Source organism: Gordionus sp. m RMFG-2023, chromosome 3, assembly GCF_954871325.1.
Source record: "Gordionus sp. m RMFG-2023 chromosome 3, tfGorSpeb1-WG-v2, whole genome shotgun sequence".
Lineage (NCBI taxonomy): Eukaryota > Metazoa > Nematomorpha > Gordioida > Chordodea > Parachordodidae > Gordionus > Gordionus sp. m RMFG-2023.
In genome coordinates this window covers 40,071,848-40,124,886 of record NC_088777.1, presented here as the reverse complement: position 1 = coordinate 40,124,886, position 53,039 = coordinate 40,071,848, and the positions used below count along the sequence as shown (strand labels likewise).

The 53,039-nt window shown below is 26.3% G+C and overlaps 2 protein-coding genes across 2 annotated transcripts; one reads left to right on the top strand and one right to left on the bottom strand.

The window, feature by feature from the left end:
* Positions 1-4,857: 4,857 nt before the first annotated feature.
* On the bottom strand, positions 4,858-19,940 carry LOC135926089 (proliferating cell nuclear antigen-like). The gene is made up of 6 exons (XM_065461768.1): positions 19,705-19,940; positions 19,558-19,661; positions 19,451-19,518; positions 19,264-19,408; positions 6,819-6,992; positions 4,858-5,193 (listed from the first exon to the last, which is right to left on the bottom strand). The coding sequence occupies exons 1-6, from the start codon at positions 19,923-19,925 to the stop codon at positions 5,105-5,107; spliced, it is 801 nt and encodes a 266-aa protein (XP_065317840.1). The 5' UTR covers positions 19,926-19,940; the 3' UTR covers positions 4,858-5,104.
* Positions 19,941-27,171: 7,231 nt separating this feature from the next.
* On the top strand, positions 27,172-44,920 carry LOC135926964 (prolyl 4-hydroxylase subunit alpha-1-like). The gene is made up of 14 exons (XM_065462896.1): positions 27,172-27,297; positions 27,630-27,791; positions 28,430-28,593; positions 30,921-31,048; positions 32,474-32,478; positions 33,039-33,247; positions 33,547-33,723; positions 37,083-37,153; positions 37,384-37,483; positions 37,527-37,580; positions 43,963-44,010; positions 44,282-44,350; positions 44,395-44,491; positions 44,809-44,920. The coding sequence occupies exons 2-14, from the start codon at positions 27,647-27,649 to the stop codon at positions 44,904-44,906; spliced, it is 1,365 nt and encodes a 454-aa protein (XP_065318968.1). The 5' UTR covers positions 27,172-27,297; positions 27,630-27,646; the 3' UTR covers positions 44,907-44,920.
* The last annotated feature ends 8,119 nt before the right edge of the window (positions 44,921-53,039 follow it).

The following is a 53,039-nucleotide window of genomic DNA, read 5'->3' as shown; positions in this document are numbered from 1 at the left end:
CTCATGCTAGATTTGACATTTTCCTATCAATATTATTTGAAAATAATTATTGTCCTAAAAATATTTTTTCCTTTAGACTTATTTTACAAATTTATTAAAAATCCTTAAAATATTTATATTGTTAAAAGATACATATTATGTTTAAATCAGGGTTTCGAACCTAACCGCGAACGGAACGAACCGTTATAATTTAATGAGCCGTAAAAGAATCGTTATAAAGAAAATATAAAGAGTGAACCGAACTGTTATAAATATTAATTTAAACCGGTTCATGATGGTTTTTTAAAAAATTAATTTTAAATTATTAACATAAATTGAATTTTTTTTGGGTACAATTTAAATTCGTGATTTATTTTCAAATTAAAATTTTTTTTATACTTAAATTATATTTAATTAAATACCAAGTTTATTATTTTTATTTTATATATTCAATTTAATAGCTAATAGTTAAATTGAATTATATAAATTAAAAAAAATTTTCTCTAAAACCTAATCAAATTTATAAAAACCGGGTCTAACCGAAAAGACCCGTTATAAATTCTAGACCGAACCGATATAAATTTCTACAACAAAATTGAAATGGAACAAAACCTTTATAAGATTTTTTTAAAACCGAAACGAATCGAACCGCTATACTTAACGGTTCGAAACCCTGGTTTAAATAATTTGATATTTTTGGATCAATAAATCTTATAACATGGTAAATTGATCCACCAAAAATCTGGGAATAAATATTTGTTTATTAAATTAATTTTTTTTAATATTAAATATTTTATTGATATTACACAATTAGTAAATAAAATTGAGATTTTTATTTAAAAAAATGAAAAATATATTAATAAAACGAATCCTCACATGACTTCTATTTAATAATTTGTTTTATACTAATAAATTGCAACTGTATTGGTTCATTAGTAAATATGTTGATTTTTGAAGTCAAGTTTTAAAATTTGTATATAAAGGGAGAAAAATGTTAGTTTTTTAATAATACGATTGAATTAAACATGTAGTTTGATAATTTTAAATATTTTTCTTGTTTTGGAGGTTAGTAAAATTAGAATTTTCATTTGATGGGAAAGAGTGGACATAAGTGAAGTCCCAAATAATAGATTTGCGTGATTCTCAAGGGATTGTTGACCTTGCTGATCTCAGAATATCTCTGATGATAAATTGGTAGGTTCAAGAGTGTTTGTGATGTGAAATTTTTAGGCTCCAACTTATTAGACTAATTGAGATATGGCGTTGTTGTAGACCTTGACTATGTAAACAATTAAGTCCATGCTTCCCCTTAGAGATGACCAATGTGTTGCAATCAATACATTTGTGTGATTAGACGTAGTAAATCTATAGCGACTCTCAATTGTTCATTTGAAAACAGATTCTCAGGAGTTTACCGAACCTATGATGGGATTTGATAGTATGTCGTCAGGAAGGTCATTTACAAGGGTGAAAATTTTTTATCGTCAATATAAGGAGTGTTTACCAGAATACTTACTTGCCATGGATAAATTACAGTATAATATGATATCATGGTATTTGTTATTTTTAATTAAATTTCAGCTATAAAAATAATTTGCAGTTTATCGAACATTCTCACCCAACCCTAAATTTATATTTTAGCCCATTTGCTTCATAAATTTAAAAACTTTTAAAATAACGATTATGACAATTGTCACTTTTATATGGTACATCTTCATTGATATTTTATTTTAACATGTTAGCAATTTCTATTTTTGCCCATTTGCTTCAAAAAAATTTAAAAATAACAATTGTCACTTATCTAGAGTACATCTTCACTGAAGTTTTATTTAAACATGTTAGCAATTTATTTTTTTGCCCATTTGCGTCAAAAAAATTAAAAATGATTATGACAATTGTCACTTATCTTGTGTACATTTTCACTGAAGTTTTATTTTAGCATATTTTGGCCAATATACGTCAAAAAAGTATAAAAATAACTATTATTACAATAACTTTTCTGTGGTACATCTTCATGAAATTTTAATTTAACAAGTTTACAATCTATATTTATACCCATTTGCATCAAAAAACTTAAAATAAGGATTATGACAATTATCACTTATCTAGGGTACCTCTTCACTGATGTTTTATTAATACATGTTAACAATACTAATTTAACCGATTTACGTCAAAAAAATTTAAAAATAACGATTATGATAATTGTCACTTTTATATGGTGCATCTTAATTAAAATTACATGTTAAAAATACATATTTTACCGTAAAAAAATCTAATATGTTTAAAAATACCGATTATGATAATTGTCATTTTTCCAAGGAACATCTTCAATAACGAATATAAAAATTGTCAGATTAAATTATTATCCTTATAAAGATAATAAATAAAAATATTTTTAAAAAATATTATTTAGAAAACCCACCTCTTTTAATATACTTAAAAAATAGATAATTTTACAAAAATGATAAAGAAAACTATAAAAGATTTCACCTAGAAGATTGTTTATTTATTATAAAATTCACAAAAGAATTCCTCAAAAAAGATTTAAAATTTTTATCAAAATATGTTTAAAAATCTTTTTGAACTTCAAAAAATATTTTTTGCTTAAAATTTTGGGCCTGTGAAAATCACTAATAAATTGTAACAAAAATAATATTACAATAGTAGCATTTCATTTTTTTTATTAAAAAGATATCAAATAAAAGAAATCCATTTTTCATTTCATAATAATATAAATAAAAAATGGTAACAGATTAAATCATGGGGAAATTTTCATATATTATTTTTTTTATATTTATTTTTAATAATTTTTTTTTATTTATTTTAGATTGTCTGGATTTTGGTAGAAATTTTTGAATGTTACCATTTTCTTTCAATTGGCATATTTTTAGATTTTTTTTTTGATAAATAAATATCGTGTGGATTTTGAAGGAAATTTTTTGATACAATATCAAAGTTTTTTAAATTTAACATTTTACCTCTTTATGGATAACATAGAACTATTTTTGTTTTTCCTTAAAAATATATATATCTATATTATCATTGTATATATGTTATGTTTATTCAAATAAATTGATTAATTATTTAGTATACCTATTTTTATTAAATTCTTAAATATACTTTTTTTTCTAAATTCTTAAATATACTCTTTTTTTCTAAATTCTTAAATATACTCTTTTTTTCTAAATTCTTAAATATACTCTTTTTCTAAATTCTTAAATATACTTAAGATTTTTTTTAAATTTAAAAAAAATAATAAATAAAAAAATATATTTTAAAAAAAATAATCTTCGCGATATTGACTTTGCTATAAAATTTTCGCTCTAATGTATTCGCTTTAAAGGTTTTGCGATATTTCGCTATAAAAAATTCGCGATATTGTTTTCGCGGAAAAATACTCGCTAATGTGGATTCGCGATAAAAGTTTTGCTATAAAATTCATTCGCGATAAAAGTGTTTCGCGATAAAAGTTTCACTGAATTGTCATGGAACCGCAAAACACATTTCATAAAAATCTGGGCTATCATTAAAAACAATTATAAACCCAAAACAATCTTAAAAAGAATACATTTAAAAGATTCTTATTTTTTTAAAAATTTCTTATTTAAAATAGTTTTAAATGATCATATTCTAAAAATGGAATTCTAGATTTATAAATGATCAAAACTTTAAAAATATAGACTGGACCTAAAAAAAATCAACTTCTTCAAGTTTTCTACCTTTCTGAAATAGGAATTTCTGTCAATTATTTAGACTTTTAAACCTTGCAACTATTTTTTAAAAATATGATTTTATAAAACAATATTTATCCGGAAGATGGCGCTTTATAAAAATACATTTTTCTTTTTAATGATATATAAAATTATAGAAGATATGGAAATGAAATATATTTAAAAAAACAAATTTTCAATTTTAAATGATAACATGGTTTAAAAATATATATTAAAAATTATATGTAAAATATAATTCTAGGGAAAAAAACATTAAAAAGATTATACATCTAGTATTATAATAATAAAAAAAAGGAAGTATATAATTTGGAGAATATGTTTGTGACGGTGTTATAAAAAGTATTGAGGTTAAGATGGATCATCTTGTGGAATGAGACTGCCTATGAAGTTAATATAATTAGCCTTGTGTATTGCGATGGCGAACCTTTGCCTTAAGAAGATGCCCTTGCAGGGTTCATCGGTTAGTTGACGGATGAGCCGAGTTCCTTGAAAAAGGATAAGGCATATTTCCCAAAAGTAGTAAGGGTAGTGGAAATGATGGGGATGAAAATATATTCTTGAGAGATTTCAGAATATTTCGCTATTTTGAGTGACTCCCTTTTCTCAAGTATATTAAGTGTTTGATTTGATGGAGCGAGTAGATCAATGCAAGAGTAGTCCCAGACCAGGAATTGACCGCGCTTCCAAGGAATTTGCGATATTCCGTCAGGCCGTTTCCCATCAGATCTGAAAAGACCAGAAGGTTCAAGAGTGGAGGGGATTTGAGCGGATCTAAGAGCTCTAATGATGATAGAATTGCATAGATTATGTCTTACAATTCGACCTTTACATGAGCGACAATGAAGACTATGTCTACCATTGCCCAAAACTGCAGAACCGCAACCTGAACATATGTGGAGTTGGGTAATAAGATAATTTAATCGAATACAAATCGCGTGAGTATAAAATTATTTATTTAAAAATAAACTAAATAAGATGGAGGGTGTAATCAGCAAACCCCCCCCCCCCTCCAGGTAAATATAAAATATAATTAATAGAGGCCAGAAAGGGATAGCAGGTCGTTCCAAATAAAATAAGTGCCAAAATTATTTTTACTTCTGAAAGGTTTAATTACAGCATAAGCAAACTCAATATAATTGTCCTGGTAAATATTTATTTAATATTATCAATTCCATTTTACTCCATATTAATTAAAATGGAGCCTGTATTACATTATAAACACTAATGTCGTCTTATATATACCATTTTATTTATAAATTATTCGACTGAACGTTATTAAAAATGAGATAAATTTTATGTATATCGTTATTGATAAAATAATATTTCGTTATAAATGGTTCATATAGTATTAAATATGTATAGATATATTAAAATAACATAGGTGTCTTTAATTTTCAATCGTTATCACTTTCATTGTTTTCTTCGATCTTTGGTGCCAAGAAATATCTAACATAACCGATGTCCTCAATATCATATTGAACAACTAAAATTTATGATTATAAAAAAAAATTTGAAATCATTTAGAATGAATGACCTTTTAAAATAGTATATAAAAACTTAATTATTTTTCAAGGGGAGGCAGATAACTTATTTAGCTTATCCGATTAGAGTATAAGTCGCCCCGAAATCGAGCTCAAAAAATATAAAATAATATTTTTGCTTTTTTAATTATAGATAAAATGATAATTAGAATTTCTAATAGATTAGGACAAAGCAATTTAATGATTTATTATTTTATTTTATAAAAATGCGTTAAATTTATATTTTTTAAATTAAAAAATAAATTTGTTGTTATCTTTTTCCTTTCATAAAAAATTATAGGGGGGCTGGCCCATTTAAATTGTGCAAGATTATTTTAAATCGAGTCGAAAAACATTTTCGTCAACTAATTTTAAAAATTCCAATTTTTTTTGCTAACGAACAATACTTCAATTCATTTAAAAATTCAGTTGTACGAATAATAAAATTTACTATTTGTTTTTTTGATTTGAATTATAAATTTTTAAAACTTATGAAATAATTCGTAAAATACGAAAATATGTTGACAGAATTTTTTAAATATTTATCTTGTTGCACATCTAATTTTAAACAAAAAATTCGTATTCGATCAAATCATTTTTTTATTCGAATACTTAGGATGTATATCGTCATAGTTGTGGTTAAAGATAATGTTTTATGATACGAACCGGTATCTGACTTAGCAAGTTAATTAAATATTTTAGGATCCGGTACATCTCTTTGTTCAAAAAACGTTAAGGACAAAAATAATATTTTTTTGTTAGTTACTTTAAAAAATAGAGGCCAATTGATATCATATCTGATTTTGTATTCTGTAAACAAGTAATCGTTTAAATTTTTAATGATACATCTAGTGTTGCAAAATCGTTCTATTTGAGTTGAATTTTAAAAACGGTTAACTCACTATTCTATTCAGAAAAATATTATGCAAGCCTGAAGATTTTGTTTATAGTTAACACAAAGGTTTGGACATCTATTAGTGAAATCTTGAAACTTCGGTAATATTTTCTTCGCTAAAATATTGAGTTAGCGATTTTGCATCACTAATTCTACTCATCTCATATATTTTTAATAGTATAACATCTATAATTTAATTATACCATAATATAAGTCATTTAAATATATTATGATCAGTTAAAGCTTATATTCATGAATCTAAAAATATATAAAATATTTTTATTGATATAATAATATTTATCTATTTACATAATAATTAACAAACAAATATATTATGGAATTTGAAATAAATTTTTTAAAATTAAAACGCCATTTTATCGGATCTGAAAGATTTATAATATTGCCGATAACCGATATTTTTAAAAAAATGAAATATCAGCCCTATCTGTACATCCCCTCTTATAACTAACTAACTCAACGATTTTTATGTAAGTTATTAGTTGGTTTTTTACATTCGAAAAAAAACAAGCAGTTTTTTGTTGTTAACAATTGAGTATATTATATATAACCCAATTATAATAATTCTCTCACTTTTAATTTTGCGCCCAAGAAATCTTAATTAACATTTTAAATTTATAACACATTGAAAAATTTTATTTAAGTGTGTAATAATAAAAATTGGACTTCACAAACCTAATGGGACGTCCTTAGAGAGACATAATTTAACGATCGGAGAAAGTGTAGATGCTCTGGAGAAATAATTCAAATATTTCAAAGCAAAGGTTAGTTTAACGGCGTCAGTTAATTCTATTGTTAAATTGTCTGCTTCATTTTCATCTGATGTGGATTGTAGTAATGTAATCTTTCCTGAAATAATTATATATTTAGAAAATTATTAATCAAATAAATAATACATAAAAATGATTTTGCATACAAATCAGATCGATTCAGAAGAAAGGCTAATGTAACTACGAAAGAGCAAAAATTTTAGTCTTATCATTGATATTTTTGGAGATATTCGGGGTCAAATTGATATAAATGAGTATTTTTACCACATAGGCCTTCATTCAATTAATCATATTTAAAAACTACATAATTTAAAATAAAAAAAAATTCTTTAGATTTTTCAATTTCAGTCCATTTTATTTAATATAACGTTGTTAAAAACGATTTTTTGGAAATAATAGTACTCTTACTTTTTATAAAAAATTTAATAGATATTACTAAAGTCCGATTTAATATCTATAAAAAAAATTGGTCTCCCATAATTGTTAAAAATGATTTATAAGTGTATAGTATAATATTTTCCAGAAAAGATGTGTCTTTGTTAAAGTACCATGTTAATAAGTTTTTTTATACTTGATATAATTTAAAGGATTATTCATTTAGGTTAAAATAACATTCAATCAATAAAAGTGTTATATTTCGATGGTTATTGCTAGATATAGAATGAAAATGTTTTATTTATAATTCCATGTATTTATTATAATTCAGGGGACGAGAGGTTGAACCTGACATTCTATTGTTTAAAATTATGTTTATTTATAAAAAGATATATTTTTTATTAACCTACAGGTTTGGGCCATATAATTTTTGTTTAAAATAAACCCAGGCCGGGCTTAAATTTAAAAAAAAATATTTGGGGCTGGCCTGACCGATTTATTTTCTTCTATAAATTAATCATTATCTAATAAAATAAATAGAAAAAAAATATTTTAAAATTTTTGTAAGAGTGAATAATATTTCACATTCATTCACTTCCCATATTTCCTAAATTATTTCAAAACCATATTATCAAAAATTTTTTTATATACCTGAGATGAGTTGAATATTTTTTTAAAAAAATGCGAGCTAAACCAAAATCTTTTTAAAAAATAACTGGGCAATTGGTATCTGCAGGTCTCTGATATTTTTTGTTTTCAAAGATTTTTACTGAGAAAGATATAAAAATTGTGAATTAATTAAGTGATTCACCATTATAGGTGATAAATTTATATTTTTTAAATTATTCTGCCCATAATAACTATTGGAATCAAGATTTTATAACTTTGAAAAAGGAAATTCAATTTATTACTAATTCATTATATTATAAGATTATTTGCCCATATAGCATATTTAATGAATATTAATAAAAAATATTGCTGTCCCAATATTTTCATTGTTTTTAGCTATTTTATGATTGTATATTAAAAAATTATATTATATAAATAATTTCACAATATTAAATTAATGATAGGGACTAAAATAAAGTTTATTTATTTTAATGTTTAAAAAAATAGTTAATAAATTTTATTTACTCTTCTTTGTTATAATTATGCAATAAATAAAGAGTTTTAAAATATTTAACAAGTCTCATTCAACTAGTGTTGTTAAACGACCCTATTTAGCCAATTTTTTTTGACCAATTGTAAATTAACTCAAGCCTATTTTTGCCCATTAATGGCTGAAGGTTGGACTTCTATTGTGCTTAGGTAATACCTTTTAAAAAATTAGTTAAATGGAGCTTTTTAACAACACTACATTTACCCAAAACATTGCAAAGAGATTATTAACTTTTGGAGAATAAAAAAATAAAATACACTTAATCATTCATGAAAGTTAGTTGACTTTTTTTTAGCCTTAATAAAAATATGTTCGAAATCTCATTTTTCTTGCTCATTTAACATGGAATGACCATTTTATGAAAATTTATGCCATATTATTAATAAATCGATTAGTGTCTTAGAATGTTTATAATAAAAGCGCTTTTTAATGAATGTATAAGACACTTACACAAATATCCAATTCATACATAGCTAAAATAGCTCACAAACATCCTTTACTAAGCAATGACTCATTGGAAATTTAGAGCAAGAATGCTATTTTTTACTAGATTAAACAGAACAGGCTGCACTACTTTTTGAGAAAAAAAGTATTCAACTATGAAAATATTTGGTGTACCTGCAACTATTGCACCTAGCAAAATGATATAAATGCATGTGATCACTGTTGGATTATGCAAAGTATATTTATGGAACAAAGATAATTTAAATGATGGATTTTATTTTATGCAAAACAAATTTTACTTTTTTTTTATAGTTTATGTAACAAGATTAATTTAAATGATGGATTTTATTTTATGCAAAACAAATTTTACATTTTTTTTATAGTTTATGTAACAAGATTAATTTAAATGATGGATTTTATTTTATGTATTTTTTCTTCCAAAAATTATAATTTTACTATATAAATAGCAATTGTTTTTTACACAAGATTAATCGGATGATATTTTGAAAATAAAATTAATAAAAAAGGAAAGAGTTAATAAAGAAAAGGTAAATATACAATTTGATAAATTAGAATTATTGAGAGGAATTATATTATATATTTTAGGTACTCAAGGGTAAGTAATTAAACATCATTATTATTAGAATTAATCTTTTATTTTAATAAAGAAAGATTTAACAACCCTTGGATTCTTAATTGCTCTCCCAATACTGATTAAACACCCTGAGTTAAGTTCGGATTTATAACAATTTGGTGCCGAAACCCGGGACCTGTTAGATATTCACGTAGGAATTCAAAGGTAAAAACAAATCTATTTTATGTTATGTAAATTATTATTACTTTTATTTATTATAGTAGTAATTTTATATTTATACAATTTTTTAAAATTATTTTAATCAAGTGGTTATTGAGTACACTTTAATGTATATTACGCAAATAAATTTATTAAGTTTAATACTTGAAAATATAAGTATAATTATATTTTTGGTGCTAATTTTAAGTTTCACGTTAGGTTTAATTATAGGAAGAAATACGACTTACGTTAAGATAGAGATTAAAGAGTTAGAAAATATTAAGAATATATTAAGAGAGGAAGATAAGAAAAGAAATATAAACAACTTCATACGAACGGATAATTACAGACAGATAATTTGCTATAGTTGTGGTCAGCCGGGCTACATGTCGCGCCAGTGTGAGATAACGAAGAATCTAAGATGCGCGAGGTGTGGCAAGAATGGCCATGTGGCTATAAGTTGCAGAGTAAACAATTCAATTGTAAGGTGCAATAATTGTGCCCAAGAAGGACACACACAAGAAAATTGCAATAAATGACTAAGAGAGAAATATTTTAATTTTAATGATAAATTTTGTAATGATAATAATTTTTCTAATGTTAATAGTTTTAATTCAGGTAAGAATAAATATTTTAATTTTAATGATAAATTTTGTAATGATAATAATTTTTCTAATGTTGATAATTTTAATTCAGGTAAGAATAAATATTTTAATTTTAATGATAAATTTTGTAATGATAATAATTTTTCTAAGGTTGATAATTCTAGTTCAGGTAAGAATAAATATTTTAATTATAATGATAAATTTGGTAATGATAATAATTTTTTTAACGTTGATAATTTAGTAGAAAATAAGAATAAAGATTTTAATTTTAATAATGATAATTTGGATAATGTTGATAATGCTAGTGCAAGTAAGAATAATTATGGTAATAAGAACGAGAAATTTTGCGATGATAAAAAGTGCTTTAACGTTGATAATTATAATTCAAGCGATATTAATAGAAGTGATATAAAGATAAAAAGTAGAGATTTTGAAATATATAGAATTAAAAAGGCAACTAGGGTAGACGTACTAAAGATGGAATTAGAGAATTTTTTAATGAAAAATAGATGCCCTAGAGTAAAGATAAACATGGAGGAAGCAGAAATTTGTTTTTTATTAGATACAGGAGCAGAAATTAGTTTAATAAGTATAAAGGATTTTATGAGATTTTGGCCAGAGAAAGAGTTTGTTACTAAAAAGATAAGAGCCAAACAATTGGATGGTAGCATGGTGAAAATTTTAGGGTATTATAGGGTAAGGTTACCAAGAGTTAATAAAAGTATAAATTTGTGGATAACGACGTTGAAGATTGAACCGATTTTAGGATGGGATGATATAAGAACGTTAGGTCCAGTTTATAATTGGTGGAAATTTTTCGATACTATCCCTGTAAGTAATGATGAAAATAGTGAAAGGATAGATTTCGATAGATTTAAGTTACCTATTATAGAGGATAAACAAGAATTAGTTCTCGATAAACTTAGAAATCGAACACCAGAATTTTTGATTAAATATAGAAGCAACTTAGAAGAAAATAAGAAAACAAGAGATACAAAGACAATAGAGGTAAATTCAGTCGAAATTAAACAAGAAATTAATAATATGGTAGACCAGAATGTTGTTGAAGATATTGTTGACAAAGAAATAAAGATTATTTTGAATAGGTATAATGAAGTCTTTAAAGAAGAATTAGGTACTCTGAAAAATTTTGAAGTAGATATACGATTAGAAGAAAATTATAGGCCTAAGTTTTGCGGCATAAGAAGATTACCGTTTTCCTGGATAGAAGAGATAGATAAAGAATTAGATAAATGGTTAAAAGACGGAATAATAAAACCAATAGTGCATAGTGAATGGGCAACACCTTTAGTGCCCATAAGAAAAACAGATAACAGTTTAAGATTGTGTATAGACTATAGAGTAACAGTTAATAAGTGCGTAATAAATGAAAAGTATCCACTACCTAGAATAGAACAGCTGCTAGCGAATTTAAGAGGAGACACCCTGTTTTCAAAGATTGATTTTTCGAATGCTTATTTGCAAATTAAGGTGAGTGAAAAGACAAGTAAGATACTAACGATTACAACTCATAGAGGTTTGTTTGCATTCTGCCGATTACCTTTTGGTTTGAAAATATCAGCGCCAATATTTCAAAGAACGATGACGGCGTTATTTCAAGGAATAAAAGGAATAATGTATTATTTAGATGATGTTTTGATATCTGGTAGAACAGAAGAAGAACACAATTCGAGATTAGTTAAAGTGTTAGATATTATATTAGAAAATGGTTTAAAAGTTAATTTGAAGAAGAGCGTTTTTGGAGTAAAAGAAATAAAGTATTTAGGACATGTTATAAAGGGAAATGAGATTACGCCAATTGGAAAGAATATAGATAAGATCATGAATATGAGAGCCCCGAATAATAAAGCGGAGGTACAAGCGTTTTTAGGAGCAACAAATTATTATCATCGGTTTGTTCAAAATTTTGCAGAAATTGCTACACCGTTGTATGATTTATTAAAGAAAAATAAAAAGTTTGAATGGGGAGAAGCACAGGAGAAAAGTTTCGAAAAGTTGAAAATAAAGATGGTAGAGAAGCCGATTTTAAGTTGTTTTAAGAAATTAAATATTATTTTAGCAGTAGATGCTTCTAATGAAGGTATAGGAGGAGTTTTGTTGCAGATGATAGATAATGTGGAGAAACCTGTTTTATTTTTATCGAGACGATTTAATAGCACTGAGAAAAATTACTCAACGATAGAAAGAGAGGCTCTAGCAGTGAAATTCGGGCTTACGAAATGTAAGGAATATCTGATAGGAAAAAGGTTTTTATTGTATACGGACCATAAGCCGTTGGTAGATTTATTTAAAAAAGAGAATAAGGAACTTATGATTTCACCCAGGTTGCAAAAATGGCTAATTTTAGTTGGTAATTTCGATTTTGAAATAAAATTCAGAGAAGGTAAACAAAATTGCTTACCGGACATTTTATCAAGATTGTTTAATAAAGACATTGAAGACAAAGAACCAGTAATCAATAATTTAGAATATATAGAAGAAGAAGAAAATGTAAATGGTAATATTATAAGAGCGGTGAGAATAGATACAAGAGAAAAACCTATAACATTTGATATAGTAGATAAGATATCCCAAAAAGATGAAGAATTAATAAGAATTAAAGCTTGTTTAAAAGGAGATATAGAATGGAAAAATGAAGATAAAGCGTTTAAAAAAGTTAAGAGTGAATTAAATATAGAGGACAATTGTTTATTGAGAGGATATAGATTAGTGATACCGAATAAATTAAGAAAGGAAACCTTAAATGTAATACATTCAGGTCATCAAGGCATAGAAAGAATGAAAAACAAAGCAAGAGAATATATGTGGTGGCCTAAGATGAATAAGGAAATAGAAGAGTTAGCAAGGAGCTGTGAAACCTGTAACATGTGGGCTAATGTTCCAGCAAAGAATAAAGAAGATAAATGGCCAAAGACAGACATTCCATGCGAAAGAATACATGTAGATTTTTTAGAATATGAGAAGAAAAGATTTTTTATCATGGTAGATGCAGGTTCAAAATGGATAGATTGTCAGCAAGTTTCAGGTTTATCAACAAGAGTAGCTTTAGACAAGATAAGGGATTTTGTAGGCAAATATGGTTTGATGAAGACGATAGTATCAGATGGAGGTCCAGCGTTTAAAGGTAGAGCATTTGATAAATTTTGTGATAGGTGGAATATTAGACATTTATTATCACCACCTTATTACCCAAGTAGCAATGGACAAGCTGAACGAATGGTAGCTTTAGTACAGAGTTGGTTGAAAAAGGCAAAATATGGAGAAGGTCAATAGTGGTTATCATTGTTAGCATACAACAGTACGGAAACAGCAAAAGGAAAGTCACCAGCTGAAATATTTTTAGGAAGAAAGACGAGATCAGAATTAGATTTTTTAAAGGAAAAAGTGATAAGGAGAGAACAAGCAGATAGTGAAAGATTTCCAGTAGGAAGTTTGGTGTGGGTATTGTTGTTTGATGGGCCTATTAAATGGGGGAAGGGTGTAATAAGCAAAAATATAGGAAAGAAAAAAGTAGAAGTAAAGATTGAAGGACAAGAAGGAACCTTTACAAGGCACCTGAAGCAAGTAAGGTGTAGAAGCTTAAGGCCTTAGAGAGAAATGAGAAATATACGAAGAATTAGAAAGGAATAAATTGATGATAGACATAGTAGGAGAATCATAATTTGGAAAGGAATAACGTGATGATAGACATAGTAGGAGAATCATACGTTGTAGGAAATAAAAGGGATGTTAGACTTAATTAGGAGAGTTATATTTTATAAAGAGTTAGAGAAGAAATTCTAACCTAGTATAGAGAAATAAGAGTCGAAGAATATATATATATATGTGTATAAAGTATTTTATTTAGATGGCCTCCTATGTTAGAGTGGGTAACAAGGTAATGAAGATAGAGATAAGAGAGGTTGACGGTTCAGAAGAATCCAACAAATGGGTAGAAGCCGCTAGGAACGAAGCGAAACAAAGATACGGAGATTGGCTACGAGAAACGCCAACGAGAGGGGGTCGCAGAATAGCGCCGTATAGCACAAGAAGGAGAGTGGAATGCTGGGCGTGCGGGGGTGAACACAAACTTAGGTTTTGCCCAAGTATAGAGTTGACAACGAATAGTAATTCGAATGAACCAGGGAGGAACATGGTAGCATCGGCAAACACGATGGAGTTAAGGGAAGTTTAAAGGGGGGAGATGTTGGATTATGCAAAGTATATTTATGGAACAAAGATAATTTAAATGATGGATTTTATTTTATGCAAAACAAATTTTACTTTTTTTTTTATAGTTTATGTAACAAGATTAATTTAAATGATGGATTTTATTTTATGCAAAACAAATTTTACATTTTTTTTTATAGTTTATGTAACAAGATTAATTTAAATGATGGATTTTATTTTATGTATTTTTTCTTCCAAAAATTATAATTTTACTATATAAATAGCAATTGTTTTTTACACAAGATTAATCGGATGATATTTTGAAAATAAAATTAATAAAAAAGGAAAGAGTTAATAAAGAAAAGGTAAATATACAATTTGATAAATTAGAATTATTGAGAGGAATTATATTATATATTTTAGGTACTCAAGGGTAAGTAATTAAACATCATTATTATTAGAATTAATCTTTTATTTTAATAAAGAAAGATTTAACAACCCTTGGATTCTTAATTGCTCTCCCAATACTGATTAAACACCCTGAGTTAAGTTCGGATTTATAACAATTAATGTTGCTTATTTATTAGGTCCCCAATATCAAAGTTAATTTAATTAAGTATGTGATATAATAAAAGAATTAGGCGTTTTACAAGATGATCAAAATATTTTAGGTGATATCATAGATTTCAGAAGTAAAAGTGGTATGTTTAATAGCAAAATATGTGGAAAGCAAACTTCCACAAGAAGCAACAGATTCCATTCTTTGCTCACCATGCTCATAGGTAGAAGTGGCATTATACTAGCAATTCCTATTTCTAATTCTTCTTAATAAATAAATCGGTTGATTTGGGTAAATAATAAAACAGAAATAGATTGAAGATCTCGACAACAAGGAAATTGATTCAAAAATATTAAAGAAAATGATAATATTGAATATGAATAAGAACAAAATTGTGCCAAGGAAAGTGAAACATAAGTTAATGAATGACAATTAATTTAAAAAATACTATATTATTATAATAGATTTATTTTATTATTATATACAAAAAAGGTTAATATTGTCTTAAAAAACATCTATTTGAATTTATCTATATCTCACAGGTCAAATATTGTTCAATCAACAAAATCATATTAGACAGTCAAATTACAACACTGACCAGTAGTATTGGATCAACACTGATATTAAACTTTTAGAAAATTACCAGATATGCTCATATTTTTTTTAAATTTAACCAATACCAATTTTATTATTTTATTTCTATACACATTTTTCTTTCTTGTAATAAATTGTGACAACTATAAAAAGGGTAAGTAAAAAAGTTTCTTTTAAACATTTTTTAACATTAGAAGAAGTAAAGTATATTGATAAACTAAAATAAAAGAAGATTACCCAAAATGTGTATTTTTACTATGGTTTATTCCGTTATTTTTATTAAGAACTTATATTAAATAAAAATAAAATAATGAGCTATGGTATTATAGCTTTATTTATTGTGATATATTATTTTTAAATCTTTTATTTTCTCTATTATGTCAAAAATCTTGAATTTAAATTTATTTTCTTATCTTTATAAAGGAATATATCCAATATTATAATTTCAATTATTTTATATTTAATTTGTACACTATTTATTTAAGAAAATATATATAATTCATTATAAAGTAAATTTAATATGAAAATATATATAGTGTGCTCAGAGTTGGGCAGTACCGCGAATACTTGTATCTAAGATACAAGATCCTTTTGTATCTTGTACTCAGTATCTTATTGACATTTTTAATAAGATACTAGTATCTGTATCTAAGATCCTTTATTTTTAAATGAATCTTGTATCTTTTTCATTTTCTTTAAAAAGATACAGATTTTTTTTATTATTCATTTAGAACATTTACATATCACACAATGTAACTTTATTTTCTGTGAAATCTTGTATTATTTTTTGCTATATTTTAAATATATTGATAACTAAAATTAGTTGGAAATTTAAAAAACACAAAGATAGATATATTAAAAATAACAACACCAAAAATAAGAAAAGGATATATTTTATATGAAATATTTTTTAATTTGTATAATGTTTAACATATATAGTAGTGAAGATGAAATTATAGAGATAGGTACTCCTGAATCAAATCCGAATAAATTATAGATGAAAAATTTTATAAAGTAATTTATGTGAAAAAGAAATTTTATAAAGTAATTTATGTGAAAAAGGACAAGGTACAAGCCGAATGTCAAAATTGCACAAGTAAAAAAGTTATTAAAGTTGAAAAAACTCCTCTACAAACTTTGTTAAACATATTAAAGTATAGTATACATTTTTATTTTATAATTATTAACATAATAATACCTATACATAAGTCCCTCTTAGATAATTGTTATTAAAAAATTTTATAGAAGATGGATGGTTGATTATCAAATTAAAATCATTTTTGGATATATACCAATACCACTTTTTAGAGGTCAATTTGATCTGATATTCCCGATATTAAATTTATATCGGCCGATTACCGATCCGATATCATATATAATTTTGTATTCTGTAAAGATACCAATGGTTTTAATTTTTAATATACTTTTTATTAGTATAACATCTATAATTTAACTATACCATAACTTATGTAGTATATAAATTATTTTTATTGTTAAATCACTTTTATATAATAAGTAATAACATTAATCTATATACATATTAAGTAATAAACAATTGTATTATGAAATTTGAAATAAATATTTAAAATAATATTTAACATTAATATAGCGAAGATTTCTTTTTAGAAATACCAATGTTTCCAATTTATCAGAGGTCAGCTTGCGGCGATAGTAACTATCAATATCACCAGCTTCACTAAAAACAGATTCTGAAGAGATTATTGCACACTTTTATATCAGAATGCGCAAAAAATAACAATATGTTTATTAATTAATTATTATTATTAAAAAATATACATAAAAATGGATTCCGATTTAATTTATAAAAATAAATGATTTCAGATATAACTATTTTTTTTTAATTTTATAACATTTTAATTTTGTTAAAGAAGCCATTTTTATATTGGATCAAATTTTATAATATTGACCGATAACCGATATTTTAAAATGGGTAAAATATCGGCCCGATGCGATCCGATAAAAAATATCGACACATCCCTAATATATTTTATATTTTAGAAATTTTATTTATTTATGATATAAGTAAAATTACATTACAGTATTTATTTACAAAATTTAATCAATTTAAAATGCATTAAAGAAAATTGCTATGTAATTAACAATTAAATTATAATGTTGTACATTATTTTCATATTTTTTATATATAATTAATGATTTTGCAAGAAATATATAAAAAAAATTTAAAAAGAGATTTAAATGATATTTATATATATATATGATATTACAAATGCAAGAATTAATAAGTAAAATTAGAAAATATATCTAATTTAAAAAATACATAAATATCACAAACAAGTAATGATAAATACTTATTAAAGATAATGAATAAAATAAAACTAGTATATTTTTTTTAGAGATGCCATTTAGCCATATACTCCGAATATAATCTATATTTAAAACAACAGAAAATAACCTGCAAATTGTAATTAACCATTTGATTTAATTTTTTTTCTTATTTGCACATTTTCTTACATTAAATATACTACTCTCCCTTCCCTGTTTATACTATTAATGGGCAAAAATTAATATTAAAATCTCTGGTTATTATAATTTTTTTTGTGAATACGAATGATTTTATTAAATTTCTTTTTACATAAAACCTAGTCATCAATAAATATTTTATTAATTATTGAATATATTCATTCTTATATGTGTATGCTATGTTCTTCACAAATAAATAATAAAAACTGTATTTTATAAACTATTCTAATTTAATTGGTAATGATAATTTAAAAGTATCTTGTATTTAAGATACTCTAATTTAGTAAAAGATACAAGTATCTTTTTGATATTTTGAAAAAGATACTAGTATCTGTATCTAAGATTCATTTTTTTATAAAGAATCTGTATCTGTATCTAGATTCTTTTTCCAGAGGACCTGCCCAACTCTGAGTGTGCTAGCATATAAATTTATACTTATTTGCACAAGATTAAGATAAGTAAAAATTTGGATAATAAAAGTTACACAAAACTATATGTATATGTATAATTTTTCTTTAAGGTAATAAAATAAAGTATTATTTATTAAATATCTTATAAATATAACATTTATCTAAAAATTTAAAGACAAAATATATTTTTAGAATTTCAAAGCTTTAAGACTTTTTTTGATTTCTAAGAGCTAAGATAAGATAAGTGATTATTCTGATTAAACCATTTAAAAAAATTTTATTTTTCCATTATCTTAATATTATATAAAATAATGACAAAAAAGTTAATGTAAATATCAGTATCAGTGCCGGCCTAATAGATACTGCTTATATTTTTAATTTTCTTTTAAAACAATTAGCAAAATATGGCCAAAATTCCAACAATAATCCTTGGCCAGGTTTAAAATTATGACCATTTTTCTGTTCATATCTTAGATATTTAAGCAAAATAAAATGTTAAATTTTTAGAAAAATATATATTTGAAAATTTTTCTTTAAAATGTGTCCAGACCTAAAATTTTCAAGACACATCCAGTCCTAATATTTTTGCTAGGATGGGTCTCATCTTTCATGCCAAAAATTGTCCATCCTTCAGAATAAGTCTATTTCAAAAAGAAAAAAAACCAAATCAAGATGGACAATCCACATTCTCTAGACAGTATTATTGTAGAAAATATTAATATATTATAGTCAAATGAACCTGATCCTAAATCTCCATCACATGAAAAGTTTATTCCACCTTTAGTACAGCTTATACAGACAGATTCTCCTATTAATATAAGATCTCTACATATTTTTGAAAAGCTTGCCGAAGGCATGTTTATAACAACTGAGTATTCTGTAAACTAAAATTTGTATGTAAATTATTTGTTAAAAATATAGTATACTGGTATTCCAAGTTGTTCAACATCAAGATTCATTAATTTTAATTCGTATTCACATCTTCTTTCCATTTCTATCATAAATTACATAAAGTGATATGAAATTAATAAACTTGGTGCTTCAAATACAAAAGTAACGACATCTGAAGACCCATCATCTTCTGCTTTGATAGTAATAATATCATCATTCGCAGCACACTTAAGTATTTTATTCATACTTATTATAATGAATACTCATTTATTATCAGCATAAAATATACCTGATCATATTAATCCCCATAGACAAATTTCTGTCGCAGCGATAATAATCAAATCCATCAGCCCCTAAAAATAGGGAAACCAAACTAACGTGAGACCCATCCATAGCTTGAAGGCTAATTCCACTCTCACTACATTCCCAAGCTGCCTCAGTTAGCAAATCTCGGGAAGCTTCTAATATTCGTTTTAATATTGATCCGTCAATTAATCGGGCTTCAAACATTTTTGAAGTTATGGCGGGAATGGATAGTTTACAATAAAAATATGTTAGGAAAGGAGTTAGATATAAAAATATCCCCATCGCCCACTCCTATACATCAAGTAACTAATGAAATATAAAATCTTGGTTAGGGGCTAGGTTATTGGTCTATTTCTTTGCCTTTGGCTTATAAACGTTATAACACTTTAAGAACTGTTACGCATACAGTATGTGCAGCCTGCAAATTAATGTAAAAAGCGCAAGTAATCAAATTTAAAAATGATAACTGTCTTTATTGTATAATATTTTAAATTAATAACATCACATTAATTGTTTTGGTTAGTGCGACCGATCAATGATAAATTAGTATTATACTTCATATTTATTTATATCATTTATCATATTATTACATTTTATATAATATTTTATTTGATTTCCCTCTAATACACTAAAATTACATTGCATTATATTATTCATAATAGATAATACATCTATATAATATTATTATACTATTCATTTGAATAAGAAATCATAACAAAATTTTAGTCGTGGTACATAGGAGATTAACACTTATCCAATGACATATGATATGTCATTGCACCTATCAATGTAATTATTGTTTTTACCTTTGTTTTCTTTTTCACGTTTTTTCCTTTTATTTTACTTTTTACTTTTTTTATATGTATTCTTTTTACAAGCTTTTTGACGCAAAACAAAATAAATTTGGAAAAAGAAAATAATAATTTTTGAAAGCAAATATAATACCTCTTTATATATATATTACAAATAAATATAAATTGATTAATAATATGATTAATTTAAAAATATATGACATATAATTACTCTCTTTTATTTCTTTTACAAATAATTAAAATATATTAAAATTAAAGTAATGATTGTGCAAGTTTATCAAAAAAAAATATTCATCAACAAAAAAAAATGATTTTACCTAAAAAACAACCCACACACAACACGGCCCCCACTAATTGAAAACCAAATGTCGCACTTCACCCTCGCATCACGCCTTTCCCCATTGCCTCTCATTGATTTTTAAGGATTCGAGCAGTTACATTCTTATCGTTGTTCTTTCGGTCCTTGAGTCTTCCCTCTTTGTTCGACGGTATGGTTGATTCCCTGTATATATCACGTCTTGGTTCGACTTGGCTTCTAATCATTTGCATATCCAATTAACCATTTTGTCCCAATCGCTCAGATATTGAGTTAACCGGTCCTTAGTTTAGATGTCCCTTTAGATTTTCCTTGGATATATTGCGCACTATATTAAGATAAATATTTTTCCTAACAACTTAATCCTGACAAAATTTTCGACAATATACCGTTATCATTATGTATTTTTTTTATGAATTTCCTATCAACTACCCTATCCTATTATTAGTCCCGATCGTAATCTCTCAGGTTCCACTCCTCCTCGGAGTTGGTCTCGGTGCCGAACACCTTCTCTATGAAAACTTTACTCTGGTCAATTTGGTACCATATTTTCTACAATCATTCCGGACTCCTGTTTTTATTACCCCCAAACACTCTCGCTTATACTGTCTGTCCTACCATAAATTCAGCTTCACCCTTTCTCGATCAGCCCCTTTCTTTGCACTGCTGACCTAAGCTAATTCAACCAAATCCTAGTTCTCCTTCCTAAAAACTTCTCAGCGGGCGATTGCCCCCCCCTTTTATTTTTATTGTAATACGCCTTGCCACCCAAATTTCTCCGCTTTCATCTTTAGGTTTTTCAACCAGTTTTTAACCACAGCTACCCTAGTCTCCGCCTGACCATTTGAACTCGAGTGATAGATCCTGTTTAATCACAAAAGACCTTGAACTGTCTACTAATAAAAGCTGGATTTTCAAAGTCGAAAAAGTCGATGTGTATACGCTCCAGGGCTGAGTTGCTTTCAGCCATTTGTCTTTTCGAGGCATCAGAGCATAGGGATCCATCTAACACATGCTCGGCTAATATTTTCAATAACTTTATTCATTCCCTGCCCCGACACATATTCCGGCCCCCTTTCATTCTTTCCATTCCTTGACGTCCAGCATCCAAATTTCGACGACTTTATTTCTCTATATTTGAGCGTTTTATCTCCATCCTGCCAAACTTTCCTTCCCTTTAAGCATGCTTTGATTCGTCTCAATTCTAGATTTTTTAAGTTGTCCTTTTAATTTCTTCTCATATCGGCCCACCTCTGGATATTCCCGCCATCGCCCTGATCAATATTTACTCGTTATTCTCATCCCATTATTTATGTTCTTTCTCCCCAAAATCCTCCCCAGCTCCACACCTACATAAAATGTCCCATAAATAATCTTTTCTCCCTCGTTGATATTTTATGTCAAAACTGCTCACTAACAACAGCCATCGTTACAACCTAGGCGATAGCATTAATTCCTTGTTGTCCTTAAATAAATGTACGAGCTCGACATTTTGTTAATCTAGAAATAACAACTAGTGATATTTTCTCAATCATGGAAACCTTGTCTCTGCTGCTCTAAATATTCTTGAGAAAAATAACACGGGCATTTCTAATTCCATTTACTATGCAACAAAATACCTCCTATTCGGTAATATTTGACCATTTCTAAAAAGGCTTGCACTTTGGTTTTATTATTAGGTTTTAACATATTGGTGATCCCTGTATAAACATAATTGAGGGACTGCGCTCCCTAAAATTGTATTTAATAATAATCTAGGATATTCTAGAACAATTAAAAACAACCCATTTAATGTTTTTTCCTCTAGAACACCTTATTCGGTTATAGCAAATCGGAAGTGGCACAAGAAATATTTGATGTGGATTCTGACCATGAAGAAATGAGTAAAAAATTTACAATATTTAAATTTAAGTTGAATACAAAATAATATCTATCCTTGGCTACAGGCAGTGTTGTTAAACGCTACTTTTAAAAGTAGCGCGCTATTGCTACCGCTATTTTATAAAAAAATAGCGCGCTATCACTGCCGCTATCGTTTTCAAATAAGTAGCCTGCTACTACTTTTTACGCTATTTTGATTTTTTTTTAAAAATCTTTTTTACGAAACTTTATTTCCACAAATAAAATATTGGTATAAAAACATGAATATAATTTGTTACATATATATATATATAATTTATTATTGCACTTTAATAATAATAACATTTCGTTGTCATGAATATTACAAGTATTGTTATTATCTTCACCAAATATTCTATATTTATATCATTTATAAAAAATTATAATAAATTTAAAAACCTGAAAGCCTTCAGGAAATTAGACCCATTATTTGTAATCATCTTACAAACCTTGTTCTGAATTTTGTAAGACATATGGATTTCTGAAATAATATTTGCTAGAATATCATAAGTCTGACAGCCAATTATTCTTTTTAGAACTAATGCTACAGATTTTCGTTTTAGATTTGGATCAATTCAATGTGCGGTCACTCCTAAATAAGCTCTAATAATATGAATATCATTAATAAATCAGAAAATAAACATTTTTACCTTCTATTATGCGTCCAGCAATCTGCTGTTGTACAAATGTAGGAGACATCTGATAGATTTAATATTAAAAATTCTTTCATTTCTTTAAAGCCATCCAAAATTCTTGCCAACAATGTCTGCGGGCAAAATATTTTAGTAAGTGGAGAAAAAGTGTCTATCATCTTAATAAAATAACCATTATCCACCAAGGATAATGGTTGAACAGTATATATTATAAAGTTCATTATGACTTTGTCAGCCAATTTTTGAGATACACCTGGTGTTGATGAATCCAAATTGCATAATTTTGTTTGAATTAAATTTGATTTAGAAGTGGATGTATCTTCTTCCATTATCCCAAAACTTTTGAGATATTTTTCCATCTCTTTATAATTTGAGGTGTGAACAGTCTAAAATTATAACATTATCCATTGGAGATCATGTACTGATCTCAATAAATAAAAATAATATATCAAATCTATGCTCCAAAAATATTGAAGCCAAAATTATCCAAATGGAGGGCAAATTATGGGTTGGAACTAATTTGGGAAAAATTGATTCCCCATTTTTAAAAACGAACGTTCACAAATCAATAAAATAACAATTTAACCATTCCTCTAATAAGACCAATCTCCATAATAACAGCATCAAGAAGTGCATCTTCTTATGGTAATTGATCAACACTTGTCAGAAAAGTTACAACAATAAGAGATGCCATTGTGTTAAATAATGGAAATTGATTAAATTTGTATTGATATTTTATATAACTTTAATTGGTATTATTTGAATATAACCTTATTTAATATGTTAATGGAAACTTACGATTAGCCTTGTAACCTTATTTTTATTTAAATTGTTTTTGTAATATAATATATATACCTTATTTTTATTTAAATTGTTTTTGTAATATAATATATATACCTTATTTTTTAATAATTTTTTAGTTAGTTAATTCTTTTTTTTAGAAAAATATAATAAAATCTTAAAATTCTTTTACATTGTTTTAAAAATGGCATTAATTTCTACAAAATGTCACTTAAATATTATTTGTGTAAATATAAATAATTGTTCAAATTCACATTTTAAATTTCAATTATCTAAATAAAATAAAATATGTGCCGATTATATGGCTTAATTTATAACTGCAATAAGAAAAATTTATAATGTCATTTTAAAATTTGTGAATCGATGGTTTCATATATAGCCTCCAGGAATTTTGAGACTTAAAAATATTACATAATAGAATAAGTTGAGAACAAATAATTTTATCATTAGATAATGAGTTTTTAAAAAGCATTGACTATATATGACCCCTGCTAATAGTGTTATATAATATTGAAATCTAAATATGTTGTATTTAAATTTTATTTGATACCCATGTTGATGTTCTGTGATAATAATAATATTCATGATATTTTAACACGACTGTTTAGCTTTAGCGTGATAAAATTAATATAATCAAAAGATTTTTTAATTACTTTTTATTTGATACCCATATCAATTTTTATTTTTAACCCCACCCCCAATTTCCAGATTAAGTCCAACCCTTTAAGATAAGAGTAAATACTTTTAGTCAAAAGATATTTAAATTTGATTCCTATTTCAATTTTTTGTCTTTATAAAAATATTCCTGACCGCCCAAGACCTCCCGCCCACTTAGAGTGATAATTAATACAATCAAAAGATATTTTAATTACCTTTTATACCCATATCAATATTTTTTATTTTTTACCCCCAGCCCCCCCCCCCCCGGACTAAGTCCTACCAATCAAGATCAAGAATGAATGCTTTCAGTCAAAAGATATTTAAATTAGCTTTTATTTATACCCATATCGATATTTGATGTTTATAAAAATATTCCTGACCCCCCAAGACCTAGACCTGGCCACCTAGAGTGATAATTATTATTACAATTAAAAGATATTTTAATCAACCCATATCAATATCTTTTATTTTTTACCCCCCCCCCCCCCCCACCCCCCCCTTCCCTATATTAAGTCCTTCCCATCAAGACCAATAATGAATACTTTTAGTCAAAAGATACTTTAATTAGCTATTATTTGATATCTATATCGATATTTTGTTTTGTTAAAAATACTCCTGCCCCCCAAGACCTAGACTCGCCCATTAATGGGGAAATGTTGACCACTAGTTGAATAGATCTTTTGATTAGCTATCGATTGATACCCTATATTCGACATATATACTTTCATAAGCCCCCAAAAAAACTTTAAAAAAAAAAAAATAAAATTTAAAAAAAAATAAAGCAAAACCCGCGTAAAACGCGTTTTAAATTAAGATTATTTTTTACCATGGTTCAAAAGTTATATAACCGTATTTCTATATCCTTTAAAAAATTGAATTCTTAAAAAGATACCTTTAAAATCCGTGATGATACTGGATAATTCTGCTCCCTTTAAAAATTACGACATATATATAATTAATAGTATAATAAACTTATTTGATTAATGGCATATAATGTTTACCTACTTTAATTGAATGTATATTTAGCTCTCACTTGTTTATTTCAATCGATTCTTTAACTTTTTTATTAACAGTTTGAAAGTAATCTGATAAGATAGATAAAATCCGACACAATTACTTAAAAGGTGCTATGTTAATAAAAATATTAATATTATTTTTTTTTAAATATAATCTATTTAACCTACTATGTTTTTATTTTAAATTGATTTTTATAATTTTCAATATTTTTTATTTCTTATAAAAAATAAATAACAAAGCAAAGATAGGAATTACATAAATATAAATATTAAAAAGCAGTTAAATTTAGTATAATGATGAATGATGTGTAAAATAATTCCGGTGATTTTGTTAATACAAGTTTTTGTGCAAATATCCTGTGAATTTTTTTCATCGGTGGCGCATATCTTAGATCTCATGGAAACAAGGAAAGTATTCATTAATTTGATCAAAAATTACACGGTTGAAGAAGGAATTCGACTCGAAAATTTAAGGAAGTAATATAGTATAAATAAAATATTATATAGCAATTAGGCAAATTTTTTTTAAAAATAACTCTTTCTTAAATATGGTGAAACCTCAATAATTTATTTTTCCTTTTTTAGCGTTTTGATTTCTGATCCCAAATATCTTATAATTTTTGCACATATTTGAGTAATTTATACTCTTTCCCTGTTTTAATTATTTTTTTCTTTTCGAATTCAGTATCTTAAAATTTATAAAGTTATCTTTGGGATTGAAATATACTTTGCCTTAGGTCGATACCAAATTTATACGGTGGCGCTTTACGAATTTTTTTTTGCGCCATCCAGTAAATTATTAAATGCAATTTTTTTTGAATCATAAATAGTAAAATTATGGATTAGATTAAAATTAACTAGAAATATATTTAATCACATCATTTTTTATAGGGTTCTAATTCAATTTTTTTTAAAATTGAGTTAGAATGGATCTTTTTCTTAAAAAATCCCCTCCCTTTGTCTTCTTTTTCTTTCTTTCGTTTTCTTTTTCATTTTCAATCTAGATCACATTGTGTATGTTTTTAAATATTATTTGCTTATATAATTAATTTTTCTTTATTCTTGAATTTGAGACACACATTTATTTTACCAAATCAATTTTAAATATTATAGATAAAATAATAAACTCTGCTCAACTTAATACTTTGAAAATAAAATTTGTTTACATTATTTAAATTTGTGAAAATATGTTGTCCCAATTATTAATTTTTTGGAGAAAGTATATTTTATTAAAAAAACACAATCTTAATTCTTCAACATATTTTTTTTATAGGTATGTAGAGCAACAAACTCTAATCCTAAAAGATTTTAGCAATTCAAATTATCCAGAAAATCCTATCATCCATTTTTTGATCATTAAGAATGTGGCGAAAGATGTAAAGGATATTAAAAATATAATCAAAACCCAACCTTTTAAAAGTAAATTATTTTGATTTAAAAAGAAAAAACAAATTTATTATGTATATTAAAGATCATCACAGGTTGATTCAGGCACATAAAGGATTTATAAAAAGTTTTAATTTTTTAGTCTGAAAATATTTTACATAGATGTGCCGGCCCAAATTAATTTGTCCGTATAATTATTTTGGAAAAAACCCAATAAATTTGTATTATTCAAATATAAAAACGTGTCCAAGCCCAAAAGAATTTTGCACAAATTCTGGGCTTGATAATAATTTACACATCGGACTTTGGGCATTGTCCAAACCGGGCCATGCAGATCTCTGATAATATATTATATTTATGTAAAGTATTCGAGGAGACTTTAATGACCAGGATTGACTTGCCGGGTGATAAAGATCTCCATGGAGCTATGGCAGCGATATTACGTTTGCAATACATTTATAAGTTGGAGACCAAAGATCTAGCGCATGGAAAAATTAAAAAATTAAACTTTAAATCAGCACTATCAGGTGAATTTTTTAAAAAATTTTTTGCAATAGTACTTCCAAATTCATTCAATATGACAAAAGATATACTTCAAAAATTACTAAGGTAGAGTAGGACACCTAAATATTTATATAAAATATTTTCAATAGCCCAACCTTAATATATAAAGCAAGTCATAATCTAAATCTAATTGTTTCTTCTAAATACATTAAATGATGGCCAATGATATCAAATATAATTAATTTGTAGATTTCTTATAATTATTATATCGAAAAAAAATAGTCTTGACTTGATGTTATAAATTTTTAGTTTAAATTTTAATAATTTTAAATTTGAACACGTTTGCTAAAATTTTAAAAATTCAGCCTTCATCAATATTTTTTTTAGTAATTTATTAATTATTAGATTTTAATATTATCAAATTTTTAAATACAATATAAAATATTAAAAACTTGAGTAATTTAATGAGTAACTTCGGACATGTGCTTTTAAATGTTATATGATATTGATAATATTTAAAGAGGTGGGCTGATATTACATAGAATAATCGATTTTAAATATCTCCTAATAACCATCTTCATTAAATGATCATATAAACTTCTTTATGTTTTCAGATAAAATTATATAATTGATGTAATTCTATTTTATTTGTTTTATCAAGCCGATGACTGCTTTGAAATAGGGAAACATGCTTATGAGGATGATAATTATTACCAGGCTAGTTTATGGTTCACGGAAGCGATTCAGATTTTGGATAGGAAAAAAAATGATTCTTCATTTAAAAAGAATATACTTTTGGAATATACTGCATATTCGTTTTACCAAGTATATTATTGAATTTCGTCTATATAAAAGAAAGAAATAAGATTAAATAATTAGGATATCAAATTTGAAACAATAACATAATTTATAGTTTCCTTTATTCATATCTATTAATTATAAAATAATAAATTATAAAGTATATATTAATTTAACATAAAAATAAAAAATTAAATAAAAGAGAAATTAAAAAGGAAGACTCTCCAAAAATTGAAAAGTGAAGTATATTCACAAGATCTCAAATATATATATCTTGCCTTTAATCTTCATTTACATAGTCTATGAAATTAAATAATATTGTAATAATTTGAATAAGACATTTTTTTTGTTTACTGAATATTACAACAATTGGAATAAGACATTTTTTGTTTAACTGAATATTACAACATATATAAAACCTTTGTTATTATATGCTCAAAACACCTACATAAAAAATGGGAATTGTAAGACTAGACCTATTATACAACGTTAATGTAAAAAAACAAATGGCTAACCCAGTAGCGTATTTAATTAGCGGTCAAATTTTCTAAAAAATAAAGTTGAATTGCTAATATCCAGTATTGATTTTTGAAACAGATTTTAGCAAATGTTTTTTTAAATCAAAATGATTTGAGAAAATCAAATATACATATAGGAAAAAAGGTATTACAAAATATCGTAGTATTTTGTTCTTGCTCAATTTTTGTCTGAAACTTTATATTTGAAGTTTTATAGTTCAGTTTTAGAGTTCTGCAATGGGTGAGTTTTTAGCCCTACTGTCCAATGTTTTAAAAACCCGCCCCCCCCACCCATTATTGATAAAAATTTTTAACCCACATGCGCCCATATAAAATTTAAATATGCCCATTCTTTCAATTTTTTAAAGCGTCTAATATTAAAAATTGATTCAAGTTCAGCGCTACATCCTTAAAAAAAAGTTTTATAATTTGTGAAATTATTATATTGCATAAAAAAATATATTAATTTAAATTACGGGTAAGGAATTTATTTTATTAAATAAAATATTCATGAAAAATATAAAATTAATATTCATTAAAAAAATTTAAATATAAAATTTATATTCATTGAAAAAAATATGAAAATAAAATTTATATTTATAAAGTTATTTGTAATAATGCAAAAATAATTATGAATCCATATTTTCTGGATTCAAACATATTCTTCTTTGTTCTGAAAACCTCTCAGTATTGCCGAAGAAGCAGTAGTTGCTGGAATTACCAATATATTTCTAGCTAATCTTGATTGCTTCGGTAAATCTTTTTATAATCGTTTCCACCAAAGTAGGATATCCGTTTGAAGTATATCCTTCTCCTCAAGTGTAATCTTTAAAAAAAAGGGAAACCATTAAGAATAAATTTGAAAAAGTAATTCAAACTTTAAATTAATTGTTCAAATTGTAAACAAAACTAAGTATTCTAAAATTTTACTAAATTATACAAATCAAACTATTTACTTTAAAATTTAATAATTTTGTTGTCATTAAATGGTCATCTATAACAACCCCCCCCCCCCCCTCATCTGTTCTGGTATAATTTTGATGTGAATCTATTTCAAACATTAAATTTATAATTTAATACCCTTTAATTGAATTTTCCATGCTTTTGAGGAAACGGATAAAATAAGATTTCCATTCACGTATATGCAAATCAAATCCAACATTCGACATGTTTTTTTATTTCATTAATTTCTTCCGATGACAACATCCTCAGTTATCGGTATGGTATTAAAAATTTTGAAATTTTTTGAAGCATATTTTTTAAAATTTTTACTAAATGATTTTAAACAACAAATTAAAGTTAAAAAATTTTAGCATGCCTGCCTATTGTTTAAATTTTTTAACCTACCCGCTGCCCCTTCTTTAAAATATTTTAGCCTCCTCGCCCACTTAGATAGGCGGGCGGGAATGGGTAGGGCTAAAAATCAGTCCGTTAAAGACGTCTAGTTCAGTTAACATATTTAATCCTCTTTATTAATGAAATAATATAACTAATTTCTTAGCCCATGAAAAAGTCTACACAAAAATATTACAAAATTTTTTGAAGTAGTAACCATTAGTTAATGCCCAATCGTGTAATTTTAAACGAATTCGTTCCCGCTAACAAATGTCAAAAAGAATCCAGTCTGGAAAATTGAGGAGTTATTTGATATTTGTTATAAATTCTATAAGATTTTTTAATTAAATTTAATAATAAATTTTATATAAATTTTAAATTACACTTAATTTTAGCAAGGGAATTTGTATGCAGCGTTAGCCAAAACGTTAGAACTTCTGGAATTAGGTTAATACAGGGATTTTTTTTTTATTATAAATTTTATTTATTTATTTTAAATAGTTATGGCCTTATAATATGAATCAAAGCCATGTATTGACTTACGAGTCTGATCACACCAAACTGATATTCGCTTCGGACTTGGTTGTGCTAGACAATGATCTTAATTTTGTTACAAAATCTCTGCTAAAGTTGGTTTTCCTACATATCGATTTTATCAAACAAGCCTGAAATAAAAAACCATATTTTGCTAACATATCTAGCTATCCCTTTTTATTTTATTAACCGTAGTAGCACTATTATCGATTTCAAAAAAGGCTTCTTTACAATTTTCACATTTTAAACTCTCCTGAAAATAGTTTTTTGCCTAGTAATAACCAATTTTGAGGATCAAATTATGTTTTGCCTTCTTTGAACAATCTTCAACAACCACATATCACAAATTTTCTTTTCTTCTCCCTCTTTACTAGCAGCCATGTTTGATAACTTCTATATACTTAGCGTTCTTTGCCTCAGCAATTAATTTTTTTAGCTTTATTCTTCACCTCTCTCTATAAGATTAAAGTTTACATCATTCTTCATCTTACCATCTTTTATAAACTTCTTTTCTTCATGATATTAGATCACACTGTTTGATCCCCTATTCCATGTTGCTGGGCTTTAATTCCTTATGTCTTTCCCCTTACATGAAAATCTATCCCAAGAGCCACTACAATTAGTTTTCCGATCAATTGCTTCGAAGATAAGAGGGCATAACATACCGTCTCATTTTCCTACAGTCTTTCTTCTCAAAATTGAGTATTACTGGTCGATCTTGCCTTTATTTTTTCAGCGAGTATAATTTAATACAGCTTCTTCATAAATCTCTTCTACTCATAAGTATATCACTTTTGATGTATACAGATTTTGTAAGTTACAATACGCTCATCCTTTTTTTGAAAATAGTGTTAGATAGCCATGCCATATGTCGAACCTATACCCTTTTGTTTCTATCTCCCCATTCTCTATTCTTTAATCTAAAAGAAATTCTCTTAAAAAATGCTATTTTTCTATTTTTGCACCCAATGCTAGGAATAGGCCTAAAAATATTTAAAAGCCTACTCTTGCCCACACTTGACAAACATCAAACGACCTGAGTATCTTATAACCCCACAAAACATCTTAAATTCTTCAAGGCAATTCCTACACAGTTTCCTCGATTTAGACTCCTTAGCTTAATAAATAACGTTTTCCAACCTCTTTAGCCTTCTTGTGTTTTAGAGACATGCTTATCTATTTTCTTTTATCAAAAATTTGCACCAATTTAGCATTCTTCCCTGCTATATTCCTAATGCTCCATAGATACCCACTCCCTCTCCTTAGCTAATTTATTTGCCCACTATTATTGTGCAGCCGTAACCTTTATTTTCAGGTTAATGCATTGCGATCGCTTGCAAGGAATATCTCAACTTTCTTGATAAACTTTTGATTAAGTCAGTCATTATAACTGGAGTTTTTTTTACACCGAATTCAAATTCCAACTTAAAGAAAAACATCCCTTTTTTTAATCCAACTGAAAAATAATATCTCTAAAATTTGAATAACTAATTTTTGTATTCTTTTTAATCCCAATTTAGTATAGGTATGTTTAAAAATAAGTAGGGTAGGGTAGAACTTATTTATAACAATATTAGTTCAGATGGCTCGACTCGAATCTTTAAAAAAAAATTGTTAAGAAGAGGTCAGACAAAATTTTAAAAAGTAACTAGTGGATCTAAAATAATAGATCCAAAGATGGGTCTAGTATGAATTGTTTGAAACGTGTGAAGATAAAGTTCTTGTATGAATTGTTTGAAACGTGTGAAGATAAAGTTCTTGTATGAATTGCTTAGTTTTCAAAAAAGGAGGATACCTTTTACCTCTTTCCTCCGCTTCAATATTCAGTTTTTATATTATAATTAAAACAATTATGCTAATGGAGGAGGTAAACATTCTTCTCTATTATTGAAAAAAATCTGGCAATGTCTGATCATAATTTTTGGTACTAACTAAACTATCATATCTATATTACAATAAAATTTGAATATGAATTCAACATATTTGATAGAATATTTTGGACAAAATATTTTATCTTAATCTTAATTACTCAAATTAAAAAAGTTGCAAGCCTTTATAATAGAAATTTTTTTATTTCAAAACTAGAACCTAATCATTCTATCGCTCAAGGAAATAAACTATGGTATGAATATGAAATCAGTGAATTGGAACAATCCAATCAAATCAAATTGGATGATTATTATGATATCGATTCTCGAACTTTTAAAATATATTCTCCTAAAAGATGGGAAACGTATTTTGATGGTTATATGCCTGTATATAGTGCACTTTGTAGGGGAGATAAAATAATTGAAGTAATCCCTTTTAATAAAATAAATCTATTAAGTATTTAAATAATACTAATTACAGTTAATGATTTTAAAATTAATCGTAAATTTTTTTAATTAAATTTTATTATTATAATATTTATTACTATATAAATCAATTACATTTTAAACAGTAAAAATTTTAATTATAAAATAATTAAATAGCCTAAGATTGCGATTTACACAAAAATACTTGTCACAATTTTTTATTTTACTTTGAACTAAGAAAGCAACGTTATATTAATTTAAGCTAACTAAAAAAAAAGTTTAAATTAATTATAATTTAGAAGAACAATTACAGAAAGGGTTCAACCTGTCGCTACATGAATAGACACAAACATCCCCTTTTGTTATTGGCGCCTATAAAAGAAGAGGTTTTATACACAAATCCCTGGATTGCAGCTTATCATAACGTAATTACTGATGCTGAAATAAACATTCTTAAAACTTTGGCTCAACCACAAGTATAAATCTTTAAACATTTATTCAAATACGTTATGGACCATATTTTGATATTTATTTACAGTTTTAAAGGTTTGGAAGCACTTATTTACAACACCAATATGCAGGCGCGTAACCAGGGGGGGGGAAATTCCCCCCATTGCAAATTTGACTATTTTCATAAATATCATTTTAAGCTAATAAAAATTTTACCCCCCCCCCCCTTACCAATCAAAATTTTACAAATATTTGAATATCAATTTTCCATCATATTATTCAAAAATATTAATAAAATGGAAAAATATTTAGTCAATGAGATTGAAATCAATAATTTATAAATAAGGCTGAGCATGAAAAAAAGTAATGTGTCGTCAGAAGCGATATCATTATTGAATTCAATTGCTCAATCAGAGTTTAACATTGCTGCTAGTTGCATCAATAAATTATTTTTAGCTCACTACTTTGTAGAAATTTACAAAAACCAAATTTAGATTTGGTTCAGGTTATTGATTTGGCTGAAAATATACATGAACAGGTAGATACAATAAGAATGAATGTAGATAAATATTTTCATAATATTTATCTAGACGTTGAATCGAAGGCAAATTTTATGATATAACACTAATTAACCCTCGTCTAGCACCTAGGCCATTATTGAGATGTAAATAAATATTGGCTCAACTGAAGAATTAAAATATCCATTTTCATCCCATTCTTAGATACTTTTTTATTGCAAATAAAAGTACGGGTTTTAGATAAAAAATAAGTCTTTAGCAATCTTCAAGTTTTATTACCCAAAGATCCTTCTTCATTTTCTAATGGCACTATTGGTATAATTAAATATTTAGAAAAATTTTATTCCTATGAGATTGATACTGAAATAAATTTAATAAGTGAATTCGAATTGTGGTATAAATATTTATACGTTTAGCTATTTTATCTGAGCATGCTATTGATGCGCTCAATCGGTGTAAAGAAACCTTAGCTCAATTTCCTAATATTTCGAAGTTGTTTATATTCTTGCATGTTTGCCTATTACAACATGTACGAATGAAAGGATTTCCAACTTGAGAAGGTTGAAAACATATTTACTAAGTACTGAATCTCGGCTAAATGGGTTAGCTCTGTTAAATATACACAAAGATTTGGTTCCAACGACAAACAAAATAATTAAAAATCTTGTATTTGATAAAAAGTTAAAAAAACTTGTTAATTTAATTATTTTCTAGTCAATATTTTAAACACACTACTATTAGTATTTTCAATAAAAAAATTATATTCTACTTATATTGTATGAGAATTTAAGCTGAGGCTAGTTTTTAAAGCAAATTTTATAAAAAAAATGACATTACACTTTATTTCAACTTTACATTTAAAAAAACTTTATTAAATATAATATACCTAACTTGAAATAATAAAAAAGAGGCTTGTAATATCCTATCCATAAGCACGAATTAGTAAATAATATTAAAAATAGAAATATAATTATTATTAAATTATCAATAATTTTATAGAATAGCTAAATAAGACCCGGCCGAAGGCCGGGGAAAAGCTGGCCGAAGGCCAGGTAAAAGGGGTTTGGGGGCGAAGCCCCCAAAAATTTTTTCCCCCCTATAAGAAAATCCTGGATACGCCACTGCCAATATGATTTTTTACCAAATATTAACTTTGACCTATTTAATGAAATAAATCACACTCTCAAGACTTTTTGATATGCACTTATTCATGAACTAGCCTGATTAAAAATATGTTACGTGGATTATAATTAATTTTTTTATTGATTAGATAATATAAATTTAATTATATTTTGATTTTGCATACGTTAATATTAAACTAGTTATGGGTTTTTTTCTATAAAAGATCAATTATTCATATGGCACCCTGCAAAAATTTATGACTTATTCAAAGATATCTTATATAATAAAATGTAAGACGAATGATTTTTATGACTACAATTTTTTTTCTCGCTAAATCATCAATTAATTTTTTTTAATAATTAATTTTCTAACCAAATTATTGATTTAATCTATCTTGCGTCATCTTAAATAAATTTTGATTAATTTAATCTATCTTGCGTCATCTTAAATAAATTTTGATTAATTTAAAGCGAGAAAAACTACCTTTTGTATTTGTCACGGTAACCAAAATTATCAGCAATCCTTCTAGAGATTATAAATGTTTTGGTGTATAAAGAAATAAGTTATTGGTAAGATATCATTTTCTATTTAGTTTAGCTTAAAATTTTAAGCTCCGAATTTGTCTTGTTATATTTTAGCCAAATATTAAATATTATATAAGCTTTGAGATTTCGGCAAAAGATAGACTTTTAGGGAAATTTCTACGTTTAGTGTTTATTTTTTGGTCTAAAATATTGATATCGCCATTTTAAAAATTGATTAAATGAGGTTTTCAATAACACTACCTAATAGAAACGGTGGGCCCACCACATACATTTATAATTTGTTATAAAAAGTTGTTACAAAGGTTGAGATTTTTAAAAAATAATTTCATCTATCCTAAGATCAAGTTGATCTAACACGAAATATAAAAATAAATTGAAGGTTGTTTAAATCACTCTTCTAAAGATTATATTTTTATATAGACTTATTTGAAATTTTTTGATGGGATTTGATTAGATATGTTTCCTAGAAGGGGTTGAACAAAATTGCTCTCATATTTAACCCTTCTAAATCTTTCTTTCGAATAGTTGGAAAATATAAAATCTTTTAATTTTTTTTGCGCCGCAAACTATTCTTAACAAGTCAAAAATTTGATAGCAAAATATAACCATTATTTTTCATTAATCATTTTGTGATGAAAATACTAAATTTCTATAAACTTTCTTGGCAGAAATATATATTTTTTTATAAACTGTATACTAAGATTCTAGAATGAAATAATGAAGAGATAGCAACTATTATTTGGCTAGATTGATCACAATTGATCATTCATCGATAGACAAAACTCTATAATACTAGCACAGCGTGCTTTTTATTTTTAACTTAATCGGATAGTAACTGCTACATAGATATATTCTTCAAGATTAAAATTACTAAGATTATCTCTGTTAATCCAATCTAACAAGCAAGATTTTCTGATTTTTCAGAGTATTAAAGAGAGTATAGCCGGAGCTATAAACAAAAATATTATAGTTAATAAATTTCTTATGGTATCAAAACAACGCTGAATATTTTTCTTAGATGCCTAAATTATTATTACTCACTTTTGATTTTTTGTACATTTATGCAATATTGTATTCTTCCCAATTATTTTCGTCCAAGGAAGTTATTTTATATAAATCTATTATTATATTATTCACTATTAAAATCTTATTAGAGTACGTTATGAATGCAAAAATTGATATTTACAAATTTATTTATAGCTGAAAAGAGCCACTGTTGTCAGCATTGAGACATTTACCAATGAAATAGTTGATGATAGAGTAAGTAAAAGGTAACCTTTATTAATAACATTAATATATTTACTAATACATTAATTATTATCCTTGAATCACTTTCTATGCTAGTTTTATTAATGTGTTTCAATTTAACAGTTTTTTGAATTGTTAAGTAATTTAAAACTAGTCTTATATAAAATGAATTTTTTTTATAACTTGTAATAAAATTAGTTTGAAAATATCAGTATAGAAAATTTTTAATTTAATAATAAATATCAATTTGAAGTGCGTGGTTAGACGAGGTTGATACTACATTGGTAGAGTCCTTAAATCTCAGAATCAATGCTATAACGGGATTAGATATGCTTACATCCGAAAGTTTGCAGGTATTTAAAGCGCATTCTTTGTATAATGATGTTTAAATTTAAGATAGGTAATTATGGAATTGGCGGGCATTACGATCCTCATTATGATTTCTCAGAAGTAAAATTATACTACTAATTATACAATATTATTTTGACAAAAGTAATATTTAATGTCTAACCACATCCTTCGTATTAGAGGTCTGCATTGGCCGGGTTTTCGGACCAAAAGCCCGCCCGTCCAATGTTTAAAAAAATTTAACCCGCCCGCCCATCCAGCCCAGCCGCCCATAGTTTTCAAAAAAATATATACCCGCCCAGCCCATTTATCTAAAATTCTTTAACCACCCGTCCGCCCGCCTATTATTGTAAAATATTTTACCCGCCCTCCCATTATTTATAAAAAAAATTTCGCTTATATTAATTATGGTCATTCTTTCAATTTTTTAAGCATCTAATAAAAATATTTCAGCATTACACCTCTACAAAAAGTTTATAATTTAGGTAATTAATTTAAGCATAAAAAATATTCAATTTAAATTATGGACAATTTATTTGATCAAATAGAATATTTATGAAATGAATATAAATATAAAATTGATATTATATGTAATTATAATGCAAAAATAATAATGAATTGACATTTTCTGGATACAAACACGTTCTTCTTTGTTCTAAAAACCTTCCAGCAATGCTAAATCCTCATTCAGGAGAAGTACTAGTTGCAGGAATTGCCAATATTTTTCTTGTTAATCGTGATGGCTTTGGCAAATCTCTTGTCGTTTCCACCAAAGTAGGATATCCGTTTGAAGTATATCCTCTTCCTCAAGTGAGATCCGGATGTCCCGTATGCAATATATGTAATACTCTTTTTTGAAGTGAGTAAAAAATGATTAATCTACCATTCCAAAAAAAAATACCGTGCTATTTTTGTAATCGTTTTCATGCTATTCGGAATAGTAAAACAAAATACTATACAGTTTTATAAACCGGACCTCGAGTTAATATTATAAACAGATGCATCTAACCAAGGATTTGGAGCTGTACTCATGCAAAAATATGATAATGGTAACGAATTTCCAATAGCTACACCTCAAGAACTTTACAAGACGCTGAAAAGAATTATTCTACAATAGACAAAGAAGCAAAAGCAATATTAAACGGTGTAGAAAAATTTCATAACTATTTGTATGGACGAAAATTTAAAATTTGAACAGACCACAAACCTTTAATAAAGATATATGGTAATAACAGAGATTTAAGCTCATTAACAAAACAAAGATTATACGTTGGGCTTATAAATTATCTGCATATGATTATGATATAATGTACAAGAATGGCTCTAATAATATAATTGCAGATGCTTTATCGCGAAACCCAATAGAGAAAAAGGATGATAGAATAACAAGCGAAAATAAAACAGTGAAATATATAAAAATCTTACTTATGACACATTAACTCTACCAAGAAGAACTTAGAGAGGAAACCGCGAAAGATCCAATTTTAAGAAGAGTAAAAATATTAATAAATGGTACCATTGGCGTACGCAGCGGGGGGGGGCAGGGGGACAAATCTTCCCCTCCCAAAGCCAAAAAATGCAGATGCCGGATATATTTTTCAAAAATATTTTTGTTTAGAGTGTTGTACAGATTTTATTTAAAACATTTCCATATTTTTTAATTCGTTTGTAAATAAAAATTTTAACTTGTAAAAATTGATAAGAATATATATATATGTTATTTTAACAACTTTTTACAAGTCAAATAATTTTATTTTCAAATAAATTAATAAATATGGAAATGTTTTGAATTAAATTTGCACAGTACTATTAATTTATATTTGATAATATTTATTCCTATCTCATATTAAATATATATTTAATTACATTTATTATCACATTCATCACTAAGTTTATCTATAAATTTCGATTTCAAGTTTTCCGGCGTAATATTATCTTATTATTTTCAAATTTTTAGTGGCGTAATATTACCATTTTTAAATTTCTAGTCAAATAATAATTATTCTGAAATTGTCCAACAGGGAGAAAGAAATTGAAACCTTGTCCTACGAGATAGAGTCTCCGCCATCAAACAGTAACAGCTTTTATGGAGTTAGAAGAGCCGATTATTTGCTATTACTGACATATCACATTGGCCTGAAAGAAATTTTTCCTTAGGAGCAAGAAAATTATTGGATTCAATGCTTATTCCAAATTTTTTTTCTCATTAGAATGTACAACTAGTTTATGTATTACTTTTCAAAAACATGATGACTTGATTAAGAAGATGAGAATAGCGGAGAGCATTTTATTAGAATTCAAGGAAATTAGGGCTAATGTTTATGAAGAATTTCATATTTTATATGTTATTGTTAAGTCAAAAACAGTATACGTGTTTAATATTTGTCTCACTCGACTTGCAGCAAGGCAAGCTCATAGTTAAAACATTAATATAGGACCAGTAGAAGAGTATATCTTAGATACAAATTTATAAACCAAATAAATGAATGGTTTTTAATTCATTATGCAGCACTTACCAATCTGCAAATATTATTTCCATAAAAGCCTTCCAAACCTTTTTCAGATGGTGATAGAAAAAAAAAATATTTGTAGGATTTTTATCATGAAGATGTTAAAGTATCTTATGATGCCTTATTAGCTGAATAACTATGTTTATAAGATTAACTATGGTTGATACAGTCCCAAAAAATGCTATGGATTCTCTGCAATATTTCAAACATATTTTAGATTATATTCCCAATATATTAAAAGGGTTTATATATTAGCAACTCTTCCCAATAGTAAACTAATGAGAGAACGTTCTCTTTTTTAAGAAGAATAACAGAGCCCTGCAGAGGTACCATTTGCAGGGCACGACCCGGATTTTTTTAAAGATTTTTATGGCTAAGCTCAATTTTCAGGCCCGGCCCGGCCTTTTTTAAAATAAAATTTTCAGGCCCGACCTGGATTTTTTTAAAATAAATTATATTTATTTTTGATTTTTATAGCTAATAATAACGATTTCAAATATAGGCTGTTTTAAAATATACAGTCCGGCCCGGATATTTTTTTAAAAAAAATTTTCAGGCCCAGCCTAGATGTTTTTTTAAAAAAATTTAGGCTCAGCCTGGGTGTTTTTTTTTAAATTTCGGGCCCGGCCATACGGTCCGGCATGGGGGCCGGGCCTGCAGGTCTCTGAAAAACATACCAAGAAGTACAACTTTTGAAAGTAGATTGAAAGGTTTGGATCTTTTGAATATTCATAGGCATTTGACAACAAGCAAGGATGAGATAATTGAAAAATTAGCTCAATCGAAGATTGGATTTTACATTGTAAATATATAACATACAAAATACAATTATTCCCTAAGCTTTTTGTGTATTAATTTATATTTCTAACATTTCAATTTTTTATACTTTATATATAAATTTTAAAGCTCAAAAAATTCAAATTTCTTTATGGGTCATTTAAGTGATTCTTTACATATAATTTTTTTATAATTCACATTAATTTAAAATTGTGTATTAGAAATAGTTATTAGTCCTAATAAATTTATGTTTGATATTTTTAAAAAACAATAATATTTCTTAAAAAATTTTATTATCCCCCCCCCCCAGACCAAATTCCTGCGTACGTGCCTGAATGGTTCAAATATACAAAATCAAGCATCAGAATTACAAGCTTCTAGAATAAGAATAGATGAAATAGAAAATGATGAGGGTATTTTATTTTAATGGCATATTAATCATTCCGTACTCACTTTAAAAAAGAGTTTTACGGTATTACATCAATGAAATCCATTCGATACATTATTTATGGTGGGAACAATTAGATAAAGATTTCGAACAACTAGTAAAGTGTTCACTTAAAAAAAACGATTGGTACAATAAAAATTGTTCTTGATCATATAATTAATTATAATCTTTCTTTAGTTTGTTTTTGAACAAAAATTTTAAATTTCCTTAACCTGCCCGCTCATTGTTTAAATTTCTTAATTCTCCCACCCACCCGCCCATAGTTTCAATTTTTTTAACCCGCCCGCCTGCCAGCCCATTCTTGAAAAAAATTTTGGGCCGAAACCCCGCCCAATGCAGACCTCTACTTCGTATATAATGAACAAACATCTTTATATTTAATTTACGTATTTCAGGGTTTGCCATTGTTTTAGCACAAAAACTCTAGCACAATATATGTAAACAACATTTTTTATTTTGTTATCATACAATTCGAGCATCAAATAAAAAAATAATAAAATAAATGTCAATACCCCTGTCTTTATCGTTCTTTCGAACAAATTCTTATTCAAAATTATAAAAAAATGATTTTTTACAATAAACTTATAATTTATTTTAAAAGTTATGAATAAATTTATTTGCTTAAAATAATTTTGTGCATCCAAGGATGGGATTGCATAAAAATTTATTAAATAGTATTCGATATAATCTTTAAAAATTAATTTATAGCTGGAGAATTTTTTTTAGAAAATTGGTGTTTAATAATTAATGGGCGTCATGCCTCAAGGATTTATGTATTTCTTCACATGAGAAAAATATCATTCACAATCTTTAACTGATATTTATAGATTCAAAAGGTGAAAATATATTATGGAATAATTTCATCAAAATGTTAAATTATTATTGTTTACCTTTGTATTTGTGAAATTTATCAAATTCATCAATTCACTTTCTTTACTTGGTCCTCCCTTACTCACAATTCAGTTTGCTAAACATCTCCAGCTGAGTTAAGAAAAAACGAATAAGGAGGTAAAAATAAAAGTTGGTGGCTGAACGCGCGGATACTATTCGATATCACAGTTGAGTGATAAAATAGTACATTATCCATAACTATAGTACAGTTGTTATGTTATTTTGAGTACGAATATTGAATGTATTCAAATATTCTTAGAATTTAATTGTATTATGCCCGCCTTGTATAATTTTCAAACGAATTATTCCTTTTTAGGAAATGTAGCAACACATGTTCAAATTTCTCGACTTAATCTATAAAAGAATATTTGAGTATTCTTTACTATAAAAAGACCAAAACTTTATTTTTATTCCATACCGATTATTTTATAATAAATTTTTATACAATACCATTGATGCACAAAATTATTTTAAGCTACTAAATTTATTTAAAAAATTTTAAATATTTTTATAGATATTCCACCGACTTTTAATAAAAAAATTGAAAGTTAAGTGCATTTTTAAAAATAAATGTTAGTTTTGAAGAATTTGTTCGAAAGAACAAAAACTATAGGGATATTGTTTTTTACAATTTTTTTTTATATGATGTTCGAATTGAATGATAACAAAATATAAAAAAAAGTTGTTTAAATATATTGTGCTCTAATAGGCTAAAACAACGGCACTTATATAATCAAATTTTTTTTTATTTTTTTCACATTGTTGAAATGATTTTATGCTTATTTTTTTAGCGGATTTCCATCATCACGATGTATCGAAAAAGATCTATTTGGAAACGCTTTTTTAAAAAATAAAATTATTTATTATTCTATGGCATTTTTCAAACAGGAAGTCAATGTTTTTTGAAAATTAAACTATTAAGCTGTGTTTATTTATTTATTTTTTTTAAAAAAAGATCCTGCAATGAAAGTCCCTTATTGTATTGCTATTTTAAAAATTGGGATGTGTATTATATTTCATTAACTTTCATTATAAATATGCTCTTTATGTTTTAGAATTAAAACCCTGCATCAGACCTGTGGTAGGTGAAGTCTATCCGATATTTAAAAAAATTGTTAATCCAGGGCGGATTTGTCCGCTTAAGTCACTAATAAGAATAGTTCATTTACTTAATCAGAGGCAAATTGTTCTACTGTAAGATCATCGTTTAGATAGAATCCTATAATAATTGAGCAACCATTTTAAAGTCTTCAAATTTATATTTAATAATAATAATAAGATTTAATAATTCGTGGTTTAAGTTTCTTGGAGGATTTATGATTAGAGGCTAAATAGAATTTCGCAATCATCTTGATAATCTTTGTCTAAGTATTAAGTTAATGGCTAAAAAAATGGTGACCTTTAATTGATAAATTTTTATGGGTTATAAAAATATTGAAAACTATTTCTACATTTCTATCCCGCTTTACGGCTTTTTCTTTCGATCATATTTTTCTCAGAACCATCGTGATTTGAAACCCAATTATTAAAAGCTATTTTATTACCGTATACTATGATATAAAAAAAAATTAATATAGTAATTTAACCCTAAATTAGTCAAAATTGAATTGAAAATTGACACTATTAAATTAAACTTAAAAAAGAATCTATTACAATGTCTATGAATTTTATTTGATTAATTTTATATAATTTAACTATAAATTAAATTATATTTTTTTACAATTATTCGTGAAATCTTCAATTTAGCAATTATCAATTCAATAAAATATTTTTTTGAACTATATATCTGTATATAGTATATTTACTATTTGATAAGAAAATTTACTACCAGTTTAATTTCAATTTCTCTTTAATTAAGGACCCCCAAAATCCCATATCTTCCAGATTAGCGACATTCATGTTTTATGTAAGTAATACTCTATATAAGTTATATAAGATTATTATATCATAATTATATTTTCGATATATATAGTATGATTTTTTAAAATCTTAAAATCTATATAAAAAAAACTATTTTGGTATGGTTACAAAATTTTAACTTATAACCAGAGCGTAACTACATACAAATATTTTTCTAAAATTGATAATAATATTAAATTACTCTATTCCCTAAGTAAAAATCCTGGTCATATTATAAGATTATCTAATTATATATTTTTATTGTTAATTAAACATAGTTAAGCGATATTAATGAAGGTGGAGCTACTGTATTTCCTAAGATTAACCTACGCGTACAACCTGTCAAAGTATATCATTAATTATTAATATGTTTAAAAAATATTGACGATAGGGATCTGGAATATTTTGGTATAATTTGTATGTGAATAGATCCGGAAATCATGATACGCGACACGCTGGCTGTCCTGTATTGTTAGGATCTAAATGGGGTTTATATACGATAAATAAAATTCATATTTTTATAGAATATTATAATTAAAGTTATATAATCTAATAGAAATCCAATTGTATATTTTAAGCTTTTTTTTACATAAATAAAATTCATATTTTTATAGAATATTATAATTAAAGGTATATAATGTACTAATAGAAATCCATTTGTATATTTTAAGCTTTTTTTACAATTGGACAATGATATTAAAAGTGTATTGTATATATATATATTATATATCTAATTTTGAACAAATATATAGTATATAATATATTTAACACTATAAATTTAAATCTTTAACTTTTTTATACATAGTGGCCAATAAATGGATCCATCAATTCGGTAATAATTATAAAGCACAATGTAAATCGAAATATCAAAAGCAAAAAAATACTAAAGGAAGCACAATTTAATACATAAAAATGAGCATTATTTATATGTGAAATAGGAGTTTCCAATAGCAATTAATATTATGTATATACACAAATGAGTATCTATATGTTTATAAACAATGGACTAAATTCCTCATGCATTTTAAATTGAAAATATAAATGACCCTTATGTATATTTATTTGATCAACGGAAAGTAAAAAATAATTATAATAATTGGTACATGATTGCGATTGTATGCTTGAATAGCTTATTGAATAATAAAATTTATTTGCAATAATTATGGTTTCCCAATTTTCTTTCCTAAAACATATACAGCCGACAGAGAACTAGTATGTTTGGTAAATGTTTCGTTAAAATAATTCAAATTTTCAATTATTTAAATATATGACATTTGAGTTTGTTAGTGTAATTAGAGGAATCATAAATTATAAGATGAAAAATGTAAGTTACGGAATCATATAGTTTTGCCTAAACCCGTTATAAGTTTTATAGAAATATTATAGAGAAGATTTAATGTATAAATGATGCGATAAAATGAATATTTAACAATCAAACGAATAATCATTTAGAAAATTTTAAAAATATTTTCTGAAGAGACAGGCGTACGGCAATGCGGTGTATGTGGGAAAGGCGTTGCTAGAACTCCATCAATTGTACCTGCTGGTAAACATGTTTACAATAGGTGTAGTGGTGTAAAGGGAAGCCTGCAGAACAAGCGCGATGTTTGTTTGTAGAAAAAGTGTCATAGTGTGCAAGATTATTGTAATATGACTGATTTTTATATTGGAAATGGAATAAGTTTAAAAAAAGTAGGGAAGTTCTGATATCTAGGCGAAACATTTAGCTCAGATGGAAGCGTTGACTTGTCATTGGTGGAAAGGATAAGATAAGCTTTGAAAAAATTTAGAGATATCTTCAATTTTAACCTATAAAAATGTCTCTAGCTTTGAAGGAAAAAATTTACGCAAGCTGTGTGAGAAGTTGTATGATGCACGGCAGTGAGACGCGAGACAAAGGCAATTAAGGTAACTCACGAAGTCAAATTAGAAAGAACGAAGATGAGAATTAGATTGTAATATATATTTTTTTAATAAAAACATTTATTTTTTTTATCATTTTGCCCTTAGAGTTATTTTCTTATATGTTCAGTTTTTTAATCATTTTATGTGTAAATTACCTTATATTTTTGTGTTTTCTTCTAGTTAATTATGATTTTTCTAAATCTTAAGAATTTTTTTGTTTATAATAAATAATAAGTCCGCAACCGCCAAAACATTAGAAATCTCGGGGTATAATTATCCCCTCCAAACCTAAATAGGTGTTAGTTGTAGAAGAGATTATCTCGGGTAAAACCAACACAACTCAGTTTTGCAAAAACGTCGTTTTTTACAATTACGTTAAAACAAATTATATCTATAATTGTGCCATTTAATGTTTACAGGATTCTCTATTTTTAGATATTTTTAAATTTAATAAAGTATTTAAGATGTTAATAAGAAGTTTATTTAACTTGTTACTTTGGATTTGGACCTGTGTAAAAGTGTTAAAAGAAATGTAATTTAAAAAAAATTCTTTGAGCCCCCTGAAATTGTAAAGGCTAGTGGCGCCAGTGGGCAACCCGGACATTTCTCTTCTACTTCACTTATATAAGCCAAGATATAAATATTTCAAAAGAGGGGGCTGGGACTTTTCCTTCGCCCATCATCCGCGCCCCTCGTAGCTACACCATCGGCTCAAATAGGAAATATTTAAAGCCAATATAATCAAAATTTAAACTTACTCAGTTACGCTTCTGGTTCGAAACATACATCAAAATACTTTACTATCCTACAATTTTTCTAATAGATGGATTATATAATCATTTTTTTAAAGTTATATGACGAATTAAAGCTCATTCTCATTTAAGAGTTGAATAATAAAAGTTTTTTTATAGTCCATATCGATTTTTTCTGAATTTTTTTAAAGCTTTTATAATATAAACAAAAACATTATTTTATACACTTAGTTTGAGTGGCTAACATAAAATTAATTACATCCAACGTAAATAATAAATTTTTTTTATAAGGCATAAATTTTAAGTTTTATTTTGATATTATATAGAAATTGTATATAAACTATTCATTTTTTATGTATAAAAAATTAATATTTGATGATATATATATGATATAGAATATTACACACGCAAGGTAAAATATTGGAGTGAAATTCAAATTTGTGCATAAGACATCGAGTTTTAATATAAATAAGTCCAACTTGGTGTTTATATCTAAACGATTTTAAATGACAAAACTAAACTATTGATTAAATTTGATTAAAATGAAATATGTATTATAAGCTTTATAATAAATTTATTGTCCATTTAAATAACCCATTATCATATGTCATGATTTATAGAATTTGCTTTTTAGTAAAAACAATAGAAGATAGACTAAGCCTTAAAAGCAAGTCTTTATTGCAAATAGTAAAGTGATATAGAAATTTCTAACAGTTAAAGTGTTTTAGTTATGCTAAATATTATAATATGAAAATAATTATTTATTTAATCTAATTAAAATATTTAAAAATTGCATTATATACTAAATAACATATCTTTATTATATCTAATTAAAATTTTTAAAATTGCATTATATGCTATTTAAGAATAACATCTTTACTATATCTAAAAAAATAACACGACAATACTATATTTAAAAAACCTCTAAGTTAAGTCGGATAAATATTTCAATTGATATTCTTTGCCGCAAGTTATCTATTGGATCTCTGTTATTAAATATTAGTTCCTTATCATTTGGAATAAAAATAGGGCTTAAGGTTAGAATGAATCCAGGGTATTAGGGACTACAAAAAACAAAATTGCTTAAGTTGCGGTATTTAGTGGCTTTTAAATTTTTTGCTCTCGGGATGGAATTGGTAGAAAAGAATCTGATAAAAAGATCTATGCAAGCGTATTCTCCAAAAATGGGCACGCCTTGATCACGAGGTAAGAGGGGAATCTCATCGGATCTAGTTTAAGTGTTAGGAATGAGGCCTGGGAGTTGAAAATAGGATAGAAATTTGGTAACCCTCGAAGTTTTAAATATTGTTGAATTTATGGCTTAGTATTTAGGTAGTACTCCTTGCGACAATGAATGGTGTGATCCCGGGTTATCGATAGGACTATTGAAGAGTGATCAGTTAGTAAGTGTTACAAGGTCACAGATAGTCGAAGAAATAGAGATTTTAAGGTCTTCAATGGTGTTTAAAATTCTAAATTAGAGCTTGGTATTTCTTTGACCCATTCATAATCCAAGGTGTGAAGGAATGAACAGTTGAAGGATTTCTATTTACATGAACATTTTCTGAGAGAGAACTTTTAAGGTAACGGAAGATAACAATTTACAAAATATATGCTAATTTTTTATAATAACAAAATTCGAAAATCAGGGTCAATTAAAATGAATAAAATTTAAAAAATCCGGTCTGGGCTTAAAATTTATACCTCTGCAGGCCTTTAATATAAAATTAAAAATATTAAGGTGTGGTTAAATCGTCTAAAATTTTAAGAATAGGTATTCTATACATACAAGCAAGGCTGGCTCTATCTAATATGCCGCTTTACGCAAAAAATCGGCACTTTTATTATTATATATTTTAAAATCATCTTAAATATAAATTATATATAATATATCCTAACTCACAGTAGATCTTATATACTTTTAATCAGTTAAATTTGAAGAAATTTCATTTATTTGCTGTCACCGTAACATTTGTAATTCTATTTTAACATTTGGCATAAGTAAAAAAATTCAATGGGCAACAAATTTGAGTCAATTAAAATTGACAAATTAATTAATTTATTAGCCAATTTGTTTGTCTATATGTCCCTTTTCTCCAGGTTCTATCGGTTACAATTATTTTAAATTGCTGACATTTTTTAATGGCTCTTCTTTTGACATTTTTTTGATGTTTTTAAATAGTGAGGAAATCAAAAAAAATTTAAAAATTCGATTTAAAAGATAAAAATTTCCAAGCGAATTTTTTGCAATACCTATAAGATGTAAATAAGTTTCGTAGACAACCTAATTTAACAAGTGAATTTTAAGATAACCTAAAAAGTCAAATTACACTCATTAAAGATATCCCTAAATCTTCTAACCTCTTTTTAAAATCTAATATTTTAATTAAAACCCGATCATATTTTCTTAAGCGTTTTTCTCGATTTCCCTCATAACGCTCGGTATTATTTCTTTGAATGACAAAATTTTAATAAATATAATTCTCATTTTATATTTTAAAAAAAAACTAACCCTGTTTCCTTCCATTTCAGAATAATTTTTGCAAGCAAATTAATTAAAAAACGAGAAAATAAGAATTTATTTGTTCACCAAATTTATTTTACTAAAAATTATGAAATTAAAATGCTAATTTTTGTGCTCTAGTGGAGGTCGGACCTCACGGAGTTTGTTCGATCATCTTAATTTTATTTAAAAGCTCTAAATATATTTAAAAGTTCTTATTTTGTTTTAAAATTGTTTTCCTTATAATAAGTGTCTATAAAAAAATGCGATAAATCTTTAAAAAATTAGATCCAATATTTACTTAGATTTTTGTGTTCAAAATATAAAAATTTGTCTTAATGATATATTTAATTACAAAATGAAAATTATCTATGCATAACTTAATTTTCAAATATAAAAGCAATTTGAAAAATCCGATTAAGACCAAAAGAGTTTATCAATGAGTGAAGCATAATAGTTTCCTTCATTTTTTTAAATTATTTTAATGTCTAATACAAAATATTTCTTTGCCAATAATGAGTTGTATTCCTTAGATTCATTAGGTTCTACTTAAACCAAATCAAATTTGTTTGAAATCTTTTGTTATTTCTAAATTAATTAATTTTATATATGATTATTTTTATTTTTAAAAGTTTTTCGTTTTATGGAGATTTAATCCTATTAGTGGCTCACTTTTTCAAATTCCCCCTTTCTCATTTAACGATCTTACGCATACATATCGAAAGTTAAACGATGTCATATATATTATGACATTCACCGCCAATGCCATTTATTTTGGATTACTACCCTGCCTCATCCGTAAAAATCGATCTTGTTCATGGTATATTTTTATTGCTATCCATCTTTTGTAAAACCTTCCCAAATCTCATCAACCTATTTTAATTTATTACAATACCTATTCACCTAATCATTCTTATCTCAGTCCTTACTAGTTCCTTGCACAATTTTCATAATTTATTCCTAAAAGGATTCTAGCTCTCCATATAGACTCACCTCTACTATCATCTTAGTCAACTTCAACATATTATATGAGCGGCGTCTTAATGAGATAAAATACTCTGAGATTTACCACCTAATCCTTATTATGTTTTAACACTTAGAAGCCTGTCCTATATTTTCTCCCACTTGTAAGATATACGGAAATGGAGTGTATGGAATACAATCTCAAATATCAAGTGATATAATATAATGTAATGCAACTAACACTACTGCTTATAATTGATACCGTCTTATATTACTTCCTACGTTGGATAAAACTATCATTAGTCGTGTTTTCATTAGATAAGGTTTGACTAAGTTCTTACCATTTCTAGGTTATATATTTTTCATCGTTCATGTCAATTCACTCGCTAAACCTTTTCCGCGTAAGGCATTACCACAAAATTACCGTAAATGTCCATTTTGTAAAAAAAATCCGGGAATATGATATTTGTGAAAGGGTTATTCAGCAGATGCATTATTGTTGGAGCAGGTCACAGTTCAGTCCGGTCAGGTATGGGTTACAATAAATATATTAAAATTATAGAAATAAAGCTTCCTTAAAATTAGATTAAAAATTGGCATTATATAATTTGTATTTTAAGGATCACATGGATTAAGCCGATTTTAAAAAATGGCTAAGTCAAGATTTTAGCCAAATATTACCTAAGCCTCTAGATTTTGCCCAAAAAGAACAATGCTTGAAAACCTATTTCTTTATATTGTTACTAAATCACCTGCTCTGGAAAATAATTGTTCACACTCTAAGGACTGAAGTTGATTGAATTATATTGTTTATATATCAAATTGGATAATTGTAAAAAATACTTAAGGATCAAATTGAAATCGCTATATGGGGTAAATATCATGAATATTCCCAAAAGTGTTACAAATTCTAGGAACAATAATAAAATAGCGATTTTTTTATAAACTCAATTCAAATACAAGTATTGACTGTCCTAGCATCTATTAATATTATTTCAATATTGTTCAAAAATTTACTAGAAGATATAAGCGAGATTCCCAATTTTGAGCGATTTAGAACCTCCTCATTTACTGCTCATATATTTTCAATTTCTTCTTGAAACAATTTGCAAAATACAGCTAAAATTATTGATAAGGGCATTCTAAATTTAGCGGATCGTGTTGAAATATGATAAAATATAAATCCTTAGCCATGACAAAAAATTTCGTAAAAAGATCCTGGGTAGAGCTTAAAAAGAATTTTTTTTTAAAATCCGAACTGGACTCGAAAACAAAATTTCTTCATATCCGGGCCGGGCCTGAAATTTTAACTTTTAATTTTTTAAAGTTAAAGAAATTACAAAAATTTAACAAATTTTAGCTTAAAGTTTATAAAGTTGTGATATTTTTACGAAAAAACAAGTAAGCAATATTAATTTATAATTTTAAAATTAAATTGGAAGTTATATTAATTCAAATGGGAAGTATTTAAATTAAATGGAATGTATAACAAAACTTTAAAAAAATTTTAATTGAAGATTTTGGACATGTTTCATTATTTTATAAAGTTAAGAAAGTTTTGAGGTTTGTTTTACATATATTTAGGCCATAGCCAGAAGAATTATATGATTATAAAAATCTTAAAGCCTCACTCAGGCGCGTAACCAATGGGGGGAAAGGGGGAAATTTCCCCCCCCCATCGCAAATTTGACTATTTTCATAAATATCATTTTAAGCTAATAAAAATATAAAAATTTTACCCCCACCCCCCCCCCCCCTCCCACCAATCAAAATTTTACAAATATTTGAATATCAATTTTCCAACATATTATTCAAAAATATTAATAAAATGGAAAAATATTTAGTCAAAGAGATTGAAATCAAACGATAATTTATAAATAAGGCTGAGCATGAAAAAAAGTAATGTGTCGTCAGCAGCGATATCATTATTGAATTCAATTGATCAATCAGAGTTTATCATTGCTGCTAGTTGCATCAATAAATTATTTTTAGCTCACTACTTTGTAGAAATTTACAAAAACCAAATTTAGATTTGGTTCACAGGTTATTGATTTGGCGGAAAATATACATGAACAGGTAGATACAATAAGAATGAATGTAGATAAATATTTTCATAATATTTATCTAGACGTTGAATCGAAGGCTAAATTTTATGATATAACACTAATTAAACCTCGTCTAGCACCTAGGCCATTATTGAGATGTAAATAAATATTGGCTCAACTGAAGAATATTTTAAAATATCCATTTTCATCCCATTCTTAGATACTTTTTTATCGCAAATAAAAGTACGGGTTTTAGATAAAAAATAAGTCTTTAGCAATCTTCAAGTTTTATTACCCAAAGATCCTTCTTCATTTTCTAATGGCACTATTGGTATAATTAAATATTTAGAAAAATTTTATTCCTATGAGATTGATACTGAAATAAATTTAATCAGTGAATTCGAATTGTGGTATAAATATTTATACGTTTAGCTATTTTTGCTATTGATGCGCTCAATCGGTGTAAAGAAACCTTAGTTCAATTTCCTAATATTTCGAAGTTGTTTTATATTCTTGCATGTTTGCCTATTACAACATGTACGAATGAAAGGATTTCCAACTTGAGTGAATCTCGGCTAAATGGGTTAGCTCTGTTAAATATAAACAGAGATTTGGTTCCAACGACAAACGAAATAATTAAAAATCTTGTATTTGATAAAAAGTTAAAAAAACTTGTTAATTTAATTATTTTCTAGTCAATATTTTAAACACACTACTATTAGTATTTTCAATAAAAAAATTATATTCTACTTATATTGTATGAGAATTTAAGCTGAGGCTAGTTTTTAAAGCAAATTTTATAAAAAAAATGACATTACACTTTATTTCAACTTTATATTTAAAAAAACTTTATTAAATATAATATACC

Excerpts from the sequence above, each read along its gene's own strand:
- LOC135926964 (XM_065462896.1), top strand. The coding sequence starts at position 27,647 with ATGACCAGGATTGACTTGCCGGGTGATAAAGATCTCCATGGAGCTATG. Across the intron at positions 44,011-44,281 it reads TAGCGACATTCATGTTTTAT|TTAAGCGATATTAATGAAGG; the intron begins GTAAGTAATACT and ends AATTAAACATAG. Across the intron at positions 44,492-44,808 it reads ATTGTTAGGATCTAAATGGG|TGGCCAATAAATGGATCCAT; the intron begins GTTTATATACGA and ends TTTTATACATAG.
- LOC135926089 (XM_065461768.1), bottom strand. The coding sequence starts at position 19,925 with ATGTTTGAAGCCCGATTAATTGACGGATCAATATTAAAACGAATATTA. Across the intron at positions 19,519-19,557 it reads TTTTGTATTTGAAGCACCAA|AAATGGAAAGAAGATGTGAA; the intron begins GTTTATTAATTT and ends AATTTATGATAG. Across the intron at positions 5,194-6,818 it reads CTCTAAGGACGTCCCATTAG|TTGTTCAATATGATATTGAG; the intron begins GTTTGTGAAGTC and ends CATAAATTTTAG.